The 72,089-nt window shown below is 38.5% G+C and overlaps 1 protein-coding gene across 1 annotated transcript; it reads right to left on the bottom strand.

Moving 5' to 3' along the window:
• Positions 1-2,073: 2,073 nt before the first annotated feature.
• On the bottom strand, positions 2,074-51,836 carry LRP12 (LDL receptor related protein 12). Its single transcript, XM_065629512.1, has 7 exons — positions 51,472-51,836; positions 22,930-22,986; positions 15,665-15,800; positions 13,952-14,154; positions 9,200-10,301; positions 8,445-8,577; positions 2,074-5,298 (listed from the first exon to the last, which is right to left on the bottom strand). The coding sequence occupies exons 1-7, from the start codon at positions 51,548-51,550 to the stop codon at positions 4,435-4,437; spliced, it is 2,574 nt and encodes an 857-aa protein (XP_065485584.1). The 5' UTR covers positions 51,551-51,836; the 3' UTR covers positions 2,074-4,434.
• Positions 51,837-72,089: the final 20,253 nt, after the last annotated feature.

A 72,089-nucleotide genomic window follows, 5' to 3' on the forward strand; every position in this document is an offset into this window, starting at 1 on the left:
GAAGTGCATGCTGATTTGACGTGCCCCACCCACTCTGACTTATTTTTGGGGGGTCTCCAAGTGCTTATCTCAAAAAAAAATCCTTTGCACAATGTAATAGACTATAATTATATTCTTTTAGAGCTTCTAGTCCATTTTATTACAACTCTCTCATCATTCAAAATCAAAACACAGTGACTCATCTTTTCATCTTAATTTTTCTGCCTCCTGTGTTCCACCCCTTTCCTTCCTGCATAAGTAGCATACAGGGTCACTGTAATGTGGAATAATCTTTCGAATTGAATACAGGTGAAGTTCTTTCAGGTTGTGTTTTTTCTTTGGTACTTTGATAATACAACTCAGTCACCAGGAGGAACTAATGCTGAAATATAAGCACTTCCGCTAGATTTCAGGGTGGGGGAAATTTTACCAACACTAATTTTTGTCAGGATATTCACAAAGATCAGCTATGTTTTGTAATGCTGGCTTTCCCCAAATACCCTTTCTGAAAGTCCTATTAGGAATCACTAACCTAGGTTGCTTATAGAGCTGCTTCTCTCATTTCCCCCATCAGTTACGGAGATAATCTTGTCTATCAGAATTCACAGAATCACAGAACATTAGGGATTGGAAAGGACCTTGAAAGATCACCTAGTCCAATCCCCCCGCCAGAGCAGGAACACCCAGATGAGGTTACACAGGAAGGCGTCCAGGCGGGTTTTGAATGTCTCCAGAGGAGACTCCACAACCCCCCTGGGCAGCCTGTTCCAGTGTTCTGTCACCCTCACTGAGAAAGTTTCCTTTCCCCTACACTGCTCTCTAGATAATACTTCAATTTAGTGGACACTATATTCTCTTCCCCCAAGTTACTATTCACCAAATAAACCACTGGATGTGAATGGAAGCCTCAACTGGACACATATATTGACAGGATAGGAACGTTCTTCTGTAACCCACCTCAATATCAAAACCAATATGCAAGAACTCATCTTATTCACTTTGAGGGAAAACTAACTACAGTAGTCAAATCCCAAAAGAAGAGAGAGAAGGAAAACAGTTCTAACTATTCATCTGCTTACCTCTCCATACCTTCAGTGACTTGGCAAAAGGACAGGACAGACTTCTCCCATGTCCTTTCAGAACACACCCTGTTTGGGACAACTGGATTGTAGATGATATTGTGTATAAGTTTGGTTACCAAGTGCTTATTTTCAGAAAAGAGACACAGCCAAGAGAAAAAAAAAATCACTTAACACAACTACAGGAAGATTAAAGCTGTTACAGATTTATGGAAAATGTGCAGGACAACTGCAGCAAATAGCTGCAGAAGAATAAAACAGGCCAGTAAACATTCACTTTTCAGAAAGGAAGAAGTCTTGTTTCAACAGGAAAACCCATGATTAACTTCGAACTGCAATAAGTATTTAAAGTGAGAACTCACTGAAAAAGTATTTGTGTCCCAGATTTGAACGGTGATTTTCCTAGACTGAATCCAAGCTTTGCCACAAGTTCTTGCTTTGGCATTTGCATAGGAAGTGGTCACAAGATACTGCAACTAATTCCAGCATCCTCTCTGGGAACCAGTTTTGAAAGAAGAGCTAACAGCAATACTTGCTGAAATTGTACTGAAAATGGACTTGACTTTGGAAACAAAACAAGCCCTTGAAGCACTGGAGGTTCATTCAGCCCCCTTAATGTTTCAGTGCAAATCAAGTGACAAGAAAAGCACGATATATGAAAAGAAACAATGATAAACTCCTTCCAATGCTTAGAAAGATTTACATGAGGAGAAAACTCACCTCACAATAACCTACATTCTTCAAAGCTTTCAGATGAAAGTGATTTATTACAGAAAATAAGATAATTCCAGAGTGAATCATTCTGACTTTTCTTCAAAATGCCCTAGCGTAGCACAGCTAAAGCAAGAATTTGAACAAAATGTTAATTCAAGCTCTGCAGAACAAAAAGGGATATGACTTAACAGAAGTCTCAGTAAAAGCAAACCAAACAAAATACCCCCCATTACTACTAAAATAAAAATGGTTCACTCCCTTTAAAATCACTAAGAAAAAAAATCACTGCAACAAATTAGCCTCATACAAATATGAATTTTATTTACAATTTTCCAAATTCTCAATCAAATGTAACTTCTCAGTTAAATGTGTAGCATTTCTCCTTTAAAACAAATTAAACATTGTGTTCTTTTTACATCTGCAATATGGAGTCCATAGGTACATGCTATTTGGGGCATCTAATGGAACAAAGTTAGATCACTATGTGTGTGTATAACACCCAAGGTATTCTGTGAAGACTCTTCAAAATGCATCCGCCTCGGGGACAAACATTTCTGTAACCACTTTGTAATGACAATTAGTTAGGAAGGTTTAAAAACCCAGTATTTTATACCAGGACATATTGTTCACATGTATTTCAGGGTGTGTTACCATGTTCCTATTGCAAAATTGCCTGCTCTGTAAGCAACGCCACTGAAATCAGACTAAAGATTACCCACAGATTCAGATATTATTCAATGTGAATAAAAATGGCCATTGATGACTTTTACTCAAGTATGTGTAATTATGGGCCAAACTGTACCTGAACTGGTACCAGTGTGATGTGATTTGTTCTGAAACTTGAAACCACATGGGTCATTATAATAAAATCTTTTACAACTGTATTGCACATAAGGTTCTCTTCAAAAGCACAAATCTACATATCCATGTCCTGAACTCAGAATTTACTTGCTAATTCTCAGGAATAAAATCAACCAGACAGTAAAACTGCTTACTTTACTTATCTCTGTGTCTGTGAAAGAAGAGAAGAGGGAGAAGATTTATACAGTTTGGAATCCATTCAGTTATTTGTTTCTTCTGCATGTGATTTGTACTTCAGAGATGAGGGTTTTTAAAAACTAAAATAAAAAGCCAGACAGACCTTGGATTTATCTTTAAAAGTACCTCAAAAACATAACAAAAATTCAATTCAATTTTGATACATATTAAAACATTTTAGTCAGCTCTGCCCGACAGCATAACACGACAGAAATGCACAAGACTTTAAACATGCTTTAAAATGACATTCAACAAAGTATTTAAAATTTAATAAATAGCATACAATCACACACAAATACATTTCATACTGGATCTTTAAGCCTACTAAAAACAGACTGGCAAAGAATAAATAAAACAGTAGTTGACATTTTTGTTTTTAAAAGGTGTAGGTTCTTGTTGTCACGCTAGTAGCCACATATTAACCTGCTTTTCACAAAATTGGAAGTTAAGAGCTTTTTTCCCACTGATCTGTTTTGCTCCAACATGTAATATAATAAAAAAATACACTAAAAGGGATTTCTTTTTGCTTTTAAAACAACTAGTCTGCAACCAAGTAGACCAGTTTTTAAATACAACGAATAAATAGGGAATTAGTAAAGCAAATTCAATTGCAACAAAAATGCAACACCCCAAGAAAAGAGCCATGGAAATATATAGCCATTGCAATATTAGACAATAATAGTACTTAAAGTGATAGTGCTTGTGCACTAAGCTCATTAGAGACCTTAATATGATTTTAGTGCAAATCCCTTGAGTCCAAACAAACTTTACACCCTACAGTACTAGGGAAAGATCTATTACCAGTTGGAACTTAATTCTGTAGTGTATTTGTACATATTGGATATTTAAATAACTAACACATATTGTAATATCATAGGCCCTTTTATACTTCAAATCAAAAAGACTAATGACTGGGGCTTTTACATACTATTTGGCTGTACCATGTTAGATTGCAGTTTAGGAAAGTCAGTGCTATAAAAGCTTTTGCCATCAGTTTATCTATTCTACCTAAATTTCACAAATCATTGCATTTTGTACTTCTAAGAGAAAAAGAATGCTCTTGGAGAAAGTTTCTCCTCCCTTTAAGTAAGTTCACATTATGATGAAATTCAAGAATATTTAGACAAAGTGTTGTATAAACTTAAAGAAAAGTACATATTTTACATTAACAATGCTTACCAGCATGTAGTATATTAAGTCACAAGTATGTTGGCAATAAAACAACAGAGTCAATTCCTAAAGGAAAATTCTGTACAAATTCACCTGTTAATATGGGGTTAAACAGGCAGCCAAATAAGTCTTCAGCGGCCATGTTTCTGGTTTGAATTACAGTACCAGGATAAACTCAATTTGAAACTAACGGGATAACTTCAGTTTAAAGAGTAATCAGATTATACTGGATACACACATTGTGTATTCAGAGCCATTAAAACATTCACTCGAATAGTTCCATAACGTCATCCAGTATAAGAAATGTTTAATCAACCACACAGGCTAAAATAGTTTTTAACATAATGCTGTCCTGGATTTTTTTTAAAACTAAAAACTAGTTTTAACTGTGAAGTACAAAACAATGACAGATATTGCTCCAACTTGTACACAATCTTTCCTAAACAATCCGTACCTAGCAGAGTAATAATGCCTCATCGTCACTAGTTTCATTTTTCACTGTTGCTTCTAAGCAAGTGTCGGGTATCTGGGCAGTGTGTACGATGCCACAGCTCTCACAGGGGCCATCTCGACTGCACGACCTTACACCGTGATGTGTTGCACTGTAAGGCTGTCTAAGCCCTGGTCCTTGATCTGAGCTGAGATCAAGTAGAGGTCTTGAACAGTCATTCATGTCAAAGTCTGATGCTACATCAGAGACTGGAATTAACATTTCAACATCATCATCCTCTTCTCTTCCACTTACCCCGTTATCGAGCTGTCTCAAAGGACTTTGGTTCTGATTCACTGAGCTTGATCTCCCTAAAGTAAAGCGTACCCAGCGTAAGCCTTGAGTCATACGACTTAGCGCACTAGAGAGCTGGTGACGTGCGGGACTTGTGCTTGGGGGCTCTACAGTCGTCACCTCTCTGCCACCACCCCTGGTACCGCTACTGCCGCTCTGCCCAGAGGAACTCCCACACGCGCCCACCGGTGCTTCTACTGCTGTTGCAGGCGGGACTTTCTGAGGCAAGGTGGCAGCAACACCACCGACTGCTCCTGCTGTGTCTCTTCTTTCGCTTTCTGTGTCTGTATCATCAGATTCAACTGAAAACAGACTTCTGTGAGTAGTATTTCTTTCTGCTTCTCTACTAGTACTTTGGCTGGCAACATCATCTCCATCTGCCGAGACCAATGCCAATGATCCAGAATGACGTGACCTTGCAAAATTAAAAATTCGATTCCAAATGTTACTTGATCTGCCAGCAATAGGAAGCCTGATCGAGGTAAATCCAAGCTGAGATCGTACTGCCAGTCTCAGGTTTTCCAGAACTGAAGCCTAAATAAGAAAACAAGCAACAATCAAGTGTTGACAGTACGTTGGCACTGTTCTAACAAAAGAAGAATGACAACTAATGTGAAAAATGGCATACAATCACAAAGTTAAATGTAGAGTCTTAAATATTTTTTTTAAAAAGTTTCTTTACTATAAAGAACTGGTGTATGTAGCAATAGGCTATGTTAAAAACAAAGCATGCATGAATGAAGTCTAGATTCTCTTGAGGGAAAAAAACAATACAAAGAGGGAAATTAATTAGAAATGTGTATGGAAGAAAAGGAGGAATAAAAGAGCAATGAAGTACATAAGTTATGCTTCTGTCCAAATCAAGGACCTCTAAATAAACAAATGCACTATAACCTGCATATGGAACACCGACTACAGAAAAGTAGAGCAGGTACAGAAGGTATAGTACAGCAGGTATGCAAGATCTGTTGCACACAATCTTACCAAGCACATAAAATAGTCATTGTGGATTTTAAAGTACAGTACATAGAAACATGCCTCAAAAAGTTTGGGATTTAAAAATGAAATCTTCCAGAAAGATTTACCAGAGATGACCTTTCCTTATCCACTACCATGGGGCTGCCTTGATTAGAGACTAAATTAAATATCCTCTCTAGCAGAGGCTTGTAGTTAGACTTTTTTCCCCATTCCAGCATAATCAGTTAATTCCAATTTCAAAATACTTTAATACTTCCCTTTAATTATCCTATGTGTTCCAAACCATGCATTTCCCAAATTCAGTGTGCATTTTCTAGTCATTCAGCTATAGAACAATGCATGCCTGAATTTTTCCGCTTAAAAATTTCTCCTTGCATAACTTTTAATTGGTAAAACAAAAATATTAACGCCTTTGATTTGGGACTCCTTTCCTCAAACTTACAGAAAACAGTACTTCAGCTATATAGCTCAATTCTCAAACGCCAGGGTAGAAGATCTGCCAGATGCCCATGATTCTGAAAATATTCACTGATGTGTTTAATTACAAGATAAAATCTATATCCACGACTTTTTAATGAAGATTATGGCAAAAATACAGATTAGTCTTCAGAATAGCCCTTTCTTCCAATGAAACATTTAACCTACATGCATGTATTTCACTTAGTTTACAAACACTGAACTTCAGTGTGCTCATACTGTCACCTTCTGCTCCCTCCCACAATCCTGCAGATGCTACAGGATGTCCACAGCACAGTATCCAAACACATCATGTGCCACCTACCTCTTCCAATAGTTCACAGAATGAACTTTTAGTTCATAGCTTATAGCTACTCAAGTTTTCAAGGCCACAAGTCTTATCTGAAATAGTGGTCTTCATAATAGGAACTTACTAACACACTTTCATTGTTCAAAACTATTGTACATGCATTGGTATTTTTATGGAGTGTGAAACCATGGTTACATAGAGAGACTATGAAGCAACTACACTTTATTATGTGCTGCTACAAAAGATTGACACTTTCAGTAAGTCTTTCAAATTCCATTATATTTTTGTTCTGAAAAATAATTAAAATACATGCAAAGAACACCGAGTGGCTAATTCAATTTAAGTCAAACTGAAGATAAAAGAAAATGTCAGTAATTGCACAGCTTTTTAGAAGCTCTGGCACCAATTTCTGACTGCGGCCACCACATCTGGATTTTCAGGACTGTCCTTTCTATCACAGATTGCATTTTAGTAAAACCCAAGATCTTTAGGCCACCTTTATGGGGTTTCCTGACAAAAACCAGGTCTGAGCAAGCTAAGTTTGTCTGAAAATCATAATGGTACCTAAACGTGTTAATGCACACCAAACCTGAAGTGTCCCATACAGGGCAAGGATGTGCAGGAAACACTGGTTTGTTCCAGGCTACCTGTACCAAAGGACTTGCACATCTGGGCATGACAACTGCACTGTCTTGCCAGACTTTCTGGAGCTAACTCTACCTCAGGAGGCCTGTGAGTGCAGCTCCATCGCAAACGGGTGAAGCTTAATTTCGGAAAAGAAGACAGCAAGCCAAATTTGTAAAAGTAGAGAACTGATTTTAAATGGAAACATACAGATCTTTATTATAACCATCATAACCCATCCAACAAGAAGGAAGGATTCTACAGTGTTCATTACATGCATTCATTAATAACCTCATTAGTAAGCTTAGTGCTAATTTAGCTACTGAAATATCTTCACGATGTTTTCTTTCCAATATGTTTTCAAAGTCCCTTATGCAAATTGCAAATTATTTTCCTCTTTTCCTCTTCAAAATCCTCTGTGATGGATCACAGCTGCTGCTTGTGAAGGTGTATGTGTGAAAGAATAAGTGAAATCTATGGCAGAATCTGTGTAATGAAATCAGTTCTGTTCAAACTTAAAAAAAACCAATTCCCCTTCTTATGGTCTTGTAACTTTTTCTTACATGCTCAGCAATAATAGCTAACTTTGCTTTATTAACTACAACACATAATACAAGTTAGTGCCAACTCTAATACAGCACCAAAGCAGGAGTCTTAGACTGAGACTTTTCTTCCATTTCACAAAAGAGCATTATAACTAAAAGCCATTTTTAAATGAAAAAGTTGTTTTGATAGAAATTCATCAACCAAGTAAGAACTGTACTACTGATCCATGTGAGAATCAAGATGGCTAGACACCATGAACTCCCATGTACTAGCTTCTACTTTGTTAGTCACTCCTGTTAATTTTATATGATGTTGCAGCCTTGCCTTTTCCATTATCTCTTCTATGTATAATGGGCATGATTGTACCTAAACACATTTGCACAGTGGATATGAACTACCATATTGCATTAGAAGTCTAAATTATTCTTTCCCAAATTTCAAAGTGCTATCTCGCAGTCTTACCTTACACAACATCATCAATATAGAACATACAACTAGATCTACTGATCTATTACTTTTCATGCAAGAGGGGTTCTATAGTGTATGTTACTGGCATTCATTAATAAGAAAAAAAGCCTGCAAAGAAAACTGTGCAGTGCTACTGTACCATCATTTTGTCCAATGGCTAATCCTTAGTATAATAGTACTGCCCTGAAGGGAAGAAAAGCAAATGCTATAGAACAAAACAATGCACATGAAAGTTAAAATATCTTTCTTTTAGCGTCCTTAAAATTTAAGTGGTCTGCCTGCTTTTTTGGAATCTTACCTGATTTGGTGAGCAAACAGGAAAATCTTCAACTGGTGGAATTAAACCCTGGGCAATTAACTGTCCATATGATGGAGGAGCTTCTCTTCTTAAGAGTTCAGCCTCAACCCTTGACAAATGAGTTTCAAAAGATCTTTCAAAGAGAAAAGAAATTTCATCATACATAAGACTATGATGTGTGTACATCTATATTTAAGAGTAAAACTACATCAGACCATTATAATCTGAAAGAACAGATTTCAGCAGTTTAAGTTCTACTAATTTAATTGACAAAGAATACACAATAAGTCTATGCAGTTATTCCTGTGGGTCTGTCCAGCTGAGACAAGAACAGCAAAACCAACCTAACAGTAAGCTCCTAAAAAAAACCATGGGCTAAATATAAAAAACACCAAGAGAGATGCTTATATTATTTTATAAAAATTGAAGAATATGTAATCCTGGTACGAGATAGTCTACAATAGAAGAAACATGCTGTTAAATATAGAACTGAGATATATAATTGCAGAAATGTAGCTTTTCCACACTTTCCTTTTGGTAACAACAACTGAATGCTTAACACTCAATAGTTAAGTGATCAGAATATTTCTATCCCCTTTTAACTAACCTCTTTTTACTGTCAAAGAAGAAAGAACAACACCTTTAGAAATCACATGCAAAAATAACTGTATGCCAATAAAAATGTTTCAAGTATAACAACAAAATATATGAAGATATTTTAAAAATTTAACTTCAAGACCATCTGTTGTTCTTACCTTCGCTCAAACATCCTGAGTGAGTACAATTTACAAGTACATCCCAGTGCAATGACAAGCAGCAGCCCACAAATAAGACTCCCAATGACAGCTGCAGTTATTACTCTAGTGGGCACAATGACCGGGCAATTCTCTTCATCACTGCCATCACCACAGTCATCTTGAGAATCACAAACCCAGCTCTCAAACACACAGCGGTTATTTTTACAATGAAAATTTCCTGGCTGACAGAAGAAACAATTTTTTTCATCCGAACCATTAGGGCAATGGTTCTGGTAGTTGCAGCGATCTGAACGAGGGTAGCAAACACCATTTCGAGAGCAGGGAAACTCATCTCTTTGGCACATGGTGCAGTTGGTTTCATCCCTTCCATTTGGGCAGTGCCAGTAGCCATCACAGCGTTGCTGCTCTGTGTAGCAACCCCAATTTCCACCGCATGGGATTTCCCAGGGCAAACAGAAGCCATCTACTTGATAGGTAGCATTGAATCCTCTTGCAGCATTCACTTTGTCAGCACAAAAATGGACTCTTATCTGTCCTGAGGATGAAACAACTGTGAGGGGAGCATGGGAGTCAAATGCTGTTAGTACGCGCAACAGCCTCCGTGGATTCTCCTCCAATCCATCATATATTTTGACATAGTCTCCAAAACCTGTACCATCGAGTTTAAAATCCGTGAATCGCAAAATTACTTTGCGATGGTCACCAGTGTCTATCAGCCAGGTACAGTTGCTTCCAGGTGGATAGAAGTCAGGATAGTTGGGAGAACTGAAAGTACCATAAAAGTATTTTAACCACTGCCCACATGTTGGCACCTCACAGTCTATTTCGTCTCCTAGGTTAAGACAATCAATGTTACCATCACATTTTAAAGATTCCGGAAGGCAAGTATAAAGCTTGGTGAAACGAGAAAGACACTGGAACTGCTTGTCCCCACAAGGTGGAAACGAAGGAGCTGCTGGAGGATTAGCTTTGACACAGATTTCTTCGTCTGAGTTGTCTCCGCATTCATCCATATTATTACATTTCCAACTCTCTGGAATACACTTCCCATTAGCACAATGAAACTGGTTACAATCGCAACTTGGTTCATCAGATTTCCCTGAAAGATAGAAAAAGAGAAATTATAAAAATATTATCTGTTTAAAATATAGCACTTTCTGGTTTGCACTATTTATTTCCTCTACCAGCTAGTTCAGAATGGCAAAACAACTACTTAAAGTCTCTGTAAATAATAAATTTCCGTAAGTCTCAAGCAAGATAAAACAGTTTTTTCAAGTTGGAATTCTGTCAGCACATCAGCATGAGCCTCATCCTTAGTTGGTTTCAGTCAAATAACTTTAACTCAAGCAAGAAAACAGCACTCTTTTACAGTGATTGAAAAATCTGACTAAGGTGCTAAAAATAAGTCCAAAAAATACTGTTTCTCTCCTCTGTCACTTGAACTACAGAAATATTTTGTCCTGCAGTACTAGTTAGCTCCTCAAATTCTTTCCTGTAAAAGCAGCCAGGCTTCTCTCCTGTTTTTGTAGGCTCCTGCTTTTACCAAAGGATCGATGGCAAGAGAGAAGCTGACAGCTGAATATCACCCATTGCCACTAACCAAAGAGAAACTTCTGTCCTCACCTCTTCCCACTGCTCTGGTCTCACCCCCAGCAATGAAGAGGAAAGTGCAACGAATGCAGAAACATACACTTGCCCGAACACAAAATTATACTTCAGAAGTTAAGGACCCAAGTAGTGGTGGTCCAGAAAACATGGAAGCATGTTTGGTGTGGGTTTTTGTTTGTTTTGTTTGGTTGGTTTGGGGTTTTTTTTGTTTTATTCTGGAAAAAATAAGTCAAGAGACACTTCTAAGAAAATGTGGTCTACTGGCTACTACCACACTAATTACACCAAGAATATCTTTTTCAGGCCTTCATTTGTTAAAGTTCCAATCACGTTAAACACAGAAGTGCACGTGGGAAACAAGCTGCTTCAGCTCTGCAGCAACTTAGCTGAGTCAAATAACGCTGTATCATTTAAGAATCATTGCAATTTCTAAAAACCAGGCTACAGACTGTAAAATTGGCCGTAAAACAAACTGCCATGATTGATCCTCCAAAAAACTTTCAAAAAAAATCTGCAATGCAGATGGTCCTACACAGCAGTAGTTCAGGAAATAAATTAGACAAATATATACTAAATCTAAATACTGCCATACTTAGGGTTTTCAAAAAGAAACAGGAAAGACAGCATGATGAGCTTACTGTAATACAAACTTTCCCAGGAGAAACAGTTTCAATCTTGTTTTACAAGAGAACAATTCAGATTGGAAGGGATCTCTGGAGGTCACCTAATCAAATCATCTGCTCAAAGCAAGGCTAACCAAAGTTTGATGGGGTTGTTCAGGACCTTGTACAATCAAGTATTTTCAAAGTTCCAACGCTTAACCACACAAAGTGATACAGGTCCTCATATCTAGTCTGAATTTCCCTTGTTGCAACAAATCTGCTGTGATAGGTCAAGTCATATCACACTTCCATTCTCCTTTTCACTATTTTAATATCTTAGCATTAAAAAGAAAAGCTCTACCTTGAAATAATTTTTCAAAAAATGTGCAACAATGTCAGAATTTGAAAAAATTCGCAATTGCTAAGGCAAGGCTTTTTTAAAAACAAATGCAGGAAAAACATGAAACCAACAAGAGTGATAAATGTTACAAGTACTGCTGAAGAGTGTTTAAGTCGACAAATTCACTGACAGGGAATAAAAGGAAAACAAAAATAAAAGTGCTGTCAGTGATTGAAAATGCTTATTTTGTTAAAAAAAACAAGAACAAATCTACTATAAGTTACATGATCTTGTTCTATTACATATATATATATATGTATGTATTTTGTATATGCACAGGCACACACACACATCATTCATAACATTAGGGTGGCAAATAATGAGTATAGATTTTGGCAGTGAATTTGAAGCTTGTCCTGACTAAATTGAATGACTCTGTGCCATAAGTGGAGGGGCAATATAGTAGAATGTGCATAAGAAGAGTCGTTGAGCTTGTTCCAGTATTGATTATACGCTAGCTCAATGCTTCTACTTCCCAGGTTCTGCAAGGAGGTTGGGTAGGAAGCTGGAACATGGAGCTGTAAATATTAATGGCAATCTTGTAGTAATAAAAACAGGAACTGAGTACCACTGTGTGATGCTAACAAGAAAAAAAAATCACCTAACAGAAAAAATTGCTTTGTTGAAAACGTTACAGCTTCTTCCAACATGGGTTACATACTGAATTGTTCCAAGATATGAGGAAGAGAGAGAAAAGGATTTTCAGAAGAACTCTGCTGAGCCTGTAGGTTGCCTCCTTTGCCCATTCCACACCCTTATCCGAAAGGTCCTTCCTTCTCAAAGCTGCTCTGAACGCTGCCTTCCCTCTGTGCTGCAAGGCCAGGGAGACAAGCTAGGCAGAAGTCAACACCTTAGAGAGGATAACGGGATGCGCATGGGCAGTTAGAAGAAACAGCAGCAGATGATGATGAATTAGACAGTGGCTTTTTCCTCCCCATCATGTTTTTTGGTGAGACAGCAAGCAAAACACAGGTAGAAAGTTGCTCTGAAAGCTGAGCCAGCACCAAATGCAAGGCTGCATCGCTCCTCCCAGGACTTGCTAAGCTGCAAAGAGCTGAAGCGTACTTTTTTGTAAATTTGCAAACAGGCAATAAAAAGGGACAAGCTCATCTGGAAACCTCAGGTTTGTGCAAGAGCGCAGAACAGGGGCACACATGGCTTAGGCTAGACGAGATCAGGGCTCGTTTTACTGAATCTTGGTGGAATAGTTTTGAAGATAAGTGGCAGTGGATAGGTGTAAGAAGAGTATGAATTGTTTTACGGAGGAGTTAAAATTAGTGCACAGAGACTTGGAGCAGGCCAGAGAGTGGAATATAGGTATATACTGAGGAGGCAAGAGAACACAAAACCATTGTGAAACAAAGACGAATCTAACTGCGTATTTTTGGTGATCAGGACATAGAAAACCATGATCATGCTATTATATAAAATCCTAATATTGCTTAAAGACAGAAAAAAGTTTGGAACTAGGCTTTAACCATGACTGTCTTCCTCCTCTCGGCAACAGTTACTCAAGCAAGAATTGTCCACAAAACAGTCTCAAACTATTACTCCTGGTAACTACCTTATATTGCATACTTGAATTATCCAAGAAAAATTTTGCGTGTACAAAACCATGCCTATACTTGGCTACAGTAATCTATCCTGTTAATAGGTTTTTAAGTAACAGGGGTTTTTTGATTGATTGTTGTTGTTTGTTTTTACAGTGAGTATACCTTCTGGAGATGGGAAAAAACAATGCAAATGTAAAAAAAAAAAATCCCACTGTTTCTTTATTCTCTTGCCCTGTATTTATGCTTCTCAGAAGTATTCCCAACTATTTTAACAATTAACTTTATTCTGATGAAAAATTTTAAAATCTTAAGCTGTGTTAAAAAACCTCCCAAGTCGCCTAGAATGAATAGCGAACTCCCCCAACCTCCAAATCATTCACTCTGCTTATTACCGTGAACACTAACTCCTGCTTTGAATAGTTGTTGTACTTAAGATCAAAATAATCTACACAACATATACTTTCAATAAGCCTTGAATCAACGACAGGAAATGCATATACTGTACCATGGTAGACGGAAGTAGTTCTTGAAACAGAAAACAAAAAATGAAACCATAAAACTGAACTAGATATAATTTGAAACATACCAGCAAAGTAGGCTAATCTGAAGCCTTTTCTGGAGATGCTGTCATCGGAATGAAATCTGATCCAAACATGATCCTGTGAAGAGATGTATGGTGACGGAATGGAGGAGCCGCATGCTCTGTAGCCTTCCATGTTCTTGTAGCTTCCAATTGTTAACCAGTCTGAGCTGCATCGTCGTGATCCCTGGACATCGAAGTCTTGAAAGCTGGGAGGGAGGGGAGGGAAAAAAAAGGTCAAAATTGCTACTGAATTGGATATTACACAACCAAGCCGATTAATTGCTACAAGTAAAAATGGAAATTAGCTGTAAGTTCTTTTCTGATCAGAAATAGTGGCCTCTCTGCCCATGTAAGAATAGGATATAACCTTGTAGGGATGGTAATTTTATTAGGACAGCAAGAATCCATTCCATTAACCAAAATATTGCATCCAGTACTTAGAGAAGCTTGTTTTTGCTATTAAAAAAAACCCAAACAAAACAAAAAAAAATTAAGCCATCATAAAAAAAAAGATAAAAAATTAAATAATTCTGTTAATTAAATTGTCTTTATGTGTCTCATTTAATTACTTTCATATACTACTAAGTGATTTTATTTAACCCAAATATTATCAGAACTTTAGCTAATGCTACACTTAGCCAACGATATGACTTCACATTATAAATACAGCTAAAATTGTTCAAAACCATGATTTCAGGTAAGATTTGCTCCCAGTTGCACTACTTGGTTACCTACTGGGTATGTCACGGTATGAGAACAGCTATATCAAGACCCACTGTCATGATAATGAAGTGTGAAGGGAAGACAGTCTGGGCAAAACAGGTCAGTACAGACAACAGAGCAGTAAATCAGAAATGACATGAAACATATACGAGAATGGAAGAAAACCATGTGAGAGAAAAAGAAATTTTCATGAAAAATAAATTGTATGAAAAAGTTTAGAAAGCTTTCTAGTAGATGAACAGCTCTACTTACTTTACATTTATGCTAATTTAATATTTAGTAGAAAGACTGTTTACACTAAAAAGCAGTACTTTAGAAGACTAACTGATGTCAAAACAAATACTTCATATTGAAGATCTGCTTCTTAGGTCAGCAGGTCTGTACTGGAAATTGAAGTAAATCTGCAGCTAATGTAGTTCCAGAATCAGCCTGCGAAGCAATACTAATTTGTATCTTGATGCTAAAACAAGCCTAGATTTCCCTTGTGGCAGTAATGGGGAACGAACTGGTGAGAACTCGAATCTCTGATACTACCTTTTTACGTTACTTCTTTAGAAGAGTTATAAGGTACGTGAAACTGTGAGGAGCTCCCTGTGCCAAAAGTCAGCATTTCCAAAACTGCAATCATATTTATTGATTTAGTATTTACACCCTGTCACTTCTAAGCACACAGTGAGACTTCATATCAATGAAGCATTAAAGAATTTCCCCTATCGATTTTTAATGCAAAATTCTTATATTTCAATGACATTAGAAAGAAATCAAATAAATGAGCGCATTGAAACTTTTTGTAGTCAGCAGCTCTCCACGTGAAAACAAATGCGACGTGGGTCTGTAAGAGCAAATCAGACAAAAGAAAAGGCAGATACCACACAAAACAGAAATCCTGCATTTACAGGAAGGAAGAGGAAACCGGTACATACACAACCGGCAGTTAAAAATGTCTAGTCAGTGCTTCTTCAATCCACGTGGTTAATACAGGAGCACTGTTACCTTATAGTAATGATCTCCCCCGGCTTTGCGCGGATGTACCAGCTACAGTTGATTCGAGCAGGATACTCAGAGGGCCACCCTGGACTTGTGATTGTCCCGCTTGGTGATCGAATTTGTTCTGGAATATCTCCGCAAGCTAAAAAATACATATATATTGAAAGTAACTTGATGAATGTCATTTTTCAAAAAGCCAGTAGGACAAAAATCAATCAATCCTTATCAGGGAAAATATCACACTGAGTTAGATGAGGTAGCACGAAAAGCAATGTCTAAAGGAGTTTGTAATGGACACAGGTCACCACGTCAGCCAAAAGATATTTTCCAGCATTGCCAGTATAGAAGTTTATACTATTGGCAATTAGCACTACAGATTAAAAGAGATTACTCTATACAGACTTTGACAATTCATTAGTAATGTGAGAGATCTTGTATTTCTTAATTTTATTTTTAGCCTTCAGAAAGACTCAGTTCAATTTAACTATGCATTTACACCTTCTACTGACAAATGCATTAGAATGTGAAAAATAAATTAAAGCAAAATAATCAAGTAGTTGAAATTTCCTGTCTTAAGAAAACCCAGTGCCTGGCCATCATTTCAATCCCTGCTTCCAGCCCTTGGCATGGAAATGATCATCATACACATTATTCCAATGCTTGGAAAGCAAAGAGCACTTACTGCCGCATATTTCATTTATAGATATTAAAAGTCAGGTTTACAAGAGATTATTCTTAAGAGGGACTTGCATAACTATATTTCTGATAATGGACTAGAAAGCTTGTATTTATAGAACTAATTCTGTGCAACTGAAGTAACTCAGTCATTTGTATTCTTATTTTATTATAGGTGTAGCTTTTTTATTGGCCTTAACTCTGTTGTTCCTTTCACTGGAGTGTTCTCAGCTCTGCTGATTTTATTTCAAGTAATGTACTTATTAGTTTTGTGGGTTTGTTTCACTGTTGGTTTTTTTTCCTCCCTTAGCAGCCTTATATCCAACACCTGTCATATATTCACAATCTTCACATAAATAGAAAGGCCAGAATACTCTTGCTACAGAGCCTGAAATTATGAGGACTTTTCAGAGGTCAGAAAACACATGAAAAATAATTGCCCTCTATGCTCTTATTTCAGTGTTTCCTCACTGCTAGTCCAGAACTTGTGAGCTCTCAAAGTTTGCTAGTAGCATAATCAGTTACACACAGCAGTTTAAACACAAGAACTCTTACAAATGAGGAGGCATTTTCATTATTGTCTGGTGATCAAAAGCTTCTAGAATTTTAAAATTTTGAATATGTATTCGATCAAAATAACAAATCAGAATTGATGCAGTGAATAAACAGCATGAAGAATGAACTGCATTTGTAATAGAGCAAAAGCTGTTTGTAATAATGTAATTTGTAAACAGGTTATTTTTTTCTGTTTTTACCCACAATCAAGCTTTTAAGATCATTTTTCAAGACAGCAGGGACCTGAAACTACTGACTCTCTCCAATACAATAAAAAGCTATAACCTTAAGTGAAAAATATTTCTGTATGGCATAATACATTTCTAAAAATAGGTTTACAAGGATTAAAAGACAAAAATGCTGGCATATGCCTGCATTAGCTTATAAATATCTAGAAACAAAAATAAAACTCAGTAGATTTACTGTTTTCATGTACAGCTTTAAGAAAACATTGCTTTAAACAGTTTTTCACATGTTCCTTATTAGAGCTTCATTCGTGCTGCACAGTTAAGTATTAACATACTTTGGCTACAGTATGTAGGACCTGTCCTAATATCTAGGAAGGAAAAAGTTTCAAAATACAGAAAGATATTATTTTATTTGAATATTCAATCAACTATTCCCTGGAAACTGTCATCTTTTAATTTTGAGCAAGCCCTATAGGTGGTGCTCTAACACCATGATATTTTGGAATGCTACTCCTGTGTGAATGATATAAATACAGTCCACATCTGTTGAGACAAGAAAAGGAAGGACTGGAAAGAAAAATTGGTTATTTGCAATTAAATATTGAAGTAAAATAGCATTTTTAATGGGTATGAAACAAAAAACACATGCAAAAAAGTAGAAGTATGTGTAAAACAAATGTACCAATCTAGCAGATATTGGCAAGCAATTCTATGTACTACTTGGTTACTACTGAAATAATGCTCAGCTTAAAATAAGTTGCCTTCAGGTGAAATTTATAATATTACAACATTTATCTGGTTTTAGATATTTACAAACTGACATATGAGATTTTGTCACTGAAAACTTGAAGGAAGCTTTTAAATTTGCCTGACAAAGAAAAACTTTACACTAGAAGATAAAAATAGTCCATTTGACGTATGTTCATTCAGTTTTACAAAGCTCGGCTCCAAAAACTTAAGCATGCTATAAATACACGTGCAGCCTGCGTCTGTTGAATAGGAACCTCCAAACACTGTAATTTACTATGCAATTAGATTTGCAATTTCCTATGCAGGCACAGCACACCCTGACCACTATTACACCATCCACTCAATCCGACCCCTGCAGTAGTACAAGCAGGAACTTTTGCTTGTTAAATGAGTTTGGAAGAAATTGCACATGGAAAGCCTGTATAACCAAGGCGGTATTTTCAGAGCACCCTGAAAACTTCTAGTTTTACTCAAATTCAGTTCTTTTAGCTTTTGTTTGCAATACCAGCCATATCCCTATATTTTTTTATATTCTTTTATTTAAGATTTTTTTTCTCTGTTTCCACTAAAGCCAACACTATGGAGCTGAGGGTAAAGTGTCACCATTTCCAGCACCTTTCAATATGGGTAGAAAGAAGACTAAGGAGGGCTTCAGGAGGCAAGAATGATCACAGCCACTAAAATACAGGGTGGAGTGAACAATACTGTATTTCTGCTCTAGAAGAGAGAAAAATCAAACTGAAGAAAGTGTGCATACGACAAAGTGGGAGTTCAAAAAATAAAAGGGAACTCCCTTGAAAAGGGATATACAGCCTCCTGAACTTCAGGTTAGCTAGATGAACTAAATGTACTTGCATACTTGGTACACATTCATACACTGAAATCTCTTACTCAGGAGACAACAGAAATCTCCCATTTGCTTCAAAAGGGTATAAAGGTCAAGGTCAACTGTACAGAAGCTGCACTTCAGAAGTACTGTCATTTTGAAAGAGAAAAATTTCTCAGAAAGATTTTTAAAATCAAGGATAACCTTTTGAAATAACACTTTTAAAGGGAATCTATTTTACAAATATAATACCAAGCCTTTTAAAATCAATTCCTCACCCTCTGCTTAACCGGGATGTTTCTTCTAAAGCTTTTAAGAATATAACATAACATGCATTTTATTTGTATGTTTCTAAACATGGACAATGTGAGCAACATCAAGAAGGGCATGGAAATAAAAAAAACCCAACACAATTCAAGTGACAGTGCATAAAACAGGCATGTACGAATAGAGGCAAACATCTTTTCACTATGTTGTGGAGAATTTGCACTTCTAATTTCAATTGCCTGCAGGCAGTTGTCATATAGGTCAGCCATATCTAAAGGAACTTAAAATTACAGGAAAACTGACTAGGTTTGGAATAATTTATTAAAGTATTAAAAATACATAAGAAAATGGAAGAATGAAAATTAGAGGAGTCAGAAAAAGGAGAGGAGTTTGTAACTGAGGCAGAAGTACAAAATAAATGAGAAGTTTGCATAGAGAAGCAAATATACATAGGGATGAATGGCTGAGATGGTTTCCAATCTCATGCTGGTGGCTCTAAGGTTTTTGGGTGGGAACAACTCCCTCCTGCACAACCGCACATGAGTGTTGTCTCTGCCTACATGCCTCTCAATTCCTCTATATTCTTTGGCACAATTCTGCCCATTTGTTTCCTGTTTTAAACTCTTTCGTTCGTGAGCCTTTATCTTAGTAATAATCTATTTGCATTTCTGTTTTCTTACTTTGCCATAACTCTGTTCAATAGATTGCAATACTGTAATTAGGACTGAAGATGTTTCACAGACTGAAGTGCAAAATAATGGTCAAAAAATCCTGCTGAGCGGATAAGCTATGCACATGGTTTTCTGGTGTATATGGATTTCCTTGTAGACCTTTTAAAAAACACATACAAGAGTTTTCCTTATTCCCTTCTTCCTGAAACTTGTTCACCATCCCACACTACAGAACACGACCGTAAACTACTTACAGGATGTTGATTGGAAAGCAGAAGAGAGCAAATGAAAATTTTACAGTACCAAATTCAACTTGCAAGATGTATTAATAACAAGACAATAATTAAGAAGCCTATGCAAAAATTCTGTAGCAAGATCTAGAGAAGTAAAGTATCTGTAGTAACAGTGAACAACATGTCAAGGAAAAAAGTCACTTCAGAAAAGCAGGGAGAGGGAGATTAGGGATTTATCTTCACAGTAATGCCAGGAGATCACTTGAAAAGATAAAAGAATTAGCTTTCAATGTGAACCACAAGATGATAAGGTATGCATTATATTGGACATGGTAAGGACACGAATGCAGCTGGATAAATGATCTGAAGGTGTTTAAAACAGCTTAGAGTAAAAAGAGAATAATGTTGCGATAAAGTCTAAACCATGAATAGTGAGGATAATTACTGCATTTGTAAATCTCAGGAGCCACTGAAAGTCTTATTTGGAGAACTACAGGGGAAGAAGGCATAGGAATCTATGCCTACAGGTCAAACTAAAAAGCTTTAATTTAAAATGCCCTTTGCTCTGCAATACAGAGACACAATCAGTAAAAAGGAACTTTTTTTTTTTTTTTTAAATTGCTGTGAACAACTGCTTTAACCAGTATAGAAGTTCTTTAAAACAAGGGTAGGGGAAAGTGGTTTTGCAGTTGTGACAATTATGGTGCAACATACCCCAAAGACAGACCTGAAAATATTTCTCAATTTTTCAGATTTTAAAGGCATAAACACTTGTTCTCTAGTGATAGCTTACAGGCAAGAGACAACATTCCATTATCGCTACTGGTAGAAAAAGCGTGCTCGTATATTAGAGATGTACCTGCAACTTGGCAGATATAATGCACAGCAGAAGAATAAATACCAAAGACCACAGAGGTCTGTGCTATTAAAACATAATTTAGTAAGGTAGGTCATGTAGCCTTACAGCAGCAGCATGACAGGAAATCTACCATCAAGACAATCATTTTATTTTAAATCCCTTCTCAGTAACAACTGTCCAAGAAAATCACGTCGTTGGTTTCAACACCAAGTTAAAGTTGGATTTAGAAAGATTAAAGGCCAGATGTCTTTGGTTCTATTTTACAGAAACTCTGCTTAAAATTGTTCTGATAGATATAAAGCTGTCCAGGTATGCTTGATGAAATATATACTCTGCAAGTTCAAAAACATGTTTGGGAGACACATATTGTTTCAAAGGAATTCAGAAATCATCTAGGTCCATCCCCATCTTTTATACATGGCCATATACCTAAAATTTAAGACATACATGCAAAGAGCTGTATGTAAGGAAAACGTCGCTGGGTCTGCCCACACGTTTTCTTCACGTTTTCATTAACAGACCACTGCCATCTCCATTATCTCAAAATTCTCCAGTGAAGAATTTTCACTTCATATTAAGACAGAAGGTTTAAGAGTATATTTCTTTTTCCCCAGCTGGAAAACTGTTTTAGAACACAGGACCACCAGAAATTCTTTTATATATATTTTTTTATATATATATATTTTTAATATTTTTAAATGGAACCCTCACTGGATCTTTCTTCTCAGTAGTTAAAGGTCTGTCTACCAGCTGCTGTTATTTTGTGTACAAAGTACATTGTGTTCTCTTCTCCTTGGCACCGTGTATTCAAGCATGCTGGCCAAAGTTCTGCAAGCAGAGTCAAAAATTCCATTCACCTCCTGCCCAGCAGATGCTTTTCTGCCTGTACTGCGACCTGTGACATGACTGTTGCAGCAACCAAAGGGGTGAAGGGTTGTTAAAATGTATGTTAAAACATATCCAGAAAGCTGCAGAGCTAGATTTTAGGTTGCCTGTGTATTTCATACCATCCAACTCCAGCAACAACTGTACCAGTACCGTTATTTATAATTTGCAGTGTGCCATAATATACCATGTATGATGGTACTTGGTGTATTACTACTGGTGAAAAGCAACAACATTCTTCATGATGCAGCACAAAAACAGATAGCAAAGATCTATAGACTCTGATGGTCTTTGAATAGCAAACAGTGGAAGGGAAAAAGAAGATTATACAGTGTAACAGAGACCATCCACTGACTGTACATTTATCCAAAAACCTAACTGCATGCACAATTTGCAACATAATGTTTGAAGTTATACTGCAAGGACAACTACAGTGAGACGTGCAAACTATTGATAAAAAGGACAAGTTTGCGTTTTGGCACTCATTTTAGAAGAGCAGCACGAAAATCAGTTTGATTTCCAGGGATTAGTGGGAGCTTCCCTATGAAAATAACCAGGCTTGTATTCTTCTGCCCACTGAAGAAGAGTGTTTGTCTCCCTATCCGCACATACTCTTAGAATCTGTATTACAGATGTGTAAAACACAAAGAGCAGCTTAGCTGGCACTGCTTAACATCTGAAGAACAAAGATCAGACACTGGTATCACCAAACGCCTCACTGGACAGACAGTCACTTTGCTAAGGCAGAAAAGGCCCAACCACGGCTGCTGCTCAAGGGAGGCTGAAGGACTCACTGGAAGAGAACATTGCAACCTTTAAGCAACGTGTGCTGCTTTTATACTCCATGTTCTCCCAGCATCTCATCAGTTTCTCAGTTTCACAAGTTCTAAAATTCTTTTTTTTTTTTTTTGTATTAAGGAAACTGTGCAGTCGAGTGTACAGTAGTTTCAGTTACTGCTTCAATCTAATCAGGTGAAATGCATAACTCCTGGATTTATATTATTTGATAGTAGCAGTGTCCAAAATTACATTTCAATAAATTTCATTTCAGAAAAAAAAAACTTCCCTGTGGAAAGAAAATATCAATTCAACTTAAACCAACTTTTCTCTTAGTTCAATGTTTGTATGGAAAAATAATTAAGCAGTCCACTTAGAAAGGCATAATCTGTTCATGAGCATGCAGGTATCAATTTTATCTTATGAGAATTTTTCCATGTTCCAGTTGCTTCATTCCTTATTACATGCTGCAAAAGGCAGTAATAATTTTTATAGCCAAATATCTCTTCATAAGATACCAGGTGGCTTTCAATATTTACTATTTAAGTCATGCATGAAATTTAAACATTACAAAAAATGACTTACCCGTTGACACTCCTGAAATATGCACATTTTCAGAATGTTCTGCAAGAGCACCATTTCCTAAAATTAAACATAATGAATAAGCTAATTTCCAAGATAAAATTTGTAAAAATTCTTCAGATACCCTTTTACAGAACAGAAAGAACAAAGCTGAAATAATTTTAATTAATATTAAACATTAAAGGTCCTACATTCATTTCATGATAAAACTGAAGAGAAAAACTAGAGAAAAAGTTACTATAAAGTGAAAATAAACAAGCCTCATTAGCGTACTAGGAAAAATTAAATATACTAGAAAGTTAAGGAACAAGAGACTGACAGTGGTAAAGAGTTTTGAGAAACTTCAGGTATTTTAGACGGCAGATTTTGCATCAAATGTTATTTTCAAGAAAGGTTTATTTCAATGCATCTTCCCCATTTCCTCCCATATCAAGATTTATAAGTGAATGCTGTACAAATAAATATACCCAGGGAAAGGCATCCACCTACTCCATAATGAATTGTAGCCTATTCCTTTTATCCAAAAAGACATTTCAGGTATAGCCAGGAACTAGCTACCTTCAAGAGTAACTCCCCATCGATGTTCATTAAAACTAACTATACTTGCAAGGATGAACAAGACGACCCATGTGGTCATCAAGAGTAAGAGGCAACATGTTACTCCTTTGAATCTTGTACTACTTTGTACTCCTCCAAAGTAGAAGTAGTCTGTTACAGCAAATACATCGGCTGACAGGTGGCAGCCCTATTACACAATGTGGCTATTTGTGCATGTTTCTCCCACTGAACAGCTCTCATGCTCCTCTCCTTTAGTGAGCATCCTTTCTTTTACCCTTTACAACAAATTTCTAATAAAATCTCCCAGGCATTTCAGGTGAGAGCTGCTTTCATAAATTAGCTCATAGGCAGTGAATCTAAAATGTAAAATACATCACTAAGCAAATTTTAAAACCACAACTCTCAGTCCCTCAAAGCTTTGTAATATTGAAGGTTTGCCATGTCACACGGATTTTCACACATGTGAAATCAGTTGTTCAACCAGTACTGCAATGTAAGAGTGGTACATTTGGTAACAAGAACGTTAAATACATGAAGAATATAAAATTCATTTTATACCAAGGTTAAAGACTGTTAGAGTTGACCTAGATCATACACATCTAAGCAAGCATCTCAATGCTCTTCCGCTGCAGTGAGAGCAAATAAAAATGTTTCAGAAACTGCTCCCAGAGTTGACACCAAATGCACAAACATAGTTTTTTACTTTCTGAAGACACAATAATCTTAGAAATCTGATGATCAGAATGTGTAGAAAAAGGGCGAGTCTAATTTTTCTTTTTTTTTTTTTAAAAAAAACCCTCCAAAACCCACAAAAAAAAATCCCACCCACAACTAAATTTGTGGGCTCTTAAGTGATGTGTTCCTCCCCCATTTTTAATGTATTAATTTCACTGCACATATTTACATACTAAGTTGCTTTGTCTCATTTTAAAGCAAAATTTCACACTATAACAATTCCCCTCAATGTTCAAAAGATGTATTTTAAAACAATTTAAAATAATGTATCAGTGACAAACTACTTTCCAATTAAACTATTTTCAAAAGTAAAATACACCCGTAAGTTTCAAAAAGCTACTCTCCAAACAATTTATCCATTTTGCACATAAACTGACATGCTGAATGTCTTCAGTAACACTTAGCTCTAAATTTACAACATAAACACCATCTTTGCTGTAAAGTGATTTTACTTGTAACTTTTTCCAGAGAAGCACATTTCTGATTGTCTTGTTTTCTATTATTTCCACCAACATAAGGAAAACATTAACACATTTCAAGACCTCTTGTTTTAAGCTAAAAATTGCTTACTGATATTTCATCTATCAAATTACAGCAGGGATTATTCACCAGTTCTGTATTTTCAAAAAGGCGTTATTAGCACATACAACTATATCTTTATTTGTTATTGAACACTGAAAATGAACAGCATGACAAAAAAGGAATTCATAAACATTTAGAAATATGAAAGACCCCAAAGTAATTACATTGAAGACAGTCAGCATCTGGGCACTACACTGACACCCCAGAATCTGAGTTATAGACAAGCTGACTATATGTAAAGACCAGGAAAACAAAACACCCAGAATTTTAATGAAATGAGTTCTGATAAAAATACAATGATAAAACATGAAAATACTTACATAACACTAAAGAGATAGATAGGAATAAAAACAATGTATATATAAAAAAAAAGAGAAAAAACTATAAATCAGATGGGAAGCATACTAAAATGGGAACTTGCATCCAAATCCTGTACGCATTGACTTAGAATTAAAGGGTTAAGAAAAAAACTTAAGTCAATATCCAAAACAGAACGCTTTAATATTTTCCATCTAAATAAACTTTATGATCTAACAATTAATCTCTTGACATAAAGTGGTTGCTTTTATTGTCAAACTAACTTCAGTGATTAGTCAGAAGAAGCACTAATCTGTGATGATGAAGCCTCAACTCAGATCCAAGTACCATAATATCAAAATAAGGTGGGTTTTCTAAAAAATTATATCCTTCCCAATAATCCTTCATTACAGGAAAGATGAATCTTAGAAAACCTCTCAGATTATTGCTTCCTTTTTTATTGGAAACTGTCACTGAAATAGAGTGTGTCTAGATGCCATGTAAGTGTTATTAACTGCTGACGCCTTTATGAAATTTTTAGGCAATAATCTTTATATGATTTCAACAATTATGTCACATGGTTCCATATAAACTGAGCCCACTAGAATATCAATATACCAGACAACAGATCAGCAATTTCCATTAAGATATGGGAGCATAATTATCTTTGAAATTCCTGTTAGTCTATCTATTTAATACAGCAGAGTATATATAAAAAAATTCTTAGGTCACCAGTAAGTTTTCATAAATCCTGATGTTTTAAAGAAATATTTACTATTCATTCCCATATGAACCTGAAGTTTTAAACTGAACCAGGTGCCACCTAACAAAACCTGACACAAAGCTTGCCCATATCAGTCACAGGAGCTGGTTAAGTACATGTGGCAAAGTGCAGCGCTGGAAGAGACACATCAAGAAGCTCCTGCACAAATTCATGCTGCCTGCAAGAAACAGAGGTTTGTTTTCAAAAACTGACATCTTCCATCACTTTTTGTTTCAGTGACATCTCAAAAAAAAAAAAAACAAAACATCACTTGTGTAACCAGGGCTATACCCATCTCCTTTTATAAAGGCTTATAACAAATGGACCATTTATTTTAAGTGATATTAAACAGAAATGTATGTCAGCTTTAGTCCTGCAACTTAAGATATGGTCAGCAACAGCATTTAAATTAAAAATTCAAAAGGACAAGGTTCAAGATAGTAAATGCCTTTTTTTTTTTTCCTTAAAAAAGAAAAATCAAAATAGAATCTTTGGTAAATAGGATATGAGGTATGTTAAACTTCTGGTAACCTACAGGTTAAACAAAGGTATAGAAACTACTTTCAATGTCTTTCCATTTAAGTTCCCGTGAGATTGTTGTCATCACTGCTGTTAATATCTCTTAAGATTCCTTGACTGCAATTAAAAAAAAAAAAAAAAAAAAAAAATCAGCAAAATGGTTATTAAATTAGTTAGATTCTTTACCAACATGTTTACAGTATAGAACAATCTCTGAATTCTGAGGTCCCTCACTGTCTTTAAAAATCTCCTAAATGTTCAAAGTATAGCTATGGTCAAAGCTTCTCTCTGATTCTGATGGACTCATCCATAAAATTTTATTTTCACAGCCCAAAGCTGGTCCCTTTGACCTTTGCCAATTTCTTCTATCTCCCTCAAATCCTCTGGGTTGAGATGCTGTCTTGTCTTGGAAGCAGGCAGAAACAGACAACAGAAACCGTAGCCTGGGAAGGTATTTGACTCACTAACATCATCTGAATTCCATCACAGATAGGAAAATAAACACACGTCAGGGGAGTGGGGCTGGCAATAAGGAAAATGTTGCTGCAGTAAACACTTCGACCAAAGTGCAAAGGAAAATGATGAGGGGAAAGCGTGGAAAAAACATGCTTTCACACTTGAAAAACACAACATGTTTGGAAAAAAAACAATTTCCCTTTGTTCCATGTATTTGAAGCCTGGGCAGCAGCTGTGATGCTCAGACAGGTGGTGCAAACCGCGAGGCCGCAGCCCTCAGCGCGGGACGGCACCTGCCCCGCGGCCTGCGCAGCTCGGCTCGCGCGCGGCATGGGAACAGCATCAAAAGATTATCTGCATATAACTGCAGAGCATAAAACTAAGCCTACAGTCTTGAAATAAGTTTCTCCTTTAATTTTTACTCAAATTCATGCAGTTTTCAAAAAGCACAGCCAAGCAAATCCACACCCCCCAATAATTGTCTCTCTTAGTCAAAACATTCAGATTAAACAAGACAGGCTTCTGTATTCCAGATACATGAAGGTTTCATACAAAGACCAGTAATTTTATCTAAATACTGATATATTTGATAGCAAATAACGACTCTTGAATGAAAATCCTGTTTTAATTTCATTTTGACTAAAACTAGTAACACATACGAACAGTGAAGTGATGACTATTGTAAAAGTGCACCCAAAATATTTGGTACATACAACTTTGTCCACTGTGATTGTAAAATCAAATTTTATAACTTCAGTTTGGAAGAACATCATGTATCTTGGGTCTCAGTTAAATTCAGATTGTATTTTACACAGAAAGTAACTTGACTGTTGAAATGAAAAATGAAAAGGGAAAGAAAAAAAATCCACAGTGGCAAACACCACATTTATCTTTATATTTGCTGTCAGACCAAGTAGTTACTGTCCACACACAAAAAAAAAAAAGAAAAAAGAAAAAAAAAATCATTCACACATATCTCCATCAAAGCTAAAATCTTTAACAGCCAAATTAACAACCCCTCTATAAATAAAACTCTATAAATTGAAGAGAATGGCTATGAAGAGAGAGCTTTTTCTAAACTACCTGGAGTTAAAAGGTACTGTGGTGCATAATTAATGTTACATAAGCAGACCGGACAGGAAATTTCTTTGGAACCACAATTATGAGGGACAAGAGATCAACAGCACTTCCTGTACATCATCATGAGTTTCCAAACAGCCTTTATCACAGTACGTGTTCAACTTGCTTTACTTTAGACAACATACTTCGTGATCAAACCTCCTTTCTCCATCCTGCTCCCCAAATTCCTGTCCACTCTGTACCTTACAAAGAGTAAGCTTAACTTGTTTATACTTCCTCTTGTCATCAGAAGTTCCCTTGCATTAATCTTCACCAAATTTTGCCTCTAACTGACCAAGTGTGGATGATGCTACCAAAATATTGATCTCACTATACACTTCCATGAACAAATTGGTTCCGCCTTACTTATTACCCCAATAAAAAGCCACTCAGCAATGGTCCTATGATGCCATACTCCAAAAATAGCAATATCCTTCTTGATCTAAAGATGTGGGAGCTGGAAACATCCGCAATGCCTCTGTAATATTCCAGCATGCTTCCTGGAAATGACTCCTTTGCTAGCATATCTTGTGACGGTCCCAGCAAGTGGCCATTCCACCTCCTACCTCCTTCAAATATCTAAGCACAGTTGTGCAGAAACAAGCTCCACCTGAAGACGCTGCACGTCAGGCTGAACCGCAGTCACACTCGTCTGCCGAGTCCGTGGGAGTTAAGTGCAAAAGCAGCCTGCCCCATCCGTCACACTTACGGCTGCCCTAAGGTTAAGATGGCACAGCTCAGAGCACGTGGGAGGCTGCCCTCCTCCAGATAAACTAAATGATCTTTAATGGTCCCTTCCAAGTCAAACCATTCTATGACGAACACATTTGTTCAGTATGTAACCCAAAATACAATATTGAATTATTTACATGTAGGTCACACATAGTTAATAAGCCAAAAAAATTAGGTAGGATGCCCCTTAGTCTTCCGGGTCATTGTTCACAAGCTCCTCATCTCCTGAACACTTTGCACATACATTTGTTAAACTACTGCACATTTAGAATTAAATGCATTAGCATTTAACATAATTCTGTAACAACAGCAAAGAGCTACATATCCATAGGTGTATCCATAGGTATATGGTCATACTGCTGCCAAACTCTTCTGTACTGCAGGAGTAGTACACAGTAAATTAAGGAAAAAACCCCACTTTGTATAATCTCAAATGAACATGAGGGTACCAAAGGGACTAGACTTCGTTTTTCAGCCTTTATAATCTAGAAGAGTCTCTGAGAATACGGTTTCTCCTCTACTTTCTCTTCTATCTCTGCAAACGTGTTCTCCTACCACTGCTAAACTGTATCACAGAAATTCAGACTTTGCCTTCCTCAGAAGACAGGAACAGAGCCACATGTGCAACTTAACATTACAAGAGACAAGGAACTGAAAGTGGAGTAAACAGCGAAGGGAAAAAAAAAAAAAAAAAAAAAGGCAGCAGTCTAAGCATCTGAAACTTACCCTCCCAGAACAGCTCATGAAATAAACAGTGTTATTGCTACAGGGAATGCTTCAAATAAAGGTGCGGCAGAGCCCGGAGTGCACAGTCCACTGAAGCCAGGTGACATTTGTTACAACTATATTCAGCAACAAGGCAAAGCAGCGGTGTCATTTCAGATTCCTACAGAATCCAGTCACGGCCTTTACAGGTGACACCATTTTATTATTTCCTGCCTTCTGATGGCTTAGTTTGCAATCACTGCATCCTTTTGATTAGAGATATGCATAAAATCAAATTAGCACATTTGTGCACCAATATGTATTTGGATTAACTACTCAAGATTCACGATCCACAGTCATCTCATATTTTCATGTTCTTATTGTTCTTTTTATATAGTGCACTGCGTCTTTGAGCAGAAGTTTTTGTCCTATACCCAGTTGCTGCTTACTTCCTTGACAAAGGGGCAACACATGCTTCTGCATAAATTGACGTATTTCATGACAAAAGGCAATTTAAAAAGCATGACAAGTGACAGTATTGAATTTTAGGCATTAACTGATCAATAATCTCCAGTTTAGTTGAAGAATCTGCAAGAAATACTGACAAAATTTGTGTTATTTATTTTTAAATGAATAGTTTGGTGTTAACAAGCTATATGCAATTCTCTTCTGTATTTCCTTAGGGTTAAGTACTGGAGTCACAGGAACTTCAGGTGGTCATTTGTGAAACAGCACTAAGCTGTGCAGCAAGATGTAAATTATCCTTCAGGTAGGGAAGGATTAAATAACCTTTTCTTTTAATGTAAAATTACACATGCAATAGACAGAAACATTGAGATAAAGCCTTACTGCTGTGTAGACATCAGCCAGAATTCTCTACTAAAGGCAAGCTGAGCAACAGAGTTACAAGATTTATTCCAAATCCCTATAACAGAACATCTGCTACAAAGAAGATACAGTAAATATATGTAAAATTTCAAACAGTGAAAGCTAATGTTCATGCAAAATGAAAGTGTTGTATACTCAAATACTACAATGGCATAATTAATTTATTTAATTATGGAAAGAATAAAAATTACTAAGAGATGAAACTGTACTGAAATAGTGGCTTATTTAAATGTGTTTATGATACGAAAGCAGGAAATAAGCACATAAAATTTCACTGTAAAAACAGATAAAGCACAGCATTTGTTTACAATACTCAATGCTGTTATTCTATGTAGTACTGTTTTTATTTTAGCCCAACTGTGATGTAGTTTTATTTAGAAAATGAAGACAAGAACTAGAGAATCAATTCTGCAATTGAATTGTTTTATGTAGGTTTCAGATTCTCATTTTTTCTTTTTACAACCACCAACGTCTACCATTTTGTGCTTAGAAAATTATTGCTTGGGTGTAAAACAATGGGTATGGTGCTGCCGAAAGTCTGCACTGTATAGTTAAAATCTGTTGTCCAGCATTGTGTATTTGTATCACCCCCTCACACTTACACTGTCCTTTTCTCCTCACAGAAGAACTTAAAATGACATGTAGCTGCATGACACTTTTGAAAAACACATCTTTATTCATCTTTTGGTGAACAAGCACAGCCAGGAAGTTTCCAAATCTATATTCACTGTACAGAGCCTAAACTCTAAGTTAATCAGTACTTGAGTGAGCAACAGCTCATACCTTTATTCCTATAATCATGATAACATTGACTTAAACATCTCCAAAGAAAAACAGTCTACTTCTTTTACATTCTTTAGCATTGCAATGTTATTACCCCCACCAAAAAGTCTGAGTTCATTCTTCAAAAATTGACTATTAAAACAGGTACCCTAAAATAAAACACAACACCTAAGTTCACTACACAAGTCAATGCTTTGATTTGAAGAATATACAATGATTAGGTCATAACAGATCTATTAACTTCTCTATCAAAAGAAAATATATCCTTTATTCCTGATAATTTTATTTTGTTAACTTGGGATTTGTCTATATTAGGATGGTATTTCAGATAAGGAGCATGCTTCTCAGTTTCCTGATCTGCTCCTTTTCATGTGCTTTGGTTCACATTACGCTGTGGCCTTGGAACCATCAAACTGGATTCCTTTTAGATGCCACCCTCCTACTCATAATGGGTACTCAGTCTTCTGGGCCACACCAGAGCTAGTCCAAGGAAATCCCTTCAGAAGTGTACACAGCACAAGCATTGGATCTTCAGCATAACTTGGTTTAGTCCACAAACACGTTCCTGCCAGGCTGTGGGATGTGCTAGTGCAGAGGCAGCCCCAGCTACCCAACAGCAGCAGTGGGACCTCTGCCCACCACAGCTCCAGTGATGCCAGGGAGGCTCCACCTCAACTTCAGCTATAAGCTGCAGAGCCTCCACGGTCATTCAGCATGAGCAATGCAAGCTCTCCTTCTGGATTCATTAAGCGCTGCGTACTTTATTCACTAATATTACACCAATTGCGAATGCTGTTGCAACACACAAAAGAAAATTTACAAAATTCCATATAAACCATACTGAGATGCTAACATAATGCAAAGTTTACATAGATGCTGCCAGCCAGATGATGCTGGAGCATCCAAACACCCTTGGCACCACTGGGATACATCAAGTAAACATTCGGAAGATGCTACAGTCTACAACGTGAGCTCTCCCACTCCTGCTCTACAGATGTGGCTTCTCAGTCACCTTCCACTCTTGCTTCTCCCTTCTGTAGGAAGGGACAGCTCTGCCTTGTTGCCAATCAAACAGAGAGCGACCTGCAATTCTGTCCCTGGCTGTATTTCATGCAGCACAAACTTCTGCTCTGGCTGTACCAGCAGGAGAGACTCTCACAAAAGAGAGAACAGGAAACACCTTTGAAAGGGACCTCTGCACCCCGAATGAGCAAGATAACCCGAAGTTCCTTTATTCTAGATTGCAAAAGAGAAGCTAGAGTAGAAACTGTAGCAACTCTGATTTAATGCTGCACATGGAGGGGAAAAAAAAAAAAAATCAACCGCAACCACATTCAGTCATACCTGTAAATGCCACAAGACGATTTTTTGTGTATTGTCATTAAAATACAAAAACTTAAATTAATAACTAAACCAACTTGACTTAGGAGAAGGATTTTTGTGTGAAAGTTTCAGAAAAACCAGTTCAAACTTCTCAGCTGTAGTTAGAAAAGGTGGGGACAGTAAAGAACCTGGCTTTTTTTTTTTATTCTCACTGAAAAATTCCACAAACTATTTATAGACAGCTCTAATATACTTGGCAGCAAGCAGTGGAAATTGGAAATCTAGCAGAGACACTGGCTCAGCTTCAACAAGATTCCTGATTTTAAGCACATAAGTAGTTCTATTCATTTCAAACCCTACGCTTCTGCCCAGCCACGTATGAGGGTAGTTACTCCACTGACCATTGCCTGCAAGTTGCACATGTTCTCAGGTGGTTGGTCCGGTGCAGTATTTCAGATTAGACTAAGAGTAGAAAAAAAAGCAGATTACTAAAAATCAATCAGTTCAAACAGTGAATATTTTCTATTAAATTACAGCTAAATCTCAAGTAACTTAAAAAAAAAAAATAAAAAAGGGGTGAATCAGAAGAAAAGGGAGTAGACCAGAAACTGGGTAGGGGTGGCTGGGCAGGGGAAGCAAGAGAGACCACAATGTCTACCCATCCCTAAACATTCTCCTTTATAAGGCTTAGGTGTCTATTCTTAACTGAATGCCACGAATGCAAACCTAATAATTTGCCCTCCTATTTGAAAACATTCCATCGCTGTATTACTTACAAAACTAGAAAACAGCGGAAGTTTCTAGCTATTTTAAACCACTACGTTTAAAATAATAAAACTCAATTATTTAAACAAAGGACTGTTCAGAGCCTTTGTACATGTTCTACTTCAGTAACTATTCTTTTCTTCTGAAATTCCATTTCAGATACTGAAAGTATTTCACATTTTAGAAGTGCCAGACTAGGGGAAAATTTCGATGTGTGGGCTGCACGGTGCTTATACAGTAGGGGGAAGAGCATTTCAGATTTGATTGATACTGTCCACATGCTTTGTATTTTTGTCTACTACAGTTTCTTTAAATCACTGTTGCAGTAAAAAACTTAGTTTTGGTTTTGCTCCATGCAGGTTTAGACTGATGCGCATCTTAATTCCTTATAGCTACAGGAACAAATGGCAGTAGGCAAGAGCCTACATACAGCATATTAAGAACAAATGAGTGAACAAAATACACCACAAAAAAACCCCAAACAAACATCTACAGCCAACCAGAAGGGTTTATGCCTCTATCAGAAGCTAGATAGTTAAAGCAGGGCTCAGGATACATATTCTTAAAATATAATACTGCTGCTTATCCTGTTTTCTTCAAATGATTTGACTTGAAAAGATCAAGATGATTTGATCAAGATCAAGATGATTTGATCTTGAAAAAGTGTTAACAGAGAAAGGAAATCATTATTCATAAACTAATAACAGCAGTCATCATAAATCTATTATAAGCTTGCAGAAATGAAAATATTATCTGCTATTACCCCATGAATACCTACCAGGAACCCTCGAAACACTGAAGCTTCTAGTTCCAGGTGACAGCATGACTCAGTTTTCAACTGATTTTTTTCCAAAAAAGACTCAAGTAGTGTAGGAGTACTTGATATTGGGGGGCAGGGGAGAATCACGAGGATGTTTGAAAAGGAAGAAGCAGCAGTGAAGCAGTGTTTTCTGTATTATAGAGCCTACATCTCATGTGACCAAATACTCGAAACAGAAGGGGAAAGAAAAATTCTAGTCATGTTAGAAGGAAAAAAAATAAAAATCACTGCCTAATATATATCCAGAGAATAATGGTCTCAAAATCCAGAAAGCTCATTGGATTCATAAAATAAAATTACTAAATCTATTTAAGTCTTTATTCAACAGATGTGCTAAGATGTTACAATTCAAGCAGAAATCAAGGAGGAAATTTCATACTTCTGACTAGAGCAAAAGCAGGGGGATCAAGAAATCTAACAGTAATTTCCAGATTTGCTAGATTGTTTCTGGAATATTGGCCTGAGCAAACCAGGGAATACTGGAGTCAACAGTATATATCTGCCGAGTTTCAACTCTGCCTTCATGAAGGCAACAACAATAAATTAGAATTAACTGCAAAGCATCCCAGCTGCATTCACTGTAATGACAAAACTGAACTGAATGCAAGCCATTTACTATAAAGGGTGGTGAAGCAACAGTATATTTACATGCACATTTTGCACATACGTCAAATATAAAAATCATAAACGCACAGCATGTTTATTGCATCAGGAAAAATATCCTCATATGAAAGATAAAACTGTGTTTTCTTCCGTTCTTGCTACTTATTGCTAGAAATAAAACTTTGATGTTGACAACCTTTTATACTCTTTAATGTGTTTTAGTTTCTTTCTGATAGAATTTTAAAGTACTACAGAGTTCAAGAAAGCTCGTTTTCTTTAATTTACAAAAAAAGTTCACAGAAACCACAGACCTTGCAAATACTTGTGCAGACTTGTTTATGCAAAGTCTGGCAACCGGGGTTTTTAGACCCTTAGCACCTATTCAGACTGAAACTGAATTTACACCAAACATCATACAGTCTGCCCAGCTATCTTCCAGTAATACAGGACAGTCTCTGTCCCTTATTAATGCTTCCCTAAATTAATTAAACTGTAGGAGTAACCTTGCACACATTCCTAACTCAGCACGCCACCATTCATATGGACTGCAACAACACAGTAAAAAGCACAGCCAAAGGATTGGAGAACTCCTAAGGCAATGCACTTCTCGCCTGTGCCTTCAGCATCTGTAAAACAAAGCTTTTTGTTAATGTCATGCAAACACCCATGTGCAAAATTATTCAGAATAATGAAATTGATATGACCTATTCTAATTATAGAAGACAGAAGTGGAGATGTCACTGAGTTTCAAGGGAACCACAACATACAGATGCCTCCATTCTCACTATTTAAAGACATTCAATACACATAACTGTTTCTCTACTGTTACTTTTCAGCTTCAAAGTCTCAATCACTATGATAGCAAAGGCTATTAACTAGCTGAACTAATCTTCTAGACTTGCCTAAACGATGCTGTTTATTAAATATCTTCAGGACTTAGGAAGAATAAGAGCTGAACTTGCTATAACTTGCCAGTTATAACATACTGCATTCCTCAAAATGCACCATGAACTGCTTCTATTCAAAGACAAGAGATTGCCTGCAAGATATGAAGTTGATTTTACTCAGATTAATAGCTTCTTTAATTAAGAATCAGATCTTAAAATAGCCAAGGCATACGCCAGGTACGAACATGTGTGCACACATACTTGCATGAGTACGATCGGCAACCATGTAAGAATTCTGCGTGTGGCAACCTTGCTATTTCAACACTCTTTTGTTCAAACAAATTAGTTTGAAAGCAAACAAATGATCAGGAAATGTCCAGTAACATTTATAATCCAGTAAAACTTACTTTCTGTCCAGTGTTTTATGCAAGTCCTATGTGCTGTTTGAGAAAATTCTGCTACAGCTACTGCATTTATTCAAGTCGTTGATTCTAAAATAGAAAACTTCAGGAAGCTCCATGGATATTTTAAGTCTAGTAGTAGCCTATATGTATTTATACAGGGTGTTTTAAAAAGATGTGTCCAATTTGAAATCACTACTGCTTTGAAATTGGATCTATCTTTTTGAAACACCCTGTATGATTAAAAATAATAGAGAAACAGGTGCAAATCTCTAAGACCCAAACTAGTATTTCTTTCCCTCTCTTTGGAAAGGAGATCTTTCCTTTTTTTCCCCCTTCCATGTTATCTGCTATTAATTCTGTGATTCTTGTCCTGCAAGAATGATGCTGGTGTCATACCTCACACATTAGCATGAGTACACCTGTAAAAGAGTAAAACACCCTTTTATTTCGGACGCTATGCAGTATCTTAAAAATAAATTTTCAAAAAATGTGGAATCTTCTTTACTTGCCTTATTACATCTGTAAAACATGGTAACATATTGCTGCAATTTTTCATAACAGCACAAATAAGCATTTATCATGATTATAACTTTATTGTGTCAGGAACTGTACAAACAAGAAAACCAACTCTTGCTCTACAGAGCTCACTGCTTTGTGAAAACTGTATATGCTGCATTTTTTATCTAGTAAAGGAAAGGACAGTAAAAAAGGCAAGATACATAAAACAACTGGACATCACAGCCCACCAGGTGCCAAAACACAATCAGATGCTTTATAGGAACCACAGCAGAATCAAGAGGGTTTGAAGAAAGCAAGTATGATGGCTTTGTGTTTCCCATGCACAGATCTACCCAGGTGGTGGAAAGCATAAAGGAAAGAATAGATAAACTTGAGTAATGTTAATAAGTGATAAAGCTATCAGTACTAAAGAAACACTGCAGATCAACAGGACAGTAAAACCAAGTGAAACAGAACTTTGACTTAACAGGTGTCCTGTGCTAACGCTCCTCATCGTGCCTCATCTTCCCTTTCTCCCCCCAAATCACTCAGAACAAAGTTCAAACTTCTGAACGCCACGCTTGTCCCTCTCCCAAAGTGGAAACTTCAGGAAGTGTTTAGAAAAGTCTCAATTAGATTAATTGTAATGAGGGCAGCTAGAGAGACAAGAAAGCTTATGCAAAAACAGTTGTAAAACAGTAACTGCAATATAAAGATAGTTAACACTTCCACCTTTATATGTGATGAAAAGAAGTGCACATCTGACAGCCAGAACAGTTCTTTTCACATTGCACAGTACTGCAGGGTACTGGAGCCTCTTGCCACAGCGATTCCCAGTAGTTAGAAAAGATAAGCACAATCTTTCACTGTAAGGAACTAGAAACAAGAGTGTTGTACAGTACTATGACTCCACAATTGCAAAATGAAGCAAACAAATCCTTTCTGTAGAGCTGAATAAGCATTCGACTTGACAGCCAGTTTAGGCAGCTGCAGTTCAGCAGAGTGCAGTGCTTTTGAGACAGCCACAGAGTACATAACAATAGTCAAAGAAGGCAGAACAAAGTTTGTTTCAAAACACTTAAGTATATCTTTTCCCCGCTGTCAAACTACTTCCTTGAGACACACAAATTACCACTGGAAAACTTGAAATGTGTTAAAGTAGACACACAGGTAATTTACTACATAGATTCTGGTTTTGACTTTTTTCAAGGTATTTGTTACAGAAATTAAAAAAACCACAATTATGTGTAGATGCCATAGTGCAGGATAACAGCTGTTTGTATGACCCTAAATGCACTTTCCATGCCTGCTTTCTATAGAGCCAGTAAGAAAAAAGTCTCACATTGTACAAGTCACAAAATCCCAAGTTTTATTACATCACAGTAGCTCTAAACATGCAAGAGAAGTCCTGCATCCTTCACTTTTATCCCACTCTTTTTTGTAACACAGAATGTGAAGTGCACCCTGCTTTCCTCCTCAACCATGTGCAGATACTCCCTCCCTGACCCTCTGTCCTCCACATACACATACTCCAGGGCCACAGAATGATCATTTCAATCGGAGCACTTTGCAAGAAATTGGAAATGTCTATAAAATTCATTATAGATTCATTGTGCTATGAACCTTCTTGTTTTAGATGCAAGTTCACAGCAATTCAAATGAGCAAATAGATTTCCAAGAAGTTAGATAATTGAAACAGGCACATTTACAGAGGTGTGAACTGGCCCACTCGCGTCTACCTAATGTTAACATCTTAATAAATAAGCCCTAGGGAGATGAATGACAAAAAAATAAGCTGCCTCCTTCCACAGAAACATGGTCACAGCTGGGGCTGTACCATCCCTTTCTGCTTCAATACAGCTGGTGTGAGGCTCCTGATTTCCAATAGCCCTGTTTGCAGGATTGCCCATGTGCCAGTCCCACCAATGGAGACAGGGAAGTGGGTTCACGCACAGACATATTCCCCAGCCCCTCCAGGTCCTGGGATGTTCACCAAGAAAACAGAGAGCGCCTCACACTGCGGTACACTGACAAATCTTACCAAGCCATGAGCCCTCCCATGGGGAAAGGCAGGTAGCCGTGTGAGCACACAGATGCTCTCTCCAGGACAGAGCTCCCATGACAAAAACAGAAATAGGAAGAGAAGCTTAAAGATAATGAGAGGAATTAAAACCTTCGAGAAGAGAATGTGACCTAACAGGTATTTCCAAAATCCTTATCGCTATTTACCCTGACATTCATATTTGTAATTACCTTCCTGTATGCTATCCCTAAATCTAGTATACCTTATCTCCACTTTTGCCTTGACAAAAGCTCTTCCACTGCCTCCTCTTCTCATTTATTCCTTTCTTGACCAAAAAACATTCTCACTACATATGTTTATGTGAGTCATTAACTTCCTTCCTGAAAACAGTTAACAACTTCTTTTTCCTGCAGTCTAGTTTACTAAAAAAATCTTATTAAATATATGAGATACTATACCAAAACGTGTTTCAAATCTTCCTCTGAGGAAATCCTTGCCAAGCATCATTCAGATAAACACCTTAACTGAAGGTCAAGTTACATAATCACTGCCTATCCCTTTGTCCATCCAGTTCAACCCCATACTCCGAAAGCCACTTCAGCTGTTTATCTTGTGCATATTTACTGTTATCTGGCCATCTGAATACCAACTTGAACCTGGTTTCACATGGATCACCCAGCATAAGAGCAGTTGTACACATCTGTACATTCCTCACAACTTCCAAATATTTCGGACTATGTCTACCACATTTGGCATAAGAGTAACAGTCCCAAAAATCCAGTTAATAGGAATTTCATTTAAAAAAAATACATTGTGTTCCAATATTAAGGCTTCATTGTACAATTTCTTGTTACTAAATGTAAGAGATTCCATATAGAATACAATAATCCTTGAGAAAAAATGCCCTACTGTCTGTTTCCAATAAGAGACAGGTGGTCTGAAGGAGCTCTCTAAGCAGCAGTTCATCACTAAACCTTTTAAAGCCACCTGCATCCAGTCACTTAAGAAACAATAGCCAAAACACACAATGGACCGTGTTTCTTATGAGCAGAAAAGGACTGGCATTTTGGGGATGAGAGAAATTAATTGGTAGTCACACCTGTACAAACAGACAAGGATAGGAGTTGGAGTTTTAAACAAAGCAGTACAGAAACACTGCTCTCAAAGTAGCTTATTTCCAGTTTCACAAGGGAAACTCAGCAACTGCATCTTTCCCAAAACAGTGCTGTTTGCATTTAAATGCTTTAGGACGACTCTTCACCCTCTATTTTCCCTCTGAGGGACAGACTAGTCTGCCTGCATGGAGGACTGAGACTTCTCCAAAGAGCAGTTCAGATCAGTAAGTCACACCCCTGTTGCCTCTCATCCCTGTATTAAGTCTGTCTTTTCCCACACTGATTCCACCTTGAGTTAGGGCAAACCAACACTCCCCACTTCACACTCCCACATAAAATCAGCATAGGGCCAGAAAGGTGCAGTAACAAACTCTATTCATGCACAACCATGGAACAGCTATTTATTTTCCATGCTTCAGCTTCTACCCTGCGAACAACAATATTTTACGGGAATACTGGCAGCATGAGGGGTTTTTAGTCTATCTTAATACTCAAACCTCAGATAATAAAAAGCTTTTAGGCAACTATACAAAAAATATTTTAGAAGAAAAATATTCACTGAAGGCTTGTTTCCAAGCATGTGACGTCGGTAAAGCACAGTATGTTTACACGTGAGTTAAGTTTATAATATTCTTTTGGTATAAGCCTGTTTTTAAGAAAAAAGCACAGTGCCAGCAAGTCACCACTTGATACCCAAGTGTTCTTCCACAAAGAGATGTTGTATATGAAATAACAGCCAACTAAGGAAATAAACTCAAACAGCAGCTATTTGTTGGGGCACTAAGATTCCACCAGTGTAAACAAAATGGTTTATTGAAGAAAGGGATGAGGAATGCTTTGGAAAAATAGCTATGTAAAAAAGATAGTAGTATTTTACGTTAATACTATTTACCAAACTCGATAGGCAGTTGTATTCTTTTGGACATAGCTTCTTTTCAATTTGCATGAAAAGCATTGTTACACTTGTGCATTGATGAAAGCAGATTACACCCCTTACAATTCCCTACTGGCAACTCTGCCTAATGAATAATAATAATATGCCACAGTTTAAGGGCACTGTTTTCACTGTGTGTTTGCTATTCAAAAAAAGGAACAGGATATCACTACAAGAGGTACAGTTCTGGGAAAGAAGTATAAAGGAAGTCTGGAATATTTCATGGTATCTGAGTTTTCCATTCCTCATCTTTTATTGATAGTATATACATACACCACTTTCTAAAATTAAGAAGTACTTCGAAGTTGATATAGATTGCAAAACTGAAGAGCAAGTCTTGTGATAAAGTACATACTATGAAGACAGAATAATTGCAAATTCTTACACTGTTTATACTTCACCACTGATTGTTATCCATTAACATTCCAAGACAACTTTTACATGGATTTGGTCATTACAAGTGTTGGGGCACCAAGACAATGTGATTTCTTAAGAGACTTGTGTATTCACTCTTGAAGTATTTTAGCTGGCTCAGTCCCTAGAAGGTAACTGTTAGCCTTGCTGCAGCTAAAAGTGATGGTACAGATGGCACTCCTGATGGCCTTTGTCCTCTCAGAGCAAAACAAACTGTAGAGGTTACCAATGCGGACCAACAATAACAGAAATAAATGGCCTACAATAATCCTGGATGGATAAAACTTTCAAATCTAGCTTTTTATAAAGATAACTTTGAGTTAATAAACATGTCACTGAAAATTACAAAGGTCTAAAGTTAATTTCATTGCTTATAATTATCAAAGTGCAGGTAATAATTTCACTACCTTTTTAAAAGCAGTTCATTCTGATTTGACTTTGATCTTACTGATGTCAGCAGTAAAATTTAAACTGATCACAACAAAGCACAGCAAAGTCAAGGCTGAGAGTGGATTAAAATTCCACACTCCCTCCCTTCCAAACAGGTATATACATATTCAAAGCAATCACAGGACTTAGTAGTACTTACAGAAAATCACACGCACATTGGAAAACCAAAGATTTACCTTGATTTTCTCAACTTCCACTGACACAGAATTATGGATGAAGTCAGTTGCTAACTTCACTAAGGAAGGGCTAATGCAGTGGTCAACAAAACAGGAGACAACCTTAAGCACAGAGTAAGTTACTCTTGGCTTAGGAAACAAAGTTGTAGATTAATGACAGAAGTTCTTAGCCTACCCTACACAAATATGCAAATTCTATATCTTCAGAAGTTTAACTGAAGACTATAGTACTTAGTTATTCTTTGTTTTTAAATAATCATGACCATGCTACAACAGGGGATGCTTCACTCTACACTGCTACAGAAAGGTTCTAAGGCTCAAATAGCTATGAGTTTCCTTTAAAAGAATGTAGCTTGAAGAGAAAAATGGGTAAATTAGGCTCCAACGCACTAATTCAGCTGTAAAATAAAGGGTAAAAAGTTACATACACAGGCAGACATTCCACTCTATTAAAAGCCAACCTGCCAACAGAATTCAGCACTTGCTCCTACACCCTTTTTAAAGGGAGACACTGAATTTTAAAATAGCAAAAGATGCGACATAGCATGGTGACAAGTACAAGATCAATGTCAGACATAATGCCTACATGTTCGAATTTCTATTTCTCTGCTTTTATATAACAACGTATATCGCTCATTTAAGCGCACGTCCTTCTAGTTTTAAGAGCAGATTTCCAGATGTAGGGAGAAAAGTAAACCCAGAACAATAGAACTCCATAAACTACAAGACAAACTCTGATTGCGTGTCTAAATAAATTGAAATATCTTCAGACACTTCAAAAATACATCAAAGTACATGGTATTTCAGCACAGGCATGAAGGAGTTACTTAATCTGATGCCATGATCCTTACTTTAGTAGCAATAACTTATAAACTATGTTCAATGACTCACAACTTTAAAGCTAGTTCAGACCTCCCCATGTTTTACTTGACTAACACACATGTGCATGGGAAACTGCATGCTTATTTCAACTGAGGTGCTTTGAAGACTTCATTGGCTCCCAAATGTGCAGTACGTCAGCAAGCAGGATCTCAGACTAAAAATTTAAATGCAGCTTTAGTTTGATCATTAATCATTTCTGAAACCTATTGCATTTTATGTCAAATTCCTTCATGTCCAATGCTCTAAATGGCTATCTAGAATTCAGATCCACCTCCTTTGTAAAGCCACAAACTAAGGACAGTTCCGGAAAAATGGCAAAACATTCAAATGTAGGCTTACTCACTCAATTCCCACATACATCTGCCTGGCCTCCATGCTTTTAATTAACATTTTAGACAGATGCACATCTGAATATTTCATGATACTCATTCCAAAAAGTCGCTGTCAAGTATTACTAGATCTTTCTGTTAAGAGTGCAGACGGGGGTGTCTCTCAACTCCCCAGCCATGAACTTAACTTTTCAGTTTGGGCAGATGTGACTTGCAAGGGAGTCATCCCTGGGAGATGTCATGGCACAGAACAGTTTGCAGCGCTGCTGCTTGTCCTCATCTGCACTTTTAGAACACAGGATCTCTTATTCCAGGAAAACTCCTCCTGGACCCCAAAGGCACCACCTGCAAGCTCTGTGGTTCCAACAGACAGTGGGGAAAGCAGATTGTATTCCTCACTACGGCAAGAGGGTAAAGGTGTAGTCCTTTTCCCAGTCTTATTCATCTACAGTGCAAAGGTGAAAGGGCTGTACAGGCAGTACTGCCACAGATTTCCACAGTGGATGAAGAAAAACAGAGAGCTGCTATTGTGAACTTAACAAGAGAGCAGTAACATTATCACTTGGCTTTGGTATATTGGATTGCCATTTACATTAGAACTGTGATACCACTGAAGCTTTGTTAGGGCATGCACAGACAACAGACACAAGAGATAATTTGAAATGAGGGACTGGAGTGAGACAAGCTAAACAACACCTAGGCAACAGGCACTGGAAACAGTGTTAGCTGGATCAGCAGCAACACTGAGGTCAGTAGTAACTGGAATCTAGAACCACACAACTCCCAGGCACATCCAGCACTAAAGCTGCTAATAGCGCAAAATTGCCTAATGCCAGTATCAGCCAGAAAGAGGAACACGCAGCAGGGTCACAAAAAAGGATGTTTCAAAATGTTGACAAAAGCCATATGCTGAGTTACAAAATGCTAAAAAAATCTCTCTTTGTTCATCCACTTATTTTCTAAAGCACGGGTAAAATGCATTCATCCATAGCATCCCCCTGCCTGAGAGTATACACACGATTCCTGGGCTCCTCCTGCACCCAAACCCCTTTTCTTGCTTGCTGGTAACTCCTATGAGTAACCTCTCAGACTGATTAGATGCTCGCTCAGCCACCATAACACCCAGTCAGATAAAAGGGCTGGTTCCCTTCTTCCCTTCCACTTGCACAGCCCTGACACAACAGCTTTTCTCCCAGACCACTTGGTTTTTTCCTCTTCCACACAGAAGAACGGTTCTGCAACCTTTAGCCATGAACGTACCTTCCCAAGACTTCCCTATCCTTCCCTCCTCTGCCACCCCAGCTCTCCTGTCTTCATGAATACCCCTCACCACAGACACAGGCTAAACTTCAGCCATGGAACTGGTTGCTCTTTCAGTACCTTTACATAGGAAACACAAACAACGGAAGGTGCTCTGATGAAGAAAGCCATTTCTACTAAAGACACAACTACTCAAATCCATCCCCGTCAGTACTTCCAGCTGCATGTCACTGTGATCAAGAGACAAGTGACTGATGATTTTATCATTCATTTTCCTAATTCACCAATAGGCTTCTCTTTCAAAATATTTAAACTGATGTTTGCATCATGGAAAAGAGAAATGTTCCGTTTCCTTACTTTTAAATAATTATCAACTTGGGGAAAAAAAATGAAATATGTACTCTCCCAAGTCCAGTTACAAATACTTCCATACGGTTTAAACATGCATTTTGAGTTAAATCCTTATGCACTTTTCTGAGCACTCCTTTAGAAGAGAGCAAATGGAAAAATGTAATTGCTCAGTAGTATGACGAGCAGATTGAAGTAAATACAAGAACATTATGAATAAAACAGCATGTTAATTAGGACTCTGGATTCATTCTTTGGAAAGGACTCCATTTAGCTCTACATCCAGGAAAAAAGAAGGGGAGGGTTAAAACCTCCACTTAATGATAATAGGAACACTTATATACATGGGTTCGTTTACTGCAGGTGACCTATTCATTACTTTAGTCCCAGTTACTGCAATATTCCTAATTGAAGCTTTTACTTTCTTTTACTTGAGATACTCAAAAGACAATTTCATAGAAGGAAAACACCCTATTGGGGTATACTAATTCATTGGATTGTAATACACTTCGTAAAGTGCAGAAAAAAGGTGCTAACCAAAGTCTCATGAAAATTAATATATAGCTAAAATCTATAATGTAGATAATTGTAAGCGCATGCATTCCCTCTACCAGCCACATCAACAAGATGTCCATCTTCTGCCCTAAAGTGCTCACCTTCAGTTACTAAGAAATTCTTTCTAAAAAAATAGTTATTTAAATTATTAAGATCACTAAATTTTTAATAGACATCATTCACTAGAACAAACTTATTACTAGTACTACTGGATAAATTAGAGGAAAGCAAAAATCCTATGTTTTTTTCATGAAAGAACTATTCTCACAATCTGTGCTTTCAGAGAGACCTATCTACATCTCCCAACAGCTTCACACAAAGCTGGAGAAGTAAAACCAAGTTACAGAAGCCTCTACCAGAGTAATTTTTTCCTAAATTTTTAACACAAACAACTTCATTATAGACTTCCACCACACGTCAAAGTGTGTGCACACTGCTTGTTAGAGGATCATTCTACTGTTTTCCGGCTGCAACTGACTTTAAAAGTCTGCTCTGATTACCCAGAGTCAGTGCCAGGGGCTTCCACTTAGCAGAGGAAACATGTCGGAGGTAATGGGAAGGGTAGCCATGAATTACAGACACAAAATCAGACAGGTGAAAACATGCAGTTCACATCCTAATACGTAGTTCAAGTGTACTTTCCACTTCCAGAGAAACACAACTAGTTCACTTTCATTGCTTTGTGGAAAGTTTATAGTTCACTAAGAGTGAAAAGGTTCCGTTTTCTTGCATGCTAAAAAATTCTGCAACCCACCAAAGGTATCTGGGAAAGTACCGACAAGTCATGAGATGCTTAAATGAAAAGTGAGACCGTCTTGTGACAGCTCCAGCTACTAAATCAAATGTTTTTGTGGGATTTTTCTTTTTTCCCTTCAAAATATGCTCCCCTTGTAAGCTTGCTTTCATTTTGGGGAGCTCTCATTCTTGCTTGCTAACTTACTTTTGATCCAGTAACAAACAAGTCAGAGGGGTGGAAAAAGATTGACAACTGCTTTTTTTTTTTCCTGACTAGTTCCAGAAAGTTGTTCCTTGCAAAAAAAGATGAGAAAGTTATACAGGAATTACCTCAAAACCTAAAATTCAGTGTCAAATAGAATAGCAAGAAAAAAAAAAATCTAGCAGATAGCTATTAAATATGCTTGTCTTGCTAAAAAGACATCATCGACACGATAACAATATAGCAAAAGTTACAGTATATCCAAATTTAAAGCATCTGTTCAGAGAAACAAGTTGGAACTACAATTTAGAATAGTGCTTTTGAAAGTATTCACATTGATCTGTCAATTATGCTAAATTTAATAGTTTAAACTTAGAAACTGACAAGAATCAATACTATATATTTCAATTCAACTGTATAACTTCATGTAATAAAGCACTAGTAAACTAACAACTGCAGCAAAAAAAAAAAAATTAAGTATAGAAAACAAAAAATGTAGTCAGAACAATATAATTCTCCAGAGTACGGTATCGTATAGCCTGCTATAAACCACTTGGAGCATTTATCTCTACCGAGGGGATAAACACAGGAACTCTGATCTACAGCCAACCTCCACAGTATTGAGTGCATCGGTACCCTGTGTTCTCTTACAACCACGTAAACCAAGCAGGTTGAATCTTGCTGACTGACACCTCAGCAATGATCGGTTCTGCAAAATGTTACAGCTAGTAATTCTGAAACACATACAAGCCAAAAAAATCACAGGTTGTTGACAAATCACACTCTCTCAATTAATGCCTAGCTAGATATCTCAGCTGTTCTGGTGTTTAACATTATCATTAACTATCTGGGACAATATAAATGGAACACTAAAATTGGAAAATGCGGAGACATCTACGAAAGCAAAACCACACTATTTATACTGTACAAACAGTATTCATTAATTTAAAAAAATTACGGAAATTAATGAGTTATACTTAACAAGTATGAAAATAATGTCTACAGCTTGGGAAACTGAAGTGTATGGTAAAAGATAAATGATGTGTGGAGGTAGGTACCTAACATATCAAAGATACTAAGTTTAAAATACGAGATTGGGTAACGAACCACAAGACTGACCATAGTTGCAAGCTTTAGCCTGGATAAATACAAAACAATATGTTTAGGGCTTAGCTGAAAATAATACCCATACAGTTTACATCTATTTGATGCTAACATAGGACTAAAGCAAAGGAGTCAAACAGATTCAGCTGTAGGGCCCTTCCAACATTAACCCAGCAGAGCTCTTCCTCTCCTAGCAATGACAGAAACAGTCAGAAAAGCCACACTAATTATCCGCATTCCTCTGATGACAGGAATGGAGTCAGGTGGCTTCTGTCCTGATTTCGGCTACAGGTACCTCTCTGCTCTTTCTCTGGCTGACAATGTTCTCATTTAGTGCATAATACTAACCACACCAACTACCTTAGATGTAATTTTCAAACTCTTTTTGCTACAAGGTTGTCTAAGATGTGGGTTTTTACTTCTCCCCTCAAATGAACACTGCTTTAAATATTGTCCATGTGACCTCAGAGATGCTTTGGCTACAGACCTAACTGTGGCTCTGCACAGCCAGCTGAATATGGATGTACTTGCACAACTTGACGTATGATCAACTTATTAGACAATATAAATTCCTATGGCATTAAAATTAGGACACTTTCACTTCAAGGACTACAAAACCATTCTAGTAAATTGAATGCAGCAGTTTTGCCAATAATGTGATTTACAGCTTAGCAAAATGTAACTGTTCAGTATATCACAAAAGTATCACTAAACAGTGACGTTCAAGAGTTTAAGGTACAATTATTTTTTAAGCCAAGCCATTCCTTTAAGACAGTCTGTTCCGGCTTTATAGTTCAACTTCTCTAGAAAATTAAATAAACTGGCTGGCAGGCTTTATTTGCTTACATGATTCAGGCTATTCTTTCAAACAAGGTGAACAAACCTGAAGAATTATTTATTCTTCCTCACACCATCATTAGCAAATTGATCTATAAGTAAAATTTGGGTCTTGACCAGTGAACTCTTATTATAATTTCACCTGCCTTATCTTAAAACCAATTGAAGAATTACTCATATATAGAGTCTCATTGTAATATCAAGCAACATTTGTACCACAGAAACCTGGAATGGCTCTAACCTAAAACTAAATGGTTTAAAGCTCGTATAAGGATAATATGTCTTTCTTTATTGGGCCAGAATAATGTCAATAGCATTGCAGTCTCAGCAGTAACATACAATATTGTTTCAACTAAAATTTTCGGCAATAATAATTTTCTGACCTCTGCTAATGTTTCTCAATCATTGGTGCTTCAAGAAGTACTCGCTAATGCCAAACTCATCCTGGAGATAAATAGAATCTTTACCTGCCCCTACCTTCTACCTTTGGATTGTTTTAGGCTTGCTGTCCCACTACTGTAATTGTTTTTATGTGATACTCATTACATCTGGTGAAGCCAGAAGCAGGGAAATTTACCTACCGTACTACTGCACTGACTACTACCAACTGTACAGAACACAGTTCCCTGTAGCCCTCTGTTCAATGGGACAAATTCAAAGTAATATATCGGGGTGACAAGTATAGTTAAGACTATAAAACATTCAACTTTCCAGAAATCTGAAGCAGCCAAGTACCTACGCTTCCAGACTCTGTTCCAAAGGAAAGCATGTCCTAGCTTTTGCACTGTGCCACCTCAGAGACCCTTTCATAACTCAGCCTCTGCTCTAGAACACTAATCCCTCCCAACTGGTCCTGAAAATGCAGCATCACGACATCATCCTGCTAGGCATTAAATAAAAATCAAACAAAATAGTAACATTAGGAATTAAATTCTCTGTTCTAAGCTTGTGTTCTAAGAAGAAAACGAACAAGATTAATTTGATTTCCAGTCGATCAATCATCAAACTGGTTTGAAAAACATTGCCCTGAAGGGCAGGGGCAATTTCTCAAATGAAATTTTTCCCCTAAAGAAACCACTTTGCACAACATACAGTTCTGTTTTGAACTCAGATAACTGTTAGGGCCTTTGAGTTATGTAGAAATATCTTCATATTTGTCCCAGTAAAAGCCATGCCAGGATTATACAGAGCCCATACAGTCAATTATTTCTTAGATATAAGACTCTCAAGCCAACAGGAAGGCCAGACACATTAAAAACAAATATCATTGCCCAACACCCCACCAAGCTACAATTCTTGTTAGCTGCTATTCCAATATTTCACTCATCAGTATTCCTCCTTCTCAAATTTTTATAATTATAGTCATCATCAGAAGGATGATGGAAGAAAGGTTTTAAAAATTCACTAACTACAGGGAAACAGAGAAACATTCTCTGGAGAACTCAATGCCCACATATCAACCTTGCTGAATTTAGTATTTTAATTAGTGGAAAATTCTAGATATTATAGCTGTGGAAACTGCACCAGCAAAGGCAACCCAAGAGATGCACTACTGCTTTTCCAAACATGCATTTACCTAGAGTACCACCTACAGTATTCAAAGCCTTAACAGGCAGTAACATAATGATATCTACAAGGCTCTGCTGAGGATCACCACCACAGTCCAGAGCTCTGCTGTCAGCAGTGCCTTCATCAAAATCATGCTGATATTAGTTTAGTTTGGAAGAGTTAAAAGCAGTTGTACAGGAAGGTAAAATGCTTTAATAGGGAATAGTTCCCACTCCCACTTCCTTCTCCCAAAAGAAACAAACAGGGGAAACCAAAATGACAGCTCGAGATCGGGCTACACTACACAGCAAATGTTTGCTTTCACTTTGGATGCTCTAGCATTCCTTTCCTTTGAGAAGTGAAACTGGTCTGAACTTCAGATATTTGTAACAAAAACTGTCAGGAGAAACTAATCCCTCACGAGGATGAGGCAGCACACTGATCCATATAAGCAGCAGCTTCTTCTTCCTGGCAGAGGTGATGGCAAAGGTTCCCCATCAAGGCAAAAGAAACTTACGGAGCCTTTGTTCTTGGTTGAAATTTGGAAAGCCTTGATTAAGGCCTAAGGAAAATGTTATTCAGCAAGAATTTTATTTTGTTGTTTTTTCTCTAACTGAAGATTGTGCTTGTGGCTTCAATTTTTATAGTGGAAATGCTGACAACACTGCCTAAGTATCTATATACTGAAGTCAGGCTGATGAGGCATATCACGACAACTATAATTTTTGCTTTTTACTTCAATTCTGTCATAATAAACAAATACAGAGTTTGTTAAAAGCCCTTGCACAGAAGTTTAATTTCTCAAGTATACAAACATAAGGACAGCTTAATTATCCAGACTTGAGATTTTCCCTACCAGTTCCTGCTCTACCATAAGCCAACTCCTTTCCAGTTATGTTTTTACTTTAGCTTTTGACATATCAAATTTTTAAAAGCCTACTAGATATTAAAACTGTTTTCCTTAACTTCGTGTGTATTTAAAAGACCAGTTGCTATCTCGCTTGGTTCATGCAAGTAGGCCCCCTCAAAAACTAACTTATACCAGTATAACTATTCAGTTACAGGTACTGATGTAGCTGTAGTTCTTTTTGAAGCAGCCTACCTTCTACTCATGTAAGTATGAAATGTTCTTACAAATTTCATGGTACCTCTACACTTCAGGAGTTCACACTGATCTCCGCAGCACAGGCGGCTGGACAAAGCCCTCTGCACAAACACAAAATATTTCATATACTGAATCATGTGTTTAAAGCAAAGGCACCTACTTAAGAAAGTGCTAAATCCGGGCCCCTGTTGCTGTCCTCTGCGCAAGGCTCCGTGCCAAAGGCTGCTTCCCACGGCGGGGGCCCACAGACACAACCTACGCTGAAGTTCACACAACAAACGCAACTCTGTGAGCGTTTTAATTTATCGTGTATTACTGGGCCACTTACATACTGTAAAAGGCAACATAAGTACATTGCCTAACACATTTACGCAAGTATTTTTCATTAGCAGCTCTGTTTAAAGACAGGTTTATAGCCATAAATGAAATGCCACTCAGGTATGAACTGAAAACAGGCTGAGCAGAAGCAAAGGTCCCTGGAAGGGCTTCAAGGCCTGCGCTGATGTGTGACAAACTCAGCACACAGGGTCCGAACCCCCGCAGCCCCTCCGAGGGGCTCGTCCTGTCCCACACACCAGCCCGACCGGACGCGGAACATCTCCCAGGCATCCCCATCATGCACAGACTGCGATTATTGGTGACTCAGAGGATTCGGGGTTGGCTTGTTTGCGCGGCCGCACGCCAACTCCGGAGTTCCCGGCAACGTACATCTGCGAGGGAGAAAGCAGAGGGCAGCTGGGCCAGATCCCAGCCTCCGTTTTAAGGGCTTCCCAGAGGAGATTTCCGCCCACCCCCACAGATGCGAAAAAACCCGGAGCGAGTCCCGGAGCAGCCGAGTTCGGAGGGGAGGACGGGGCTGGGGAAGCACAGGGACACCAGCAGGGTCGCCGCCAGCAGGGTCGCCGCGGGGAAAGCGGCGGCGGTCCCGGGAGGCGCCACGGCCCGGGGCGGGCCGAGGGACCCCCCCGCCGGCCGGGCCGCCGCGCCGCTGGAGGCCGGCCGGGAGAAAGGCCGCTTTGTTCCCCCTCCCCCGCGGCGGGCGGCCGCCTCCCGGCCCGGCGGACGGGCGGCGTCACTGCCCCGGTACCTACCGCAGCAAGAGACAACGAGGAGCAGGAGCTGCGCAGACCTCCAAGCCGGGGAGCCTTCTGCGCTCCCCCAAGGGGCCATAACACCAGCCCGCAGGGCAGACGAGGAGCCGGACCTGCCCCCGACACGCAGCCGGAGCCGCCGCCGCAAGAAGGGCTGGCGGCGCCTCGCCCACCGGAGCAGCCGCCTCGGGGAGCGCTAGCGGCCCGCACACCCGCGCCTCATCCGCCCGCCCGCGGAGCCATGGGCCGCCGCCACCTCCGCCGGCCTCGGCCTCCCTCCACCTCTTGCCGCGCCGCTTCCTCCTCCCCGGCTGCGCTCCGCCGCGGCTGCGCACTGGCGGCCCGAGCGCATGGAGGCGCTCCCGGCAGCCGCGGGCCGGGCCGGGCGAGCGGGGCGGAGCAGCGGCCCCCAGACGGCGGGGGAGGGACCGGGCCGCCGCGCTCCGCCCTCCGCCGCCTCCCTCTCCTCTTCCTCCTCCGCCGGCGCCGCCAGGTTTCGGCCCGCCCTTGGCAGCGCTCCGCCCGGCCCGTCCCGAGAGCCGTGGCCGCCGTGCCCCTCAGCGGAGGCCGCGTCCCCAGGGGCGGGGACCCGTGGGGCGGCCTGTCCGCCCGGGACGCGCCTTTGTGTCGCTGACCCGTGGAGGCGACCTCCGAGGAGCAGGGTTCAGACGGGGGAGGGACGGAGGGCGGATCTGCCCGTCACTGCGGCGGCGGAGCAGCCGGATTCCCGGCTCACACGTGGAATAACCAAACGGGTGTTCGGGGTTCCTGGCTGGCTGTCCCGAGGAAAGCGCTGTGTGTGAAATCAAACCCAGTTTGTAAAGCACAGTGTCACGGCGGCAGCTGGCGTGTTTTTGGCCTCCAAATCTGCACTTCACCAGTGAGGCTGAAAAACTACCGTGGGAGCAAAAAGCATAACTGCTGTAGATGCATAGTATCCAAAATTAGGGACTCCATGGAAATTCCTTGCGACACTTTAAGTTCAATTACAATTGCCCGTCTTTCACCTTCTAATGACACCATTTTTCTGTTGCACACGCTTATCTGTCACACTCAATTGTTTAACCAAGTATCACAACCAAGTGGGATTCACAGCACAACTTCTATATTTAACTGGAATTTTGCAGTGCTGTTGCAGAATGGGAGAAGTGTTTATTGCCTCTGTTCTACTGCAGCAACTGAGCTGGAATCACAGAATCATTTAGGCTGGAAAAGACCCTTGAGATCCTTGAGTCCGCCACTAAACCATGTCCCTAAGTGCCACATCTACACATCTTTTAAACCCCTCCAGAGATGGTGACTCAGCCGCTTCCCTGGGCAGCCTGTTCCAATGCCTGACAACCCTCTCTGTGAATAAATTTTTCCTAGTATCTAATCTAAACCACTCCTGGCGCAACTTGAGGCCATTTCCTCTCATTTGTTCTCTTGATTTCTCCCACATTTATTTCCCCATCCCCATCTGTTTGCAACGGAAGAGAAGCATATTGGGGGGATGTCTTCTTTTTGGGAGAGAGGAGAGGTTTATTTAAGGGTGAATATCTGGATGAAGATGCAGAATTAATAATAGTCACCAAAGAAGGAAGGTAAACCAGACAAACATGAATGTGCTCCAACTATCTGAGTTGTCGTGCACGAGCACCCTGTACTAGAGATGGTATCATTGAGCTTAATAATTCTCAATGGATTAGTCTTCAGTAAATTTGTCCAGTCATAGTTTGAACCTCTAGGGGATGTGACTATTCACTTCTCAGAAGCCATGAGTACGCATACAGAATTAACACTTTAAGAGAGAAGAAAACACAGCCTTTGTTTATAGTTTTATACAAGTAAGTAAAGTATTCACAGCATCTTAGCCAAGAACCTTCTTGGTTTCTTTCTACTTGCAAGTCTAACCAACTTCTTCAGTTAAACCTCAGCTATCCTTTTTTCCACCCAGTGTATCCCATTCCTCTTTTTGTTTTTAATTATTAACAATGGGGCACTGTAAAGATGTTCATGAGTCTGGTCTGTAGCCACTGAGAGAAGCAATACTGCTTTTATGAACAGGCATCACACAGAATCTCTGACCACACAGGGACTTCTAACCCTCCCACAGTAATTATAGCTGTATGTGCTGCGTGCAAGTCCTTACTGGAGCCTGTTAAACTCTCTGCCATAGAGACAGGTCAACATTAAACAAATCAGCATATGATCCATAGCCTTCCTCCACTCCGCCCAAAGTTATTTATGTCTATCTAGTTCAACCCAGTTTCTACAACCCAGTTGTATGCTATCGAGAGGCAACATGATTCTCTTTCCATAGATTCTAGTTGCATAACAAAGAAGACAACAGTAATTATCTTTTCAGATTAAATGCTATTCCAAACAATGCAAATATCTCTTGCCAAAACTGCTTTCAGTCACTTGCACAAACAAGTGGCTATCCTTTACCATGTACCCAGGTTGATCGTTCATGGAAGCAGAGAGCAAAACATGAAGCCCTGCCATCATGTGCTTAATTTAAACATTGTTCTCAAAGATGGAGAGCGAAGGATGATACGCAAAAGAACCCTGCCTCAGCACTAAGTGAGCTTGGCAAGCAAAAGGTGAGATACTGAAGTAATGATCTAGAGAAAAAACCTCTGCAGGAGCAGTTTGCCTGCATATGAGATGAGCTGGATCTTGTAAGTCCAGGGAAGAGAATGTGTTAGCAGTTCAGATAAGACACTCAAGATGTCAAGCAACATCTTCCCATGTCATACCCTTAGCAAGTTCACCAAATCTGTGAACTTTAAAGTGTTTCAAAAGACTTCTTTCCTAGCAAAGTAGTTATCTGAGTAAAAAAGTCTTACTCCTTTTTTTTTTTTCTTTTTCTTTTCTTTTCTTTTCTTTTCTTTTCTTTTCTTTTCTTTTCTTTTCTTTTCTTTTCTTTTCTTTTCTCTTTTCTTCTCTTTTCTCTTTTCTCTTCTCTTCTCTTCTCTTCCTTTCTCTTCTTTTCTTTTCTTTTCTTTTCTCTTCCTTTCTCTTCCTTTCTCTTCCTTTCTCTTCCTTTCTCTTCCTTTCTTTTCTTTCTTTCTTTTCTTTCTTTCTTTTCTTTTCTTTTTTCCTGCTCCTTCTATTGGCCTCTGCTGAGAGCTGTCTGTCTTAATCTCTTTGATGTTTGGGGAGAAGAAGATTGTTCCTCCTATGCCTGAAAAGTACACAGTAAATTATAGATGTAACTTACCTATGACTGCATTTTTTTCTTGTTTGTTTGTTTTTACTCTTATCTGAAGATGACTAACAAAAGTTTATCACTAGGAATCATTTTAAGCTGGTACAGAAGTTGACACCATCTTTCTTTTGTATTTGAAGGCAGGCGAAGACAAAATATCCTGAAAGTGCACACAGGGTTCACCTTGAACCAAAGCAAGGTTGTTGTAACAGGCAGTCATTCTTCTGTCTGAACCTCAAGATTGGCACGTGAACCTACTGAAGCAGCTTCAGCAACAATTACCATGCACCAACTAATGATATCAGCACATGATTTTTCCCCTGTAGTTTTACTTTCAACATTGTTTTCTTTTTAACTATTGGTTGTTTACAGTCAATTCAGCTTCATGCCACTACTTGCCACACATGCTTTCTTCTCACCATCTTCTTTTTTTCTCTTCGTACCCATTCATCACCAGTTCTCCCTTTCTTTTGTCACTTTAGACTGTGCTGTTAGCAAGTGCCACCCATAGATTTAACAGCAGTTTTATGACCCATTGTAAATGTTCTTCCCAGTTCATCCATTTCTCTCTATTCCTGCTCTGTCTGTGAAACGGTAGGAATAAATCTTACAGTATGTCTCCCTAACGCCAAGGCCTGGTTGCGACCTCTTGGCACCATTTTAATACACAATAAGAATGGGGACCATTTAAGATGTTGACTAGATTTCGGCTAAATGAAGTAACAGTAGTTCTGCTTTGCCAATCTCATTACTTTCTGTTCCATATCCTCCATTCAGGTGAGGTCATAAGAAATGTTGGTATATTCAGTAGCAGTGCTTAATTTTTGGTGAGACCTCTACCACATCTGAATTTTTCTTCACCTGTTTTTTGCAGAAGAACTTGAGAACTTTATCAGAAAAAGAACATCAATGGAATTCTAAATATTCTTATTTTGTGACATTAATTTTTCCAAAACAATTATTTGTAAAGTATTAAAAAGTAGGCAGAAGAGGAAATAGATTTCTCTCCCAGACTTGCATTTGTTTTGCAGCATAGCACATGAAGACTGGGACAAAAATTACTTGTTCAATCTATTCAGTGATCTTAGGTTTTTTTTAACAACCAGTTTTTGCACAGCAGTTGCCTAGAGTGCTAATAAACTAGATTTTTATTCTACTTTATTTGTAATACTAGACCACAGCTATCTCAAATCTAGAGTACCCTACATAACTTCACTGCAAAATGATGAAAGACAGGAGAAAATGATGCCAGAAATGTCTGGATCAAGGCCATTGGGTTAAAAAATATATAGCATATGTCAGAATCTGCTTGTGTTGTGCTGGTGTACATATTAATATTGCTGTTGTGTGCTGGAGAAAATATATCAAATGTATTAAGTGATCATTTATTTCCCTGATATTTATTATTAGTATCTCTGTGCAGTCTAGAAGCCAACCAAGAGCAGGGTCACATTATGCTAAGGACTGTGCAAACATAGGACATGCTGTACATTGTACAGAGCAAAACACTGCAAATATAGGTCGGTTAACTGCAAATGAACTATGTCTGAAGCCAGTGATAATGTAGCTGCATCCTTGTAGCTTGCACCCAAACCAATTTTGCAGGGCATATCAGTTTAAGCAGTGTGGTCCACTAACTGCTTCTGGGATTCACATTGGTTTCTTCAAACCACTGCAGAGCACTTGGAGTAAGTCCATGCTCTTTTTCCATGCTATATTGCCTAGGGACTGTAGATTTGTAGACAGTTCATAATCTCTTTGTCTAGAATCTAAACAGAGTAACTGGATCCCTCACAGGAGAAATGGATTTGTGTACAAGCAGGTTTTAAGAACTGCCTACAAAATTTGTTACCCCAGTCAAAAGTAATTCGTGTCCCTAATGTAATAGTAGTTATTTTTTCTTACTAGTCATCTGAATCTGGACTGTTTCTGCCACATGTGTCAGATATTATGCTTTAAATATTATTACAACTGTTTTATGTTCGACTGACTGTTCAGATTAAATCATGAATTGTAGTCACAGGCTCTGATGTTTCCCTGACAATAATAGCACTTCTGTCATATGCTGCATGAATTGCTATTGACTAATTTTGTAGTTTTAGACATTTCTGGAAATGTTTCCCGAGCTTGTTCATTTATTAGAGAATATTGCTGCTGTTGCAGCTGCAAGAACAATCAAACAGAAGGAAGTTCAATTTGGAATAAGCCATGTGACAAAGCGTGACCTAATTCAGCTGCAATTACACTGTGTAACATAATGCTTAGATGAGTACCTACAACATGGTAACACCACTGGTGTTAAAACTGCTTTTGTTCTTTCCGTACTGTTACCTAAAGCAGCTTAACTCATACTGTGACAATGCGGACCTAGGTGGCAGGCAAAGATCAACAAGTATGGTGACACCTTCATTCCTCTGCTTGCATCCTTAATAACAGTCCCAGAAGTGGCTGAAGAACCATTATATCGGCATTCTTTTACTACAGGATTTCCAGTGCACTAAAGGAGCATCAGTGGTTATCTGCAGTGGCTGAATAGCACCAGAAGATAGGAGGCAATCTGGGTCTGTAGTCACATCACATCACAGAAGGAGATCCAGTCCTTCACTCCAGTCATGAGAGACTTAAGGCTGCTGTTAGCAGCCATTCTCTTACATTCGGATTTAGGTTCTCAGGATCTGCTACCTGATACCTGGAAGAAGCTTCTATTACTACAATCTCTTTTTAAAACCTATATGCTTTTTACACATGTATACACATTATTCTAGAAATCATTTATAATAAACCCACAAGAAAAGCCTGAGTTTAAAGTCCAGTCAAAACCACGAATTTATAGGCAAAGATATTTGTATAAAACTTTCAAATAATTTTGAATAATTATCCAATCACAGAAAGAGCACAACAGTTCAGCTGATTCATGGCTAGAATGAAGAACTAAACTATTAATACTATTTTTTATTTTAGAGCAGACAAACCCAAAGATCAAGGGGAAAAGAAAGGCAAAAAACTTGAATATGCCAAAGGAAAGAAAAAGCCAAGACAAAAGACTTCATGATTGAAAAAAAAAAAAAAACCCCAAAAAATCTCTTCAATACTAACAGAACATTTCATGAGCAGTTTTTTAAACCTAAGAGGCTAATTAGCTAGTGTGGAAGGAGCTATTAAAAAGCCTACAGGTTTTTTAATGGAATTTTTCATATTCTGAATTCAATTTATTTTTTCTTATACACATTTTTTTTAAGCAATTATCTTTTCAAGCTCCATACTGACACTGGCAATATTCTTGATTTTTAATTAGTTTAAATTAGAACCTCCTTCATCTGGCCTGCACATGGACATGATGTCCCCACTGGTCATTAAGGCAGAAACAGCATGAAGTCTGAAGTAGTAAATTGCTTCTAGAGTATAGCTCAAAGTTCAAAGAAACAGAATGAACTCTGTTTTATAGCAGGAATCATGTTCTGCATGTTGACAGGGCTGGAAGAAAACGCAACGAATGTGATGTGTTAATATTTTGCCAAAATAGATTTTTTTTACTGTCTTGAGTGCAGCTAATCTTTAGCCACAGTTCCAGATCATCTGTTTGTCATGTACACCCATAACCTCCAAGTGGAGGACTTTGAGTTGGAGGGCAGGGTCTCAGCCAGAGGAGCTCTGTGGTCCTTTAGCGCATTCAGGAACTTAAGCCCTAATATGTGCTAAAACTGATTTCTACATTTCTTCAGGATCAAGACTGAAGTGTTTCGTTTTTCTTACAAAATAGCTGTTGGGATGTTGCTGTTTTAAAATTCTTAATAGATTTTGTTGGGCTTAGCTGTAACTAATGCCACTTTGTAGATGTGAGTCGCAATTTGAATAAAACCATGGGGTGTCAAATTGTAACGGTAGGCATGAGCATTCTGTAGGATAGCTGCTAGTTTCAAAGGGAAGAACCCCTACAGGTGCTAGATATTTAGAGAAGCATTGCATTACTTCAGTGTTACTCCTCCTTTCCATTGTCCCATCCAGTGGAATCTATCCTTCAAAGTCATGATTTGGCTCTAAATGCATGTCTGAACTGGATTTTGCAAGAGGAACTCCAGTGTTAAATCTGAAAGCAATGATACGTCTCAAGTAAAGGCTCATGACAACTGTGGGTCAGACCATCTAATTGTAGTAAGACCTCAATAACACCCACAGGTTAGCCAAGGTTAGAGGAAAGGGCTTTTAAGAGCTTCTCTCAGGCTGCAAAATATAGATACAGTAACTGACAGATACTGGCTTGAGCAAAAGTGTTCAAAGGACTACTACACTTTTCCGCCTAAAGCTTTGAACATGGCAGTTATTCTGTCAAAGGTCCAAAATGGTAGTAGACACACACATATACACACACACTTGTATATATATATTTATATGTATGTATTATATTCATATACACTGTTAAATCTTGCACTCTTATCTAGGTACCTTAATACTAATAGTACCTATCCCAAACAGTCTAGGAGTCATTCTAGGTCTCGCCTTGCCTTGCTCCAAATCACATGATTATTAAAAAATAGTAAGACTCTCAATAACACTTTGCATATGACTTGGCTCATAAAACTTGGCAATACCACCATATGCTCACCCATTCAAGCTAAGTCAAAAAGCATGTGATAATACATTAGGAGTGCCAGGGATCTGCAAAGCTCTCCAGTCCCCAGTACGAATGCGAACTTTTCGCTTGTGAAGCACATGCAAAATACACATGTAAATCAGAACTAAAAGCACTTAATTTATTTTTTTTTAGTTTGTTTCCATTTACAAAGACATTTTATAGACCATTCTAGTCTAGTCTGACAAAACTACCTTTCTTTGAAACCTAGTATACAAACTGACCTTTATTTTTTAAATCAAACCTATATTAAACTGGACAGAAGACAGAGTAAGTGCATATTCCTAAAGATATACATTAGTATATTCAAGAACAATGTTCAGCAATATAAATTAAAATAAAATGTTGTGAGTTTCATAATTCAATATTTTAATTGGACCTTATGGTAAGGTGATATCTTGTAGTGAAGAAAGATACTTTTTTTTTTTTTTCATTTCTCCATCTTTTAATTAAAATACAAGAAAATGTGAAAGGAAAATTAAGATTATGACATTCACATTCTGTCACCAATTCTTCAGAGAACATAGCAACAGTACATTTTATATCTACTCATTAGAGCTACAGGAGTAAATTAAGGCCTCGGTGTCTAAATCCCATTTTCATCTTTCAGTGCATCTGCTGGAAGTGAGAGTGCAAGATCCACAGCAGAAGAGATCGCCTTGTATTCCCTGTTCCTCTGTAGCCACAGAGATCAGTGGGTTAGAAGTAGCGTGTTCATTTGGAGAAGCATTTCAATATACTAAAAAATACCTTTAGGAGTAGACTTGGTTTACATTTTAGTTTTCTACTGTGTGAGACAGATTTGTGCTTAATTTTTCCTTTTTAAGCTTAGTCCTTCTATGTTATGTTGCTTATTTATTGAAATTATGTTTTCAATTTATTCCTGTCAAGCTTGTAGAAGTCTTTCACACACTCTAAGTAAGCAGTAGCACAGTAACACTGAAATATTTTCATGGCAATATTCAGAGCTTTTAGAACTACAAGCTGTATCATGAACTGCAGGAATTAGTGTTGTTCCCCAAAGTAAATGAAGCTCCACTAATATCAGGTTTTCCTGAAATCACTCTTGGATCAAGCTCCAAATTTTCCATTTGTAAAAAGTTCAACCATTTGCTTGTCTGCAAACAGACAGCTGGCTTTTTTTTTCTTTTTTATTTTCCCACTGGAAAAAAGTGATAACGGCTATAGACAAAGGCTTTTGTTTGTTTGCTACAAAACAGCTGCTTCTAATCTACCTTGGACTGGCACTGGTATTGCAGTATCAAGGAGGATGTAAGCAAACAAACAAGAGGACAATGAGATCCTGAAGGGCAGATTTCCAGCACCAGAAAACCCACTAGTAGTGGTTTCAGATGCAATCTGATGCAATAGCAATGTAGTTCACTGCAGTCATTTATTATATTGTCCTTTAGCTCCAAATGTGCAGAATAGTTTTGTACTGAGCCTGCATAATTGCATTGCAGGAGATATCTGGGACTCCTGGAAATGCTGGCAGCTGGGATAATTTTCTTCCGAGCTAGCACATGAGGCTTTTAAAATTGAGAAAGGCATTTTGTTATTTTTCACAGTGTTCAAATTCTACTTGTTTATTCACAACTGTCCAGGGCAAAAGGGTAAAGACGGAGGCTCTGCCAGTAATAAACTGTCCATCACTATCTGCAATCCTGTCTCTGTGGACTGGTCTGTGTCAAAGAAACCCAGCTAGCTGACACTGCAGCACCCATCTCTGTGTGCCCTCCCCCCCTATTCATCACAGATCTAGAGCTGGAAGGATAAAAGTTGAGAGGAAGCCAATATTTCCTCACACTTAATCTGTGTGCCCAGAGACAGTATACAGTCTGGCCATGCTGTTAATCTCTAAATCCCCTAAATAGATAAAGCTTTCTAGAGAAGCTGCTGTAGACACTGAGGAGATGATAAAACTCACTTGGTTGCTTCCTTGGAAGACTTCAACTTCCTAGCCTGAATGTGGACATAAAGTGCAGGAACAAATCCCTGTCTTGGTCTGGCAGTTTCTTCCTGTAGGAGGAGATAAAACCTGCTTAAAATTGGGGCAGAACTGTTCATTCCAACAATCTGGGGCATCAAGAAACCTATTGAGGCAACCTCCAGCTTGGCTGCTGTTTGCAGCAAACATCCTGGTTTCTCCTGGCCAGGCTTGGTACAGACATGGTGCTTGTTGCTCTAAGGATTAAAATGTCCTTGACAAAGGAAAGCTCACAGAAAGTTCCACATATTGCTGCAACTTTTCTGTGGTCTCTAAAGCTCTGCTCCTCAGTTACTAATTTCTTGCTCTTCCAACCAGTAGCACAGAGAACTGGAATGAATCACTTATATTTCACTTCGCTGCCTACTTCGACTACCTATTAAACAGACCCAGACTAAAGTCTCACTTTCAGTACAGACCATTCTGCATAGGACAGTCCAGCCTGACTGTAAGATCTGCTTATATCTGCGACAATTTGTGACATTTAGGCTTTGCCAGAAAAGAAAAAAAGGAAGGACAAGAATAATACAAGACTGGAGTGCTGCTGACAGGACTTCCAGGGGAGCTGGCACAAACTGGTACTAAATCAAGAGATAACTTTTTGACTCTGTCACAGTTATCCTCTGTGACCCTGAGAAAAACCAAAGTCTTTCTGAGTCTCAGTTTCCAAGGTAAAGAGTGAGACAATGCCCCTTTGCCAGCCTTTCCCATTTAAACTGGGATTATTTTGATGGTGGATGTCTCATTGCTTGAATGCACAGCACCCATCGCTCAAGGATTCTGATTTCAAGCATGCTATAATGTGTATAGTAAAATGAATTCAAGAACTGCCTTTATCAAAGACAAGTACATCCATGAAATGTATGTCTGGAAATTCAGCAGGCTCTTAGTGTAACTCATTAGTGGAAAGCCTATTCATCTGCTTTCTTTTCAAAAAACCAAAGAGTGCAAAAGTAGAAGAGTCATCCAAGAAGTAAAGATTCACAGATAGTAAGGATGCAAATATCCTGCATCAAGATAAGGCCTCTGATTCATTTTACTGCAGCCATTAAGTTTCATTTCTTGAGAAATGCTCCCCATGTATAGAAGTGTACCAAACACCTGGAAATCTCAAGTGAAATTTATAGCTGCAAGAGCAAATTGCTAGCAAATTTGATTTCTTTGGCATTTCAAGCTCCTTCCCACCACCCCTCCCTTTATTTTCCTCATTTCAAGAAACGCCCACATAAGGAACACACAAACATTTTGGTTAAACCTATTTATACATGCATAATTTATATGTTAAAAGTACTTTAAACTGTAGTGCATTCAAAAATGAATAAATTTTAGCAATGGATGCACATACAGATGTCATTCTGTCTTTGTGCTTCTTCATTACGTAGCATTCTCCAAATAATAAATAAGTATTAATTCTCCTACTGTTCTTCTTAGGGGACTAGAAGATAATATTCCCAGTGTCAAATGTTTTATTTTTCAAACCTGTTGCTAATGTGTTCAACAGACTGCTCAGAAGCTATATGTCTGGGGTAGAAACCCCTTGACTAATAATTAAGTAATGAATATTATGTCACTACATCTGGTGATCTGGCAGGTAAGGGAATACATGAAGAAACAGAATATATAAAGATGAGCCAGTCTAGAAGATATGCAGCCCGTAGTCTTTGGGGTATTCACTAATAAAATTACTGAATGACTTGTAATTATATTTTGTAAGCTAAGGGAGAGCCAGAATCATATCTAAGGAATTGGAAATGAAAAGATGGAATGATTAATTTTTTGTTATATATAAAGAAATATTAGCAATTAAAATTTACTAAACATATCTTAAACTATAGTAAACTTAATTAAGGTAATAAATAAGAAAATCTATACGTATCTATCCCAGTGAGGACTAATGACAAGTCAAAGGATGCAGATGACACCTTCATAATTTAGTTCAGAATTTGGTCAGATAGCTATTAGATATAGCTGTAAAATCTCATAAGACTTTGGGAGTTATGGAGAGAGGAGTGATTCCATAGCCAATAGCAACATGAATTTGAGATCCCTCTCCAGCGAGACAGTACAATGATAACAGTAAAACCAAAACTTGCCTTGTTAAATACAGAGAAAGCCCTCAGTTAAAAAAAAAAAATCAAATTTGACAGAAATTTTCAAGAAAACTTTCCAATTAGCTCGAAATAGTGTAGGTGGAATTCTACATGAATTTGAAGTCAACAACAAAATACCCAGGAACTCCTGTGGGAACAGACAATGTTTCATGCTATTTTATTCAACATACATTTTTATGCTGTGTTTATTGCTGTGGTCTCTGAGTATCTTGCAGGGGATTAGGAAGAGGACTGCCCTCTGTCATGTGTGGTTGCTCAGCTACTTCCCTGGGACAGAACTGAATGTGTGGTGGGTGGTGGGCTTTGCTCTGGAGGTGAAATGGAAATATCCTGCCAGGTAACTCCAGTGCTTCTTTACCAAAAAACTGTAATGGATGTGGATGCAGGAAGTAAAGTGTATCTGGAAGCAGGCCCATATGCCACGTGGCTAGCACCCAGATTTGGCCACTGTAAGGAGCTCTGCAATGATGCCAGTGTACAGAGGCTGCCAACAAAAAGAAGTTCTGAGCCCGTACCTGTACCTCTCACCAGCTTGGCTGTATATGCGATGGGCTGGCCAGTGCTAGCAACGAGCAGGTGCAGGGAGAAGAGAATTCACAATCACATTTCCCTTTTGTAGTATTACATTGCCAGACTTTCATCTGCCGGGTTATCAGAACTTTATTTTATCCTCTCCAAAGTCACTTAACTTGTAAGAATCTTCCTCTTCATACATTTTAAATTGTGAAGAGTAGCTTGTACTGATTATACTACAGGACTTCTGAGTTTTACCACAAGTGGAATGACTACCTACATTTATTTAGCTTGCTCAGCAAACAGTCCTTTAAGAGTGATTACTGACAAATTTAAAAAGTCAACTTAACTGCTACAGAAATACAAAGGGATCATACAATGTCTTAATCAGAAAAATACTGTTCAAAACAAGACATCATCAAAGACTGGTAAACTGAAAAATGTGAAACATCTGTTAGATAACCTGTTTACCATTTGATCTACTGTCGTAATTCTTAAAGAAAACGAAACAACCAACCCAAAATGCTGCTGTAGCTGCTTACTGGTTGAATACAGAAGACAGAATTTCAGCAATCAGGTGATACAAAATGATGGAAATAAAAAAAATAAAAGGACCATTTATTGATTTCAGTAAACTCTAAAGGTATCCAAATGAAGTACTCTGAAACTGTGTCTTTCTGCTAAATATTGGGTTGAAATGGTGTACTTAGAGATCATATTAGCTCTGCAGGGCACCAAAATAACAGATCAGTCATCTTATATTTTATAAATTGAAGAATACTGGTAATAGATCTGTTGTAGCATTTGCTCAAATGCTGTTCTTAATTGATCTGAATACAAAGAAAGCAGGCATGATTTTTTCCAGTATAGCAGCCAATATTTTATAAAAGAATTCAAGACTAAACAGTCAACAAAGTCTCATTACAAATGCAAGAAAATTAAACACCATCATATTTATTTGTTACAATTACAAAACATTCAGCTTGTCATACACTCCCTGCAGGAGAAACAAAGTTCAGCATTACATAAACAACAATAATGTCCTTTGCAGTGTGAAATCTAGAGAAAGTCACACCATGAAAATTTTCGGTATAAATGAACAAGTGAGGTAGTCTCCTCAACTCCATTCATACGTCGTATTTTAAAAGTAAGTATTTTTCATACTGCATCTACATTGAAAATTCCAGTTTTCTTTGGATGGCTCTTCCAATTACAAAAATTTCTATTCATTATAAATACATATGATGGCAACAGTGTTGAAAGTAAAATACAATGACAAAAAAGTAAAATGACACCTCAGCTAGGATTTTAACTTGATTTCTTTAACTTGAATTCTTTAGCTTCATTCTGTAAACAGTAATAGGTTAAATGATACGAGCTTAAAAATAATAAAACCAAATGTTTCTAAGTATAGGTCATTGATATTATTACCAAATAAGACATTTACTTCATTTCTCCTGTAGAAGTTTTCCCATATTCTGATCAGCAAAAGTCTTTTTCCCTCCCTAGGGAACCTTCACATTCACACTTGCTTTAAACTTTGCAGTATTTTCTCTTAAGTGATCCAATTGTCCTTTTTAAAAGTCTGGATATATAAAGCCTTTCGCATAAAATTAAATATCCTCCACTCCTATTTTTTGTATCTTGGGGAATTCAGAACTATTAGCATTGCTGGTCCACACCAAAATTGTGTCTCTGACTTCGGGAAGCGCACATTTCTTCCCAAACTTGGTGTTCATATTGCTTTCTTACTCCGCATGTGCAAAGAGTCTCCCTTTTCATTTTGACGGCATACATTGTGTAATGTGAATATAAATATACATTAGGAAATTCAATAAACACACCAACTGGAACAGTCAGTATCATACTTTTCTTATGCTCCCTGCAGGTGCTAGCCATAAGATGACATACACAAAAATAAAAAAATATTCCTAATATTGAAACTACGGAATCTTAGGAGGAAGCCTTCGTGCTGGTGTGCTGGGAGAAGCCAATGTTTGCCATGAGCAGCACACCAGGCCAGAGCCCATGGGCTGGCGGGACGGCCTCGGTTCCTGCGCGGTGGAGGAGCAATGAAGCTGAAGCTAAAGGGCAGGAGGTGGGATGGCGGGACCAGAGCGTGGCTCAGCCACGCGGACCAGCGGGTGGACTGACAGCAGATAGGTGTGTCTGTTGATCCAAGGCACACGGGAAGAAGGGCAGAATTGTCACCCCAAGGGGCAGTGTTTGCAGCCGTGTGGCGACAGAGCGAACCGAGGTCCCGAGGTGAACCTGACTGGAAAGGACAGCTTGGAAAATGTGAGGAACTGAACTGCCTGCTGCTGTTTGGTCTAAGTGTGTCCACACAAGCAGGACGCTGTGTAGATTTCTTCGTAAATAAGCTGAATTCCACTAAAGAAAGGCCTTATTGTAAAAATCAATTTCCCTTACCAGCAGAGTAATTGGGCACAGCTCTGAATACCGGCTGAGCACTTGAGTCAAAAAGCAACAAGATAAAGCTTTGAGCTTGAGAGAAAGGTTACTAAAAGAATCTTTTCAGGCTTATTCTGGAACATTACAAAACTTATTTCTTCTCCAGCCTTATCCCCAGCGCTCACTGCCACCGTTCTCAGAGGTTCCTTTCTTACTGCCAGTATGTGAAAAGCATAAACACTAGAGATAGTCTGCCTTCCTACAGCAGATTTCTTTCATGCCTGCTCAGGTTTCAAATCTAAGTCTAAATACAGATATGTGGGAAAATCACCCCTAACAAACAGGAAATTGATGGCAAATAAATGGGTGGAGGCATAAGAGGAATGCTTGTCTCTTACCAAGGGTTTATTTATCTTTGCGTCAGTGTGGAAGACATATACTGGTCCTGACTGTTTTTAAAGGAGAAGCATTAGAATGCCTCTATTGGCACAGAAGAATGAAGAATCAGGAGAAATTCCAGCCAAGCAATGGACTCATTATCAACTTGCTTCCTTCAGCTCACAAACCACCCAAATTGTCCCTCCATACCTACTGTCATTATGCCAAAGCATATCACTTGTCTCCTCTAGCACTCCAATACTCAATTAGCCTGGGACTTAGACGATGCTATGTACATATACATCTATATGACTTTTTGATAAAGCCCTATTCTCAGAATACATGACTAAAGAAATATTGTTATTCAATAAACACGTGTTTCCTTGTTCTTTATTCTGAGATTAAGTAGACTATCATGCAACAGTCAAAATAGTACAGTATCACCTGAATGCATGAGGATTTAATAGGAACAAAAGATCTCACTCATACAGATGTGAACACTAAGCAACTTCACTAACTGTAGTGAAATTACTCCCTGTAACTTAGGGCAGTTTATATTCTTAGGTGTTCATATTTATGGATGTGTTTTCAGTCTTGAGACAACTGGTCAGTAAAATAAAACTTTATTTGTACTGCGTGTGGTTCATTTGTTTACATGAAAGTACATATCTTTAATTAAAGGGTTCCTTTTCTTTAGAAACACTTAACACTTTGAGTTTGGGGCATGAGGTAAATAATAGTATATGCAAACTAAATAAAAGTAATGTTTTCACTATGAATTATTTTCTTTTCCCTCTTGTTATAAACATATGCTCCTTGCCTGCTAGTAACCATAAATCTTTTTCTGTAACGCTCTGATAGCTTTAATAAGCACAGCACAGTAGCCAGTCCTGGCTTTCACTTACTGTAGCTGAATGTTAAGCAGCATTCCAAAATGTTAAGTTGCAAGATAACTGACTAGTTTTCTTAAGACTTTTTAGGGAGATTGAGAATTAACAATGCTTCTCACCTCCCTCTTCACACTCCAATAGGAAAATGCTAATTTACTATTAACCTCGTCACAGCTGTCTCACATTCCATTTTCTCCGTTTCACAATTCAGAGAGGAACATATGCACTGGCACTGTGTGTCTGATGGAAAAGCAGTTGGGATTCCTTTCAGCAAAGATTTGACTCACAAAACTTCATAACACAGAGAGAGAGAGAGAGAGAAATCTTGCATTTTTTAGGGCATAAAAACCATATATCAGAATTACATCGGAATTTCTCATGTGATCTTGTTGATAACTTCCTGATGCTTTGTGGCTAAGTTCCTAAGTACAGGTGTCTATCACCTGACTCCTGAAAAACAAAATAAGAATTAAGTTCTCTTCTTACTGATGCTGGCAATATGTGTTGAGAGGGTGTATATGCTGTTGGACTGAATTTCTTGCAGGAGTCCTCCATCCTGCCTATATGTTGATATGTCTGTGAGGAAAAGTTTGGAGGCAGGCAGATGGTTTCACTGTGCCTGCAGAGAGTCACAGCACACAGCTGGATTTCGGTTTCCCTGCCTGCCTCCCCCCCAGATATCTGAGCCCTCCTCACCCTGTGCCTCCAGGCGCAGGCACCGTGCCCGATGTTGCCACATGCACTGATGGACGGCGCAGCTGGAACAGCAGCAGAGGCGGTGAGGATGAACAAAGGTTTCCCACTAGTGATGGTTTGGTTGCGGTGGATCTGTCCCAGGCCTGGTACGCACAGATCAGGAAAACATTTCACTTCAAAATAAAACTCCAGTGTGTAACATGTTCAATTCCCCTGACAAAAACCTTCTGCCTGGAGCAGCTCAGCAGATTTACCCTTACTACCACAATCTGGACAAGACCTTTACAAAGTAGCTATGACCAAGCCAGACCACTCATCCTGCTTATACTCGTTTTCAAGACACTTTCAAAAAGACGGACCCCATTTCAAAGAGAGAGTGATTTCAAATTGGGTCCATCTTTTTGAAACACCTTGTATTTCTTCCCAAGACCAGCCTGCGGCCACAGCAGTGCCACTTTTCTTCCCCTCCACAGCAAGTCAAAGCTAAGCCGTCTGACCCAGGCAGTTGTGCGGCATGGCTCTGTGGGCGTGCTGCTGTGGGAGGGCGTGCTGCTGGGGAGGGGAGCCAGCCTGAAGGGAAGGCAATGCCATCTTTTGGGAGGGGACATGCTCTGCACACCTCTGCTCATGGAGGGCATACTGGCAGCTGATGGGCAGACCTGAGTGCCTGGGGCTTGGAAGGCTCTCCAAAAGACTCGCCTCTCCCAGTCGCCTCCACTTACGCATCTTTACTGTTCTGCCTTCATCCATCCGGCAGTAAAGCAGTCACAGTAAAGGGGTTATACGCTTTACTAACCACACTTGCAGCTCCTCAGACCTGTACTGCAAATCTAGTCCTCATCCCTCAGCCACATAAATCAGTGAATTTCAAGTCCTGGTAGTTGCAGGCTGTGGTCAACAGCCTGCAGTAGTTATAGTGCTCCAAGCTAGAACACTTTTTGATCTTGTGTGGGTCAATATGGCATTAAGCAGATGTACTGTACCCACAGCACACCATCACTCCACTAATCTCAAATGCCCATTTTACATTCCAAGCACATATGAAGAAGCAACAGGTTCTCTAACCACACAGAAGTGGGTCAAGCATCAAAGACAGACAGACAGCAGGGTAGTGTCGCGAAGGGAGTAATTAGGGTTTTTCTTGCTGCAGAAGAATGTTTAGATTTCTTAGAGAGAAGCGTGACTTAAAAGAGTTTGGTGGCAGGTTCACTCTATTATTTACTGCATGGGGGAAATGTGCCAAGCCAAATGCTGCTTACCTTATCTCCAGGAACCCGATAGCCGTTCACAAAGCAAACCTTCAGGTGTCTTCCCTCCCTGATAACCGTTCACTCCGGAGTCTGTGTCTTGAGGCTTCGGAGACAAACTTTCAGGCAAGGTCTGTATCCGTTGCGGTGCAAACTGTCGCGATTCTTCTCTCCCTGACAACCGTTCGCTTTGGAGACTGTATTTTAGAACTCTGGTAGCAAACTTTCAGGCGAGGCCCGATAACCAAATACAGAGCAGACTTTCAGGAGACAAAATTCTTAGAATAATAAAAATTTAAAGGAGTAGAAGAGCAGGAGGGCTGGCTCAAGTTGGGTACCTGCGCAGAGGTCTGCCCAAGCATAGAAAACCACAAACTTTTATATCTTTACAGACCATTCACACCGTGATTCAGTCCAATAGCAATATTTCACCACCAGGTCCTTTGCTCCCCATTGGACTCTTTTTCTCTGACTCCATGTGAGCCTTTGTTTTGTTCAGTTGTTGACATTGGTTTTGGTCCATATCCTTGAAGGTGCAGTTTTGTCTGGCTAAATCCTTTTTTCTCAGCCAAGTGCAAAATAGGCCCTGCTTTGCAGATGTCTGTAATGTCTCTGCATTAGCCTTGGATCATTATTTTCCCAGTCAGTTCCATTTTTCTCAGCAAAATGCAAGCTAGACTTTATCTTGCAGGCGTTTAGTGTAGTCTGCAGTTGCTTTTGGTAAATACAAGCTTAAAATTTGAGCAAATCTAGTCTACCAAGTAACATGAATCAAAGAGTATATTAAAAATCATACAACCTTATATCTCTAAATAATCCATTACATTTGGTGTGCATCTACTTAAGTTAAATGATTAATATTGAACTTGGATTGGGCTCATCCACTGACCTCTGAGTAGTAAAACCATTGCCATACAGCTCACTTATTTAGCAGGGAGAGCTCAAAGTGGGCTCATCCAGGCTATCGTATTTATAGAATGAAGTGGTTGACTCGTAGTCAAATGGCATACAGTAGGAAAAGTATGCATGAGACTCCCTGTGCCCACAAGCCACTGGTGTTCAGTGTGCCATTATGCTTCCCTGTGGGTCTCCTGGAAGGAGTTCTTGGCCTGGCTGTGGCTCAGGCCCTTACCTCATTTGGAGCCTGGACCAAACTGCTGCTGGTTTGGCTGGGTGAGGAGGTCGACTGCATCCGCCACAGGTAGTACCGTTAGCATGTGCCATCAAGGAGACAGCTACCTCTGCTAGGTGCCCGGGTGTTGCCACCTGGGGCCAGAGATCTTCTCCAGGCAATTCTCTTGGGACAAGGTCTGCAAAGAAATGAGTCCAGCCTTGGCAAAGAAATGTGATTAGTGATCTGGCAGGAGCCTGATTTCTAATAATGAGTCTACCCTTTTCTGTTGTCCAGCATATTGGGAGTAAGAGCAGAGTGAGTATTTGCTCCTGGGAGACTTCTTTGCAGCTCCAAGTACAGGCTCAAACTGGCAGGATAAGGCCATGAAATAGGAGACATAAAAAATATGAACATTAGTGCTAAGTTTCTGTGCCTGATTCTTGCCCATTCCTGTTAAATGTCCATAATCAGAGGAGATGCATTGCAGCAGGTTGATGGCTTCTGTAGCCCCAGCCACCATGCCCATGCGGCAGCCTCTGGCAGGGAGAGCACTCAGATGGGGAGGAACAGAGCATCTGGGCCTTTTTAAGATCTGAAAGGGTAACAGGCCACACTAAATATGCATTCCAAAATTCACAAACCTGATTTCCAGAGGGAATATTTTAAACGATTTCCAGGCCAAGAAGGAGAAAGAAGGATAATGACATTTTTGCCTTTTGGGTAGACTTGCGTCAAAAAGAACAGTTAAAAAGCACACATCCCTGTGGATAGGGCTATTTTCCTAAGAGGGACAGATACATCTTCTCTGTGATGTAAAAGGTGGGTTTTTCTTTGCTGGTAATGAGGCAGAGTTGTCTTGTTTTGCTGAATTGAGAGTGCTTGCTCTTTGGTTTTGCATGGGAGTCAGATCTTGGTAGAAAGAAGAGAGTACACTTTTCCCCCTTTGGGGTTTTGTGCACATTGTGGGTTGTGGCAGATGTAGCAGGACAAGAGGTCTCGTTGGTGTGTTTGGTTTCCCTGTTCTAAAACTGCCAAGAGCATCTGGGACACTGGTCCATCCTTAACTGGAGACTTTGACCAAATCCTTAAACTGTAAGTGCTTACAGAACTGTAAAATACCTTAGGACTTTTCTAAAGTCAAACAATAGTATAAGGTGCCAAAGTGAGTCAAAATCTATATGTGCTTGTCCATTCATTGCATGATTTAGGTGGCCGATAAACTTGTAGCAGTGGCAAAAAAAAAATACAGGTGCTGACATTTATATACAGAGGGGAGAACATTCTTCATGAATCTAATGGTATACATTCAGTTCTGCTGTCTGTGTAGTCACAAACCAAAAAAGAAAAAAATATGGTAATTCATAATGGTGGTTGTTCCTGATGTAGAGGTGTGAGTGGTGAAATACATGGTCCTAGCAGCAGCTGGTGGTGTCTCATTACCCAGTAG

This window comes from Caloenas nicobarica, chromosome 2, assembly GCF_036013445.1.
Source record: "Caloenas nicobarica isolate bCalNic1 chromosome 2, bCalNic1.hap1, whole genome shotgun sequence".
Taxonomy (NCBI): Eukaryota; Metazoa; Chordata; class Aves; order Columbiformes; family Columbidae; genus Caloenas; species Caloenas nicobarica.

Coding starts and splice junctions, on each gene's coding strand:
- LRP12 (XM_065629512.1), bottom strand. CDS start 51,550: ATGGCCCCTTGGGGGAGCGCAGAAGGCTCCCCGGCTTGGAGGTCTGCG. Junction 15,801..22,929: donor TATTTCAGGAGTGTCAACGG/GTAAGTCATTTT, acceptor TGTATTTTTTAG/CTTGCGGAGATATTCCAGAA. Junction 14,155..15,664: donor GGGGAGATCATTACTATAAG/GTAACAGTGCTC, acceptor CCTCCCTCCCAG/CTTTCAAGACTTCGATGTCC.